Here is a 72,089-nt window from a genome sequence, read left to right as displayed (position 1 = left end):
AATATTTAACTTTTATAACTTTTGAATAGACACTATTTTTGAGAATTCTATTCACTGGATAAAAGTAATAGGTGAATGACTAGAGTGTTTGAAAATATTTATATTTCACTGTGAAAATGGTATAAACTTTATTGCACAATTTACATTTACTAAATGTTCAACTGAACAAAAGATTATGTACATAATTGATATATTAGAAATGTATTCACAAATGTATTTCCTAGAGTTAGGTTGTCATTTTATTTCATGGTATGCATTGGCAAGCGCCGTGGCTCACTTGGCTAATCCTCCTCCTACAGCGCTGGCACCCCGGGTTCTAATCCCGATTGGAGTGCCAGATTCTGTCCTGGTTGCTCCTCTTCCAGTCCAGCTCTCTGCTGTGGCCTGGGAAGGCAGTGGAGGATGGCCCAAGTGCTTGGGCCCTGCACCCGCATGCGAGACCAGGAGGAAGCACCTGGCTCCTGGCTTCAGATTGGCACAGCATGCAGCCATAGTGGCCATTTGGGGGGTGAACCAATGGTAAAGGAAGACCTTTCTCTCTGTCTCTCTCTCTCTCACTGTCTAACTCTGCCTGTCAAAAAAGGAAGGCATTGTATTTTAAATTATGAAGTGTTGGAAAGTAGCTGTCCAGACACTAGAATATGTATACTACAGAGTAATGTGTAGTGTAGTACACTACACCCTGACAAACTCTAATATGTTCCTTTATGAGGCTACTTACTGACAAGCTGTGACCTGTAGTTTTTTACTTCCTAAACACTTCTTGCAGTCATTATTGTGACACTTGTACTCATCAAGAGCAGATGTGCATTTGGATCAGATATATTGAAGCTAATAATAAAGTGTCATATATGCATAGTTATTATCTGTAACAATTACAGTGATGGTTTACAAATATTTCACTTCCATTGCAGATTTAAGAAGGGGCCATCAAAGAAGGAGGTAACTTTCTCTAAAGGGAGAAGAGAACTTCCACTTTGACTATGGCCTTGTCTAAATAATGTCAGAGTTTGTTGACTCGGGAGGCTTCCATAGCCTTGGCAGCTCATGACAGGAGCCTTGGGTGATCACTTATGTCATAAATAAGAGTGTCAATAGTTAAATCAACAATAGGAGTCACTGTGAACTTGCTCCCCATGTAGGGCCTCTGTCTTCAATGTGTTGTACTATGAGAATTAACGGTAAAACTAGTCTTCAAACAGTGCTTCATACTTTGTGTGTCTATGTGGGTGTAGACTGTTAAAATCTTTCCTTAGAGTAAGTAGGAGATGGGATGGTTTGGGGGTGGGAGGGCGTGAATGGGTGGAAGAATCACTATAATCCAAAAGTTGTACTTATGAAATTTATATTTATTAAATAAAGCTTTCTATAAAAAATAAAAGATGAATAAATAAATAAAACATGGTATTGACCTTGTTAACTTGGCTAAATGACATATGTATTGTAAATGCATGGATTATTCACAAAGTTGTGAACAGAGACAAGAAAGACTTCATAAATATGTGTATATTAAAGACACATTCTGAGCTTATTTAAAATGATGTCATGAGGGGCCTGTGCTGTGGCATAGCAGGTAAATCCGCCTGCAGCCCTGGCATCTCATATTGGTGCTGATTCAAGTCCTGGCAGCTTCACTTCTAATCCAGCTCTCTGCTTTGGCTTAGGAAAGCAGTGGGAAATGGCCCAAGGCCTTGGGCCCTGCACCCATGTTGGAGACCCAGAAGAAGCTCCTGACTCCTGGCTGTTGCGACCATCTGGGGAGTGAACCAGTGGACTGAAGACCTCTCTCTCTCTCCCTTTTCTTTCTCTCTCTTCTTTTTTCTCTCTCTCTCTCTCTCCCTTTGCCTCTCTGTAACTCTGCCTTACAAAAAAATAAATAAATCTCTTAAAAAAATAAAATGATGTTGGGCCAGCCCCGTGGCTCACTCGGTTAATCCTCCACCTGTGGCATTGGCATCCCATATGGCACCGGGTTCTAGTCCTGGTTGCTCCTCTTCTGGTCCAGCTCTCTGCTGTGGCCCAGGAGGGCAGTGGAGGATGGCCCAGGTGCTTGGTCCCCTGCACCCGCATGGGAGACCAGGAGGAAGCACCTGGCTACTGGCTTTGGATCGGCGCAGTGAGCCGGTCATAGCAGCCATTTTGGGGGTGAACCAACGGAGGGACAACCTTTCTCTCTGTATCTCACTCACTGTCTTACTCTATCTGTCAAATAAATAAATAAAAAATAAAATAAAATGATGTCATGAGAAATCATCAGGTGCAAGAGAATGTAATACTTCTGGATTCTCTAATGTCAAATATGAAATCAGTAAGTAAACTGAAGGTAGATTTTTTTTTGTAAAAATTAAGAGTGGGAATGTGAGAGGGAGGTGGAAGAAGGTTTGGAGCATGGGCAGGAGGTGAATGGGGGCAGGAGTACCACTATTTTCCTTAATTTGTATATCTGAAATTTATGAAACATTTATAAATTAAATATTTTTTTAAAATACATGATATCAAATTTGACATGAGAAGCCATGTTTTTAAATGGAAAGAACAACAGGATGACAAAACAAGCCACATTATGAGACGCTATCAAGATGTTATCAGAAAGAAATGTAACCATTTGTTCGATGTGTTTTTCTCCTTTCTGTCAATAATAATCATTGCGCAATTCATGAAAGTCACTCCTCTGTATATTGTGTAATGTAAGAAAGGGTATCATATTTGTCTAACATCCTATTTACAGGATGGCATATATATGTAAAAGATGCTATATTGTTCCATGTGCTATTCTAGGACAATACAAATTTAATGACAATATGTGGGGAATCCCACAGGAGTCCCAAAGATGAGTCACAGATCACTGCTTACCCAACAACTAATAGGAGGTGGACCATGGAGAAATTTTTGGTAGTCCCAAATGAGTTACACAGCACTGCTAACCACGAAAAATCTAAAATAAGAATGGAGTTACTTATGCTAAGCTAGGAGCTGATGACATCACTTATGCTAAGTTTAGTGACTGCCAAGAATCAGACTGAACAGACGCCTCTGACAGCCTCTGATAACATGTGTGCTAATGACGATAACCTCAAGTCCTCTCAATAATAGCACTGTGACTGGCAGCACTGAACACAGCTGATACACCCTGTCCTAGACAGCAAATTGGTGGTGCCCCAAGAAATTCCAGAATGTGACTGATTGACACCCAGACCCCAACAGGGGCCTTTTCCCCTGGAGTGGCAAGGATAAAGAAAAGCTCTTTTCACCACTCTCCATCCCCTCGGGGATCATAGCCCAGTAAATGTGAACCTCTAAAACTCCACGTATCTGTAGCTGAAAAGCCATCCTGTTGTCTGTAGCAGCACAAGGCGACTACGGAACAAAACTCCATCAGAGCCCATGCTTCAACACCTGTCATCAGCCTGCTGCCAGACCCAACAACAGAGCTGGACCAGACCTCCTTGCCATACACCTGGGAACTCCAAGCCTACTGCCCAGTAGGCAGTCATCCCATGACTTCCTGCCTGTAAATGACTGTTCTGAGATCCATTTCTCCAAGTGATAACCAAAACTTCAGACTCTGGACTTTGGATTTTGACTGTTCGTGACTGTGATACAAACCTTGAGAACACAGCATTTATAATTATATCAGCCATATATAAAATAAAAGAATGAGGGCTGGCTCCGCGGCTAAATAAGATAATCCTCCACGTTGTGGCACCGGCACACAGGGTTCTAGTCCCGGTTGGGGCGCCGGATTCTGTCCCTGTTCTCCCTCTTCCAGGCCAGCTCTCTGCTGTGGCCAGGGAGTGCAGTGTAGGATGGCCCAAGTGCTTGGGCCCTGCACCTCATGGGAGATCAGGAGAAGCACCTGGCTCCTGCCATCGGATCAGCGCAGTGCGCTGGCCCAAGCGCGCTGGCCGCGGCGGTCATTGGAGGGTGAACCAATGGCAAAAGGAAGACCTTTCTCTCTGCCTCTATCTCACTGTCCTCTGCCTGTCAAAAAATAAAATAAAATAAAATAAAATAACTGTGTATTAATTACAGAATTAAACCAGTCATATTAAGTAGAACAGACAAAAAAACTACTAAGAGGGATAATGTATTAAGTGTTCATTAACAGTCAGGGCTATGCTGATCAAGTCACCGTTTCCCATAGTGTCCATTTCACTTCAACAGGTTTCCATTTTGGTGTTCAGTCAGTTGTCACCGATCAGGGAGAACATATGGTATTTGTCCCTTTGGGACTGGCTTATTTCACTCAGCATGATGTGTTCCAGATTCCTCCATTTTGTTGCAAATGACTGGATTTCGTTGTTTCTTACTGCGGTATAGTATTCTAAAGAGTACATATCCCATAATTTCTTTATCCAGTCTACCGTTGATGGGCATTTAGGTTGGTTCCAGGTCTTGGCTATTGTGAATTGAGCTGCAATAAACATTAGGGTGCAGACCGCTTTTTTGTTTGCCAATTTCAATTCCTTTGGGTAAATTCCAAGGAGTGGGATGGCTGGGTCGAACGGTAGGGTTATCTTCAGGTTTCTGAGGAATCTCCAGACTGACTTCCATAGTGGCTTGACCAGTTTGCATTCCCACCAACAGTGGGTTAGTGTCCCTTTTTCCCCACATCCTCGCCAGCATCTGTTGTTGGTAGATTTCTGCATGTGAGCCATTCTAACCGGGGTCAGGTGAAACCTCATTGTGCTTTTGATTTGCATTTCCCTGATTGCTAGTGACCTTGAACATTTTTTCATGTGCCTGTTGGCCATTTGGATTTCCTCTTTTGAAAAATGTCTATTGAAGTCCTTGGCCCATCTCTTAAGTGGGTTGTTGGTTTTGTTTTTGTGGAGTTTCTTGATCTCATTGTAGATTCTGGTTATTAACCCTTTATCTGTTGCATAGTTTGCAAATATGACTGGTTTAATTCTGTAATTAATACACAGTTATTCTTAAGTGTTGAAATGTAACTGAAATGTGATCCCTGTTAAACATAAGAGTGGGAATAAGAGAGGGAAGAGATGTATAATTTGGGACATGCTCAAGCTGACTTGCCCCAAATGGTAGAGTTAGAAACATACCAGGGGATTCCAATTCAATCCCATCAAGGTGGCATGTACCAATGCCATCTCACTATTCCAAGTGATCAATTTCAGTTCACAAGTGATCATAATGAAAGGACTAAGAGTCAAAGGGAGCACATAAATAAGTCTAGTACCTGCTAACACTGACCGATGGAATAAATAAAGGGGAGAGTGATCCAACATGGGAAGCGAGATACTCAGCAGACTCATAGAATGGCAGATGTCCTAAATAGCACTCTGGCCTCAGAATCAGCCCTAAAGGCATTCGGATCTGGCTGAATAGCCCATGAGAGTATTTTAGGCATGGAACGCCAAGACACTCTGGCAAAAAAAAAAAAAAAAAAAAAGAGAGAGAGAGAGCCTAAATGAAAGATCTCTGTGAGTGAGATCCCAGTAGAAAGAACAGGCCATCAAAAAAGGGGGTACCTTTTTCTGAAGGGAGGAGAGAACTTCCACTTTTACTATGACCTTGTCTAAATAAGATAGAAGTCAGCGAACTAAAGATGCTTCCATAGCCTTGGCAACTCATGACAAGAGCATAGGGAGATTACTGATGCCATAAAGAAGAGTGTCAATTTGTTAAGTCAACATCAGGTGTCACTGTGTACTTACTCCTCATGTAGGATCTCTGTCCTTAATGTGCTGTGCATTGTGATTTAATGCTATAACTAGTACTGAAACAGTATTTTATACTTTATGTTCTGTGTGGGTGCAAACTGTTGAAATCTTTACTTAATATATAATAAGTCGATCTTCTGTATATAAAGAGAATTGAAAATGAATCTTGATGTGAATGGAAGGGGGGAGGGAGAGGGAAATGGGAGGGTTGCGGTTGGCAGGGAAGTTATAGGGGGGGAAGCCATTGTAATCCATAAGCTGTACTTTGGAAATTTATATTCATTAAATAAAAGTTAAAAAAAGTTCTTTTTCAGCCGTGGCATTGTCTGTGCATACAAAGGCTATTGACTTTTCTGTGTCCATTTTATGTCTTGTTCCTATAGTCTCTTGGTGGAGTCTTTTTAATCCTTTATACATAGAATCCTGTCATATGCAAATATAAGTATTTCAACTTCCTCTTTCCCCATATGTATCTCTTGATTTCTTTTTCTGGCTTCTTGGCTCTAACTAAAACTTCTAAGACTATCTTGAATAGCAAAGATGAGAGTGGGTATCCTTGTCTGGTTTTCGATCCCAATGGGAATTCCTCCAATCTTTCCACATTCAATATGATGCTGGCTGTGAGTTTGTCATAAATTCCCTTGATTGTATCGAGGAATATTCCTTCTATAGCAAATTTGCTCAGAGTTTTCATCATGAAAAGGTATTGTGGGGGCGGAGCCAGGATGGCGGAATAGTGAGGGTGCACACCGATAGTCCAGGAAAATTTAGTTTAATAAAAGGGGAGTTATGGTAGCCACAGAAAAAAGAACCAGGAAAAAATTGCAGGGGAAACCCTTCTGGATGGAGCAGCCGTGAATCGGAGGACCTACTGGGAGAACAAGGTCACCCACCACGTGGAAGCCAAGTCGCGGGACCGAGCCGCAGAAGCCCCAGGGTCTGCGCGCCAGTGCTCCAAGGGGAGTGCATGCCACACAGACAACAGCGGGGAGACTTGGGACGCTCAGGGCTCCGAGTCCACACATCGGCGCTGGAAGGGGAGGTGAGCTCAATAACCCGAGACATTGGTGGGGAAACGGGGGTCAGAATCTAGAGGGGGGCCGGAAAGTGCAGCAAACTCACTACCGGAAAGAAGGAAAAAAAAAAAGCTTCGGGGTTTCTCTTCCCCCTAACCTTGCAAAGGTTACAAGGCTGCAAGGCTTGAAGAATTCCCAAGAGACAAAGAGCAGGCCTCCTCTCTGGATTTACATATCAATGGGGGAGAGCTAAGGAACTGAGTCACTACAATTCAGTAGCCTAGGCAACCCAGTGGGAGTCCAGAGGAGCCAAAGACTGGAAGCTAAATACCATCAATTCTGCACAGCCGTGCCCTGTGGTGTTACTTACCCCCTGAATAAATAAAATAAATAAATAAATAAAAAGAGAGAGATTTACCACGCATAACCTGAGGGTGTCACCTTTGCACACCCTTAACCAGGAAGAACCAGGCAGAGCTCTCAGGCCGCACCCATCTCAAGCCTCCAAGGCTCCTCCAACAGCAGGCAGTCCACTTAACACGGACACAGAAAAAAAAAAAAAAAAAAAAAAAAAAAAAAAAAAAAACCACGCACAGTGACGCAAGAAGAATTAACTATGTCGAGTAACAAACACAGAAATAGAGGGAGCAAGATCAACGATGACACTATGATGCCTCCAAATAAACAAAACACCCCAAGCCAAGAGTATGAAGATGATGAGATAGAAGAAATGCAAGATACGGATTTCAAAAAATTTATGATAAGAACATTTAGAAGTTTTCAAAAGCAAATCCTTGAACTACAGAAATCCTTAATGGACAAGATTGAAAATCTCTCTCGTGAAAATGAAATTTTAAGGAAGAGTCAAAATGAAACTCAGAAACTAGTAGTACAGGAAACTGTTATAGTGAAGAGAAATCAAAATGAAATGAAGAGCTCAATAGATCAAATGACAAACACATTAGAAAGCCTTAAAAGCAGAATGGGTGAAGCAGAAGAGAGAATATCGGACTTAGAAGATAGAGCACAGGAAAACATACAGTCAAACAAAAAAAAAAGAGGAGGAAATTAGAAACCTAAAAAATATTGTTGGGAATCTACAGGATACTATTAAAAAACCCAACATTCGAGTTCTAGGAGTTCCTGAAGGCATGGAGAGAGAGAAAGGATTGGAAGGCCTTTTTAGTGAGATACTAGCAGAGAACTTTCCAGGTTTGGAGAAGGACAGAGACATGCTAGTACAGGAAGCTCATAGAACCCCCAATAAACACGACCAAAAGAGATCCTCACCACGACACGTGGTAATTAAACTTACCACAGTGAAACATAAAGAAAAGATCCTAAAATGTGCAAGAGAGAAACGTCAGATTACTCTCAGAGGATCTCCAATCAGACTCACAGCTGACTTCTCATCAGAAACCCTACAAGCTAGGAGGGAATGGCGAGACATAGCACAAGTGCTAAGAGAGAAAAATTGCCAGCCCAGAATATTATATCCTGCCAAGCTCTCATTTGTGAATGAAGGTGAAATAAAGACCTTTCATAGCAAACAGAAATTGAAAGACTTTGTGGCCACTCATCCGGCCCTGCAAAAGTTACTTAAAGATGTGCTACACTCAGAAACACAGAAACACGGCCATCAATATGAAAGAAGGGAAAGGAAGAACACCTACCAGTAAAAGAGCATGGGAAGCTCAAAGCATATACTAGAAAATATTTCCGGGAAAATGGCAGGGCAAAGTCACTATGTATCAATAGTCACATTGAACATTAATGGTCTGAATTCTTCAGTTAAAAGACACCGTTTGGCTGACTGGCTCACAGAACACAGCCCAACTATTTGTTGCCTACAAGAAACACAACTCTCTAACAAAGAGGCATGCAGACTGAAAGTGAAAGGTTGGAAAAAGATATTCCATGCCAACAGAAACCAAAAAAAAGCAGGTGTAGCAATATTAATATCAGACAAAATTAACTTTAATACAAAAACTGTTAAGAGAGACAAAGAGGGACACTATATAATGATTAAGGGTTCAATTCAACAGGAAGATGTAACTATTATAAATGTATATGCACCTAATTACAGGGCACCGGTCTATTTAAAAGATATGTTAAGGGACTTAAAGGGAGATTTAGATTCCAATACAATAGTACTGGGGGACTTCAATACTCCACTCTCAGAAATAGACAGATCATCCGGACAGAAGATCAACAAGGAAACAACAGATTTAATTGACACTATTGCCCAAATGGATCTAACAGATATCTACGGAACTTTCAGCCCTACATCTACAGACTTCACATTCTTCTCAGCAGCGCATGGAACCTTCTCTAGGATTGATCACATACTAGGCCATAAAGCAAGTCTAAGCAAATTTAAAAGAATTAGAATCATACCATGCAGCTTCTCAGACCACAGCGGGATGAAGCTGGAAATTAGCAACTCAGGAAACCCCAGAAAGTATGCAAACACATGGAGACTGAACAACATGCTCCTGAATGAACACTGGGTCATTCAAGAAATCAAAAGAGAAATCAAAAACTTTCTGGAAGTAAATGAAGACAACAACACAACATATCAAAACTTATGGGATACAGCAAAAGCAGTATTGAGAGGCAAATTTATAGCAATAGGTGCCTATATCAAGAAATTGGAAAGGTACCAAATAAATGAGCTTACAGCGCACCTCAAGGACCTAGAAAAACTGCAGCAAACCAAACCCAAATCTAGTAGGAGAAGAGAAATAATTAAAACCAGAGAAGAAATTAACAGGATTGAATCCAAAAAAAACATTACAAAAAATCAGCCAAGCGAGAAGCTGGGTTTTTGACAAAATAAACAAAATTGACACCCCATTGGCCCAACTAACTAAAAAAAGAAGAGAAAAGACCCAAATCAATAAAATCAGAGATGAAAAAGGAAACGTAACAACAGACACCACAGAAATAAAAAGAATCATCAGAAATTACTACAAGGACCTGTATGCCAGCAAACAGGAAAACCTATCAGAAATGGATAGATTCCTTGACACATGCAACCTACTACCTAAATTGAACCAGGAAGACATCAAAAACCTCAACAGACCCATAACTGAGACAGAAATTAAAACAGTAATAAAGGCCCTCCCAACAAAGAAAAGCCCAGGACCAGATGGATTCACTGCTGAATTCTACCAGACATTTAAAGAAGAACTAATCCCATTTCTTCTCAAACTATTCAGAACAATCAAAAAAGAGGGAATCCTCCCATATTCTTTCTATGAAGCCAGCATCACCTTAATCCCTAAGCCAGAGAAAGATGCAGACCAACATCCCTGATGAACATAGACGCAAAAATCCTCAATAAAATTCTGGCCAATAGAATACAACAACACATCAGGAAAATCATCCACCCAGACCAAGTGGGATTCATCCCTGGTATGCAGGGATGGTTCAACATTCGCAAATCAATCAATGTGATTCACCACATTAACAGACTGCAGAAGAAAAACCATATGGTTATCTCAATTGATGCAGAGAAAGCATTTGATAAAATTCCACACCCTTTCATGATGAAAACTCTAAGCAAATGGGGTATAGAAGGAACATTCCTCAATATAATCAAAGCAATTTATAAAAAACCCACAGCCAGCATCCTATTGAATGGGGAAAAGTTGGAAGCATTTCCACTGAGATCTGGCACCAGGCAGGGATGCCCACTCTCACCACTGCTATTTAACATAGTTCTGGAAGTTTTAGCCAGAGCCATCAGACAAGAAAAAGAAATCAAAGGAATACAAATCAAGAAGGAAGAAGTCAAACTATCCCTCTTTGCAGACGATATGATTCTGTACTTAGAGGATCCAAAGAACTCTACTAAGAGACTATTGGAACTCATAGAGGAGTTTGGCAAAGTAGCAGGATATAAAATCAATGCACAAAAATCAACAGCCTTTGTATACACAAGCAATGCCATGACTGAGAAAGAACTGCTAAGATCAATCCCATTCACAATAGCTACAAAAACAATCAAATACCTTGGAATAAACTTAACCAAGGACGTTAAAGATCTCTACGATGAAAATTACAAAACCTTAAAGAAAGAAATAGAAGAGGATACCAAGAAATGGAAAAATCTTCCATGCTCATGGATTGGAAGAATCAACATCATCAAAATGTCCATTCTCCCAAAAGCAATTTATAGATTCAATGCAATACCAATCAAGATACCAAAGACATTCTTCGCAGATCTAGAAAAAATGATGCTGAAATTCATATGGAGGCACAAGAGACCTCAAATAGCTAAAGCAATCTTGTACAACAAAAACAAAGCCGGAGGCACACAAAACCAGACTTCAGGACATACTACAGGGCAGTTGTAATCAAAACAGCATGGTACTGGTACAGAAACAGATGGATAGACCAATGGAACAGAATTGAAACACCAGAAATCACCCCAAACATCTACAGCCAACTTATATTTGATCAAGGATCTAAAACTAATTCCTGGAGCAAAGACAGTCTATTCAATAAATGGTGCTGGGAAAATTGGATTTCCACGTGCAGAAGCATGAAGCAAGACCCCTACCTTACGCCTTACACAGAAATCCACTCAACATGGATTAAAGACCTAAATCTACGTCCTGACACCATTAAGTTATTAGAGAACATTGGAGAAACCCTTCAAGATATTGGCACAGGCAAAGAATTTCTGGAAAAGACCCGGGAGGCACAGACAGTCAAAGCCAAAATCAACTATTGGGATTGCATCAAATTGAGAAGTTTCTGTACTGCAAAAGAAACAGTCAGGAGAGTGAAGAGACAACCGACAGAATGGGAAACAATATTTGCAAACTATGCAACAGATAAAGGGTTAATAACCAGAATCTACAAAGAGATCAAGAAACTCCACAAAAACAAAACCAACAACCCACTTAAGAGATGGGCCAAGGACTTCAATAGACATTTTTCAAAAGAGGAAATCCAAATGGCCAACAGGCACATGAAAAAATGTTCAAGGTCACTAGCAATCAGGGAAATGCAAATCAAAAGCACAATGAGGTTTCACCTGACCCCGGTTAGAATGGCTCACATGCAGAAATCTACCAACAACAGATGCTGGCGAGGATGTGGGGAAAAAGGGACACTAACCCACTGTTGGTGGGAATGCAAACTGGTCAAGCCACTATGGAAGTCAGTCTGGAGATTCCTCAGAAACCTGAAGATAACCCTACCGTTCGACCCAGCCATCCCACTCCTTGGAATTTACCCAAAGGAGTTTAAATTGATACACAAAAAAGCGGTCTGCACCCTAATGTTTATTGCAGCACAATTCACAATAGCCAAGACCTGGAACCAACCTAAATGCCCATCAACAGTAGACTGGATAAAGAAATTATGGGATATGTATTCTTTAGAATACTATACCGCAGTAAGAAACAACGAAATCCAGTCATTTGCAACAAAATGGAGGAATCTGGAACACATCATGCTGAGTGAAGTAAGCCAGTCCCAAAGGGACAAATACCATATGTTCTCCCTGATCGGTGACAACTGACTGAACACCAAAAAGGAAACCTCCTGAAGTGAAATGGACACTATGAGAAATGGTGACTTGATCAGCATAGCCCTGACTGCTAATGGACAACTTAATACATTATCCCTCTTAGTAGTTTTTTTTGTCTGTTCTACTTAATATGACTGGTTTAATTCTGTAATTAATACACAGTTATTCTTAAGTGTTGAAAATTAACTGAAATGTGATCCCTGTTAAACATAAGAGTGGGAATAAGAGAGGGAAGAGATGTATAATTTGGGGCATGCTCGGGCTGACTTGCCCCAATTGGTAGAGTTGGAAACATACCAGGGGATTCCAATTCAATCCCATCAAGGTGGCATGTGCCAATGCCATCTCACTATTCCAAGTGATCAATTTCAGTTCACAATTGATCATAATGAAAGGACTAAGAGTCAAAGGGAGCACATAAACAAGTCTAGTACCTGCTAACACTAACCGATAGAATAAATAAAGGGGAGAGTGATCCAACATGGGAAGTGAGATACTCAGCAGACTCATAGAATGGCAGATGTCCTAAATAGCACTCTGGCCTCAGAATCAGCCCTAAAGGCACTCGGATCTGGCTGAAAAGCCCATGAGAGTATTTCAGGCATGGAAAGCCAAGACACTCTGGCAAAAAGATCTCTGTGAGTGAGATCCCAGTGGAAAGAACAGGTCTTCAAAGAGGGAGGTACCTTTCTCTGAAGGGAGGAGAGAACCTCCACTTTGACTATGACCTTGTCTAAACAAGATAGGAGTCGGAGAACTCAAGGGGCTTCCATAGCCTTGGAAACTCATGTCTGGTGCATAGGGAGATTACTGATGCCATAAACAGGAGTGTCAATTTGTAAAGTCAACAACAGGAGTCACTGTGCACTTACTCCTCATGTAGGATCTCTGTCCTTAATGTGCTGTACACTGAGGCTTAATGCTATAACGAGTACTCAAACAGTATATTTCACTTTGTGTTTCTATGGGGGTGCAAACGATTGAAATCTTTACTTAATGTACACTAAACTGATCTTCTGTAAAAAAAAAAAAAAAAAAAAAAGAAATGATCAATTCCCAACTTGACTCTCACTGGGATTAAACATGACAATAGGTCTGATCTGATTTCATCATCATTTAAAAAAATCATCTATTATTTTTCACTTTATGTTTCTGTGTGGGAGCAAACTGTTGAAATCCTTACTTAAGGTATACTAAGCTGATCTTCTGTATATTAAGATAATTGAAAATGAATCTTGATGTGAATGGAAGGGGAGAGGGAGTGGGAAAGGGGAGGGTTGTGGGTGGGAGGGACGGTATGGGGGGGGAAGCCATTGTAACCCATGAGTCGTACTTTGGAAATTTATATTCATTAAATAAAAGATAAAAAAAAGAAAAGGTATTGTATTTTATCAAATGCTTTCTTTGTATCTATTGTGATAATCATATGTTTTTTGTTCTCTAATTTGTTAATGTGATATATCACATTGATTTGCAAATGTTGACCCACCCTTCATACCAAGGATAATTCCCACTTGGTCTTGGTGAGTGACCTTTCTGATGTGTTCTTGGATTTCACTGGCTAGAATTTTGTTGCAGATTTTTGTGTCTATATTCATTAGGGAAATGAAATTGGTCTTTCTGTGTTGTGTCTTTTTCAGGCTTAGGAATCAAGGTCTTGCTGGCTTCATAGAAAGAATTTGGTGGGATTCTCTCCCTTTCAATTTTTTTGAATAGCTTGAGAGTAATAGGAGTTAGTTATTTAAATGCCTGGTAGAATTTGGGAGTTAAGTCATCCTGGTAGTTTCTTTGTTGGGAGGTCTTTATTACTGATCCAATTTCCATCTTCTTTGTGGGTCTGTTTAGGTTTTCTATGTTTTCATGTCTCAATTTAAGTAAGTTTTATATGTCCAAGAATCTATCCATTTCTTCTAGGTTTCCAAGTTTATTAGCATACAGCTCTTTGTAGTAGTATCTGATGCATTTTCTTGTTTCTGTAGTGTAGTGTTTGTTGTTACATTTTTGTTTCCACCTCTAATTGAATTAATTTGGGTCTTTTTCATATTGTTTGGATACTTGGGCCAATGGTATTTCTATTTTGTTTATTTTTTCAAAGAACCTGCTGTTTGCTTTGCTGATCTATTGTATTGCTTCTTTTTGTTTCAATTTTGTTTGTTTATTCTCTAATTTCAATTATTTCTTTTCTGTTACTAGTTTTGAGTTTGGTTTTGTGTTGTTTTTCTAGGTACAACTTATGCATTGATAGCTCATTTATTTGATGGATTTCTAAATTTTTGACATAAGCAACAATTGCTTTAATCTTTCCTCTTAACACAGTTTTTAGTGTATCCTATATTTTTTATGTGATGTGTTTCATCTTCATTTGTTTCCAAAAACTTTTTGATTTCTCTTCAGATATTTTTATGACCCACTGTTTACTCAGGAACAATCTTATGTGTTTGTATACATTGTTGATATTCCTCAGTTTTTCATTTCCAATTGCATTCCATTGCTGCTTATAAGAAACACATCTTTCCAACCAAGATGCACGCAGGCTGAAATTGAAAGGTACTCCAATTCCTGGAGTAAGGACAGTCTATTCAACAAATGGTGCTCGAAAAACTGGATTTCCACATGCAGAAACATGAAGCAAGACCCCTACCTTACACAAAAATCTACTTAACATGGATTAAAGATCTAAATCTATGACCTGACACCATCTAATTATTAGAGAACATTGGAGAAACCCTGCAAGATATTGGCACAGGCAAAGACTTCTTGGAAAAGACCCTGAAGGCACAGGCAGTCAAAGCCAAAATTAACAATTAATTACATTAAATTTAAAAGTTTCTCTACGGCAAAAGTAACAGTCAGGAAAGTGAAGAGGCAACCAATAGAATAGGAAAAAATATTTGCAAACTATGCAACAGATAAAGGGTTAATAACCAGAATCTACAAAGAGATCAAGAACTCCACAACATCAAAACAAACAACCCACTTAAGAGATGGACCAAGGACCTCAATAGACATTTTTCAAAAGAGGAAATCCAAATGGCCAACAGGCACATGAAAAAATGTTCAAGGTCATTAGCAATCAGGGAAATGCAAATCAAAACCACAATGAGGTTTCACCTCACCCCGGTCAGAATGGCTCACAAACAGAAGTCTACCAACAACAAATGCTGGCGAGGATGTGGGTGAAAAGGGACACTAACCCACTGTTGGTGGGAATGCAAACTGGTTAAGCCACTATGGAAGTCAGTCTGGAGATTCCTCAGAAAGGTGAATATAACCCTACCATACAACACAGCCATTCCACTCCTCGGAATTTACCCAAAGGAAATTAAATTGGCAAATAAAAGAGCTGTCTGCACCTCAATGTTTATTGCACTCAATTCACAATAGCTAAGACCTGGAACCAACCCAAATTGCCAAAAACAGTAGACTGGATAAAGAAATTATGGGACATGTACTCTATAGAATACTATACAGCAGTCAAAACCAACGAAACCCGGTCATTTGCAACAAGATGGAGGAATTTGGAAAACATCATGCTGATTGAATTAAGCCAGTCCCAAAGGGACAAATATCATATGTTCTCCTCGCTCGGTGACAACTAACCGAGCACCAAAAAGGAAACCTGTTGAAGTAAAATGGACACTATGAGAAATGGTGACTTGCTCAGCCCTTCTAGTGACTGTTGAGGAACAACTTAATACTTTATCCCTTTTAGTATTTTTTTGACCTGCTTAATACTATTGGTTAAACTCTGTAATTAACACACAATTATTCTTAGGTGTTTAAATTTAACTGAAAAGTGATCCCTGTTAAATATAAAAGTGGGAATAAGAGATGGATGAGATGTACAGTTTGGCACATGCTGAATCGGACTTACCCCAAATGGTAGAGTTAGAAATGTGCCAGGGGATTCCAATTCAATCCCATCAAGGTGGCATGTACCAATGCCATCTCACTAGTTCAAGCGATCAGTTTCACTTCATAATTGATCATAATGATAGGGTTAAGAGTCAAAGGATTCACATAAACAAGACTAGTGTCTGCTAATACTAACTGATAGAATTAAAAAGGAAAGAACAATCCAAGTTGGGGTTTATGTCACTCTGGATTCATTAACGTTTTTATGTATCTAGGTTCCCTGTAGTTAGGTGCATCTATATTCATAGTAGTCCTTTCTTCCTTTGAATTGATCCCTTGATCAGTACTTAGGGTCTTTCTTTGTCTCTGTATCTTTTAACAGTTTTTGTGTTAAATTCTGATTTTTCTAATAGTAGGATGATTATTCAGGCTCTTTTTTGGTTTCTGTTAGCATGGAATATCTTTTTGCATCCTTTCACTTTTAGTCTGCATGCATTGTTGTTAGTGAGAGGTGTTTCTTTTAGGTAGCAAATAGATGGATTTTGTTTCTGAATCCATTCAGCTAGTCTGTGTCTTTTTACTGGAGCATTGAGGCCATTTGTATTCAAGGTGATTATTCATAAGTAACAACTTTGCGCTGCCATTCTTCTGCAAATTATCCTATTTTTTACTTTGGACTTCCTTTGTACTTTTACTGAGGAATTTTCTGCCTTCACATTGTTCATAGTGATGACCATGTTTCTGTGTGTAGCACATTCTTAAGCATCTTTTGCAAGGCTGGATGGGTGGTGACAAATTCAATTTCTTCTTGTTACGGAAGGTCCTTATTTCACCTCCATTCATAAATGAGAGCTTTTGAGGGTACAGTAATCTGGATTGCAAAGTTTTTTCTCTTAAAACTTGGAATATATCTATATTCTCCCCTAGCCATAGGGTTACCAATGAGAGGTCCACTGTACATTTAATTGGAGATCCTCTGAGGTTAATCTGAAGTTTCTGTCTTGGACATTTTAGAATCTTTTCTTTGTGTTTTATTGTGAAGAGTTTGACTACAAAGTTTTGTGACAAATATCTTTTCTGGTCATATATTCTGGTTCTATATGCTCTCTATATTTTGATGTCCCATTTTTGCTCCAAATTAGGGACATTTTCTCTTATTAGTTCGATAAAAATGCCTTTTTATCCATTCTCTTTCCACACCTTCAGGAACTCCTAAGATGCATATGTTGGGTCATTTGATGATATCCTGTAGACCTCCAACAATGCTTTTTAGTTTTCTGATTTTTTCTCGTGTTTACTCTGACTATAAAATTTCCAGGGATTTGTCTTCCAGCTTGGATATTCTTCCTTCTGCCTTGCCTACTCTGTCGTTAAGACTTTCCACTGCATTTTGATTTAATCTATTGAATTATTCATTTCTAATATTTCAATTTGATTTCTATTTAAAGTCTCAATTTCATGTGAAAATTTTTCATTCATGTCATGCATAGTTTTCTTTACTTCCTGACTTCCCTTCTTATTGCTTCTTAGTAATCCAATGGTTTTTTTTTTTTTTTTTGAATTCCACTTCTGGCATTTCCTCTATTTCTTCATCTTCATATTCTAATGTTGAAATGTTGTAATGTTCCTTTAGGGGACTCAAAGTGTCTTCCTTATTTTGGATTTTTGGATTTTTGCCTTTGTTTCTTGGCATGGTGGTTTTCTTTTCTCCTTGGTTATATCTGGTTGCAGGGTGAATACCAGTATCCTTTATGGGCCTTTTTCTCTCCCCTCCCATTGCCAGGCAATCAGTTAGGTGCAACTGACCCCAAAGCTAGGCTGGCTTCTCCCTGCCTTTATGCAAAAATGATATAGGCTCTCCTGCTTCTGGCCACAGGTCTCCACACCAGCAGTGGTGGAGGAAGGGGATACATGCACAGCATTTGTAGTTTTTTTTTCCCTCTGCTTTTTTCCCCTCCCATGGAGATCCACATAGAACTCCAGAAGCAATTCACTAAGCTTTGCCTCCTGATGTTTAGGCAGCACTGTGGGGCCATGGAGTCCCCTCTTGCCTGGCTTCTCGGGTTAGACGTCCTCTTACCAGGATACAAATGGGCCAATCTTCTCTTTTTTTTTTTTTCTCTCAGCAGGGATCTGGGCTACCTCCAATAGTCTGGGGGTGTTTTCCACACAGCTGTTTTGCAGTTTTATCCTGAGAATATACTTTCCTTCCTTTTTTTACTTTTATTTAATGAATATAAATTTCTAAAGTACGGCTTATGGATTACAATGGCTTCCCCCCATACCGTCCATCCCAACCGCATCCCTCCCCTTTCCCACTCCCTCTCCCCTTCCATTCACATCAAGATTCATTTTCAATTCTCTTTATATACAGAAGATCAGTTTAGCATACATTAAGTAAAGATTTCAACAGTTTACTCCCACACAGAAACATAAAGTGAAAAATAATAGATGATTTTTAACTGATGATGAAATCAGATCAGACCTATTGTCATGTTTAATCCCAGTGAGAGTCAAGTTGGGAATTGATAATTTCTTCTTTTTTTTTTACAGAGTATCAGTTTAGTATACATTAAGTAAAGATTTCAACAGTTTGCACCCCCATAGAAACACAAAGTGAAATATATTGTTTGAGTACTCGTTATAGCATTAAATCTCAATGCACAGCACATTAAGGACAGAGATCCTACATGAGGAGTAAGTGCACAGTGACTCCTGTTGTTGACTTTACAAATTGACACTCCTGTCTATGGCATCAGTAATCTCCCTATGCTCCAGTCATGAGTTTCCAAGGCTATGGAAGCCCCTTGAGTTCTCCGACTCTTATCTTGTTTAGACAAGGTCATAGTCAAAGTGGAGGTTCTCTCCTCCCTTCAGAGAAAGGTACCTCCTTCTTTGAAGACCTGTTCTTTCCACTGGGATCTCACTCACAGAGATCTTTCATATCTTTCATTTAGGTGTTTGTTTTGTTGTTGTTGTTGTTGTTGTTGTTTTTGCCAGAATGTTTTGGCTTTCCATGCCTGAAATACTCTCATGGGCTTTTCAGCCAGATCCGATTGCCTTTAGGGCTGATTCTGAGGCCAGAGTGCTGTTTAGGACATCCGCCATTCCATGAGTCTGCTGAGTATCTCGCTTCCCATGTTGGATCACTCTCCCCTTTGTTTATTCTATCGGTTAGTATTAGCAGGTACTAGACTTGTTTATGTGCTCCCTTTGACTCTTAGTCCTTTCATTATGATCACTTGTGAACTGAAATTGATCACTTGGACTAATGAGATGGCATTGGTACATGCCACCTTGATGGGATTGAATTAGAGTCCCCTGGTATGTTTCTTTTTTTTTAACTTTTATTTAATGAATATAAATTTCCAAAGTACGATTTATGGATTACAATGGCTTCCCCCACATACCGTCCATCCCACAAACTACCCTCCCCTTTCCCACTCCCTCTCCGCTCCATTCACATCAAGATTCATTTTCAATTATCTTAATATACAGAAGATCAGCTTAGTATACATTAAGTAAGGATTTCAACAGTTTGCTCCCACACAGAAGCATAAAGTGAAAAATAATAGATGTTTTTTTTTAAATGATGATGAAATCAGATCAGACCTATTGTCATGTTTAATCCCAGTGAGAGTCAAGTTGGGAGTTGATAATTTCTTTTTTTTTTTTACAGAGTATCAGTTTAGTATACATTAAGTAAAGATTTCAACAGTTTGCACCCCCATCGAAACACAAAGTGAAATATATTGTTTGAGTACTCATTATAGCATTAAATCTCAATGCACAGCACATTAAGGACAGAGATCCTACATGAGGAGTAAGTGCACAGTGACTCCTGTTGTTGACTTTACCAATTGACACTCCTGTCTATGGCATCAGTAATCTCCCTATGCTCCAGTCATGAGTTTCCAAGGCTATGGAAGCCCTCTGAGTTCTCCGACTCTTATCTTGTTTAGACAAGGTCATAGTCAAAGTGGAGGTTCTCTCCTCCCTTCAGAGAAAGGTACCTCCTTCTTTGATGACCTGTTCTTTCCACTGGGATCTCACTCGCAGAGATCTTTTGCCAGAGTGTCTTGGCTTTCCATGCCTGAAATACTCTCATGGGCTTGTCAGCCAGATCCGAATGCCTTTAGGGCTGATTCTGAGGCCAGAGTGCTATTTAGGACATCTGCCATTCTATGAGTCTGCTGAGTATCTCACTTCCCATGTTGGATCACTCTCCCCTTTATTTATTCCATCGGTTAGTGTTAGCAGGTACTAGACTTGTTTATGTGCTCCCTTTGACTCTTAGTCCTTTCATTATGATCAATTGTGAACTGAAATTGATCACTTGGACTAGTGAGATGGCATTGGTACATGCCACCTTGATGGGATTGAATTGGAATCCCCTGGTATGTTTCTAACTCTACCATTTGGGGCAAGTAGCTTGAGCATGTCCCAAATTATACATCTCTTCCCTCTCTTATTCCCACTCTTATGTTTAACAGGGATCACATTTCAGTTAATTTTTAACACTTAAGAATAACTGTGTATTAATTACAGAATTAAACCAGTCATATTAAGTAGAACAGACAAAAAAACTACTAAGAGGGATAATGTATTCAGTTGTTCATTAACAGTCAGGGCTATGCTGATCAAGTCAGCATTTCCCATAGTGTCCACTTCACTTCAGGAGGTTTCCTTCTTGGTGTTCAGTCAGTTGTCACCGATCAGGGAGAACATATGGTATTTGTCCCTTTGGGACTGGCTTATTTCACTCAGCATGTTGTGTTCCAGATTTCAAAATTTTGTTGCAAATGACTGGATTTCGTTGTTTCTTACTGCGGTATAGTATTCTAAAGAGTACATATCCCATAATTTCTTTATCCAGTCTACCGTTGATGGGCATTTAGGTCGGTTCCAGGTCTTAGCTATTGTGAATTGAGCTGCAATAAACATTAGGGTGCAGACCGCTTTTTTGTTTGCCAATTTCAATTCCTTTGGGTAAATTCTGAGGAGTGGGATGGCTGGGTCGAACGGTAGGGTTATCTTCAGGTTTATGAGGAATCTCCAGACTGACTTCCATAGTGGCTTGACCAGTTTGCATTCCCACCAACAGTGGGTTAGTGTCCCTTTTTCCCCATATCCTCACCAGCATCTGTTGTTGGTAGATTTCTGCATGTGAGCCATTCTAACCCGGGTCAGGTGAAACCTCATTGTGCTTTTGATTTGCATTTCCCTGATTGCTAATGACCTTGAACATTTTTTCATGTGCCTGTTGGCCATTTGGATTTCCTCTTTTGAAAAATGTCTATTGAGGTCCTTGGCCCATCTCTTAAGTGGGTTGCTGGTTTTGTTTTTGTGGAGTTTCTTGATCTCTTTGTAGATTCTGGTTATTAACCCTTTATCTGTTGCATAGTTTGCAAATATTGTTTCCCATTCTGTCGGTTGTCTCTTCACTCTCCTGACTGTTTCTTTTGCAGTACAGAAACTTCTCAATTTGATGCAATCCCAATAGTTGATTTTGGCTTTGACTGCCTGTGCCTCCCGGGTCTTTTCCAGAAATTCTTTGCCTGTTCCAATATCTTGAAGGGTTTCTCCAATGTTCTCCAGTAACTTGATGGTGTCAGGTCATAGATTTAGGTCTTTAATCCATGTTGAGTGGATTTTTGTGTAAGGCGTAAGGTAGGGGTCTTGCTTCATGCTTCTGCACGTGGAAATCCAGTTTTCCCAGCACCATTTATTGAATAGACTGTCCTTGCTCCAGGAATTGGTTTTAGATCCTTGATCAAATATAAGTTGGCTGTAGATGTTTGGGGTGATTTCTGGTGTTTCAATTCTGTTCCATTGGTCTATCCATCTGTTTCTGTACCAGTACCATGCTGTTTTGATTACAACTGCCCTGTAGTATGTCCCGAAATCTGGTATTGTGATGCCTCCGGCTTTGTTTTTGTTGTACAAGATTGCTTTAGCTATTCGAGGTCTCTTGTGTCTCCATATGAATTTCAGCATCATTTTTTCCAGATCTGAGAAGAAGGTCTTCGGTATCTTGATTGGTATTGCATTGAATCTATAAATTGCTTTTGGGAGAATGGACATTTTGATGATATTGATTCTTCCAATCCATAAGCATGGAAGATTTTTCCATTTCTTGGTATCCTCTTCTATTTCTTTCTTTAAGGTTTTGTAATTTTCATCATAGAGATCCTAACGTCCTTGGTTAAGTTTACTCCAAGGTATTTGATTGTTTTTGTAGCTATTGTGAATGGGATTGATCTTAGAAGTTCTTCCTCAGCCATGGTATTGTCTGTGTATACAAAGGCTGTTGATTTTTGTGCATTGATTTTATACCCTGCTACTTTGCCAAAATCTTCTATGAGTTCCAATAGTCTCTTAGTAGAGTTCTTTGGGTCCCCTAAATAAAGAATCATGTCATCTGCAAAGAGGGATAGTTTGAGTTCTTCCTTCCCAATTTGTATCCCTTTAATTTCTTTGTCTTGCCTAATAGCTCTGGCTAGAACCTCCAGAACTATATTGAATAGCAGTGGTGAGAGTGGACATCCCTGTCTGGTACCAGATCTCAGTGGAAATGCTTCCAACTTTTCCCCATTCAATAGGATGCTGGCCATGGATTTTTCATAAATTGCTTTATTATATTGAGGAATGTTCCTTCTATACCCAATTTGCTTAGAGTTTTCATCATGAAAGGGTGTTGAATTTTGTCGAATGCTTTCTCTGTATCTATTGAGATAATCATATGGTTTTTCTTCTGCAGTCTGTTAATGTGGTGAATCACATTGATTGATTTGTGAATGTTGAACCCTCCCTGCATACCAGGGATAAATCCCACTTGGTCTGGGTGTATGATATTCCTGATGTGTTGTTGTATTCTATTGGCCAGAATTTTATTGAGGATTTTTGCTTCTATGTTCATCAGGGATATTGGTCTATAATTTTCTTTCAGTGCTGCATCTTTCTCTGGCTTAGGGATTAAGGTAAGAATTCGGGAGGATTCCATCTTTTTCGATTGTTCTGAATAGTTTGAGAAGAAATGGAATTAGTTCTTTTTTAAATGTCTGGTAGAATTCAGCAGTGAATCCATCTGGTCCTGGGCTTTTCTTTGTTGGGAGGACCTTTATTACGGTTTCAATTTCTGTTTCAGTTATGGGTCTATTTAGGTTTTCTATGTCTTCATGGTTCAATTTAGGTAGATTGCATGTGTCCAGGAATCTATCCATTTCTGATAGGTTTTCCTGTTTGCTGGCATACAAGTCCTTGTAGTAATTTCTGATGATTCTTTTTATTTCTGTGGTGTCTGTTGTTACATTTCCTTTTTCATCTCTGATTGTATTGATTTGGGTCTTTTCTCTTCTTTTTTTAGTTAGTTGGGCCAATGGGGTGTCAATTTTGTTTATTTTTTCAAAAAACCAGCTCCTCGTTTGGCTGATTTTTTGTAATTTTTTTTTGATTCAATCCTGTTAATTTCTTCTCTGGTTTTAATTATTTCTCTTCTCCTACTAGATTTGTGTCTGGTTTGCAGCAGTTTTTCTAGGTTCTTCAGATGCGCTGAAAGCTCATATATTTGGTGCCTTTCCAATTTCTTGATATAGGCCCGTATTGCTATAAACTTGCCTCTCAGTACTGCTTTTGCTGTATCCCATATGCTTTGATATGTTGTGTTGTTATCCTCAGTTAGTTCCAGAAAGTTTCTGATTTCTCTTTTGATTTCTTGAATGACCCAGTGTTCATTCAGGAGCATGTTGTTCAGTCTCCATGTGTTTGCATACTTTCTGGGGTTTCCTGAGTTGCTAATTTCCAGCTTCATTCCGCTGTGGTCTGAGAAGCTGCATGGTATGATTCTAATTCTTTTAAATTTGCTTAGACTTGCTTTATGGCCTAGTATGTGATCAATCCTAAAGTAGGTTCCATGCACTGCTGAGAAGAATGTAAAGTCTGTAGATGTAGGGCTGAAAGTTCTCTAGATATCTGTTAGATCCATTTGGGCAATAGTGTCGATTAAATCTGCTGTTTCCTTGTTGATCTTCTGTCCGGATGATCTATCTATTTCTGAGAGTGGAGTATTGAAGTCCCCCAGTACTATTGTATTGGAATCTAAGTCTCCCTTTAAGTCCCTTAACAAATCTTTTAGACAGACCGGTGCCCTGTAATTAGGCGCATATACATTTATAATAGTTACATCTTCCTGTTGAATTGAACCCTTAATCATTATATAGTGCCCCTCTTTGTCTCTCTTAACAGTTTTTGTATTAAAGTTAATTTTGTCTGATATTAATATGGTTACACCTGCTTTTTTTTTGTTTCTGTTGGCATGGAATATCTTTTTCCAACCTTTCACTTTCAGTCTGCATGCATCTTTGTTAGAGAGATGTGTTTCTTGTAGGCAACAAATAGTTGGGTGTTGTTCCTTAAGCCAGTCAGCCAATAGGTGTCTTTTAACTGAAGAGTTAAGTCCATTCACGTTTAATGTGACTATTGATACATAGTGACTTTGCCCTGCCATTTTCCCGGAAATATTTTCTAGTATATGCTTTGAGCTTCCCATGCTCTTTTACTGGTAGGTTTTCTTCCTTTTCCTTCTTTCATATTGACGGCGTGTTTCTGTGTTTCTGAGTGTAGCACATCTTTAAGTATCTTTTGCAGGGCCGGACGAGTGGCCACAAGATCTTTCAATTTCTCTTTGCTATGAAAGGTCTTTATTTCACCTTCATTCACAAATGATAGCTTAGCAGGATATAATATTCTGGGCTGGCAATTTTTCTCTCTTAGCACCTGTGCTATGTCTCGCCATTCCCTCCTAGCTTGTAGGGTTTCTGATGAGAAGTCAGCTGTGAGTCTGATTGGAGATCCTCTGAGAGTAATCTGACGTTTCTCTCTTGCACATTTTAGGATCTTTTCTTTATGTTTCACTGTGGAGAGTTTAATTGCAACGTGTCGTGTTGAGGATCTCTTTTGGTCATGTTTACTGGGGGTTCTATGAGCTTCCTGTACTAGGATGTCTCTGTCCTTCTCCAAACCTGGGAAATTTTCTGCTAGAATCTCACTAAAAAGGCATTCTAATCCTTTCTCTCTCCATGCCTTCAGGAACTCCTAGAACCCGAATGTTGTTTTTTTAAATAGTATCCTGTAGATTCCCAACAATATTTTTTAGATTTCTAATTTCCTCTTCTTTTCTTTGGTCTGACTGTATCCTTTCCTGTTCTCTGTCTTCTAAGTCTGATATTCTCTCTTCTGCTTCACCCATTCTGCTTTTAAGGCTTTCTAATGTGTTTGTCATTTGATCTATTGAGCTCTTCATTTCATTTTGATTTCTCTTCACTATCACAATTTCCTGTTCTACTAGTTTCTGTGTTTCATTTTGATTCTTCCTTAAAATTCATGTTCATGAGAGAGATTTTCAATCCTGTCAAATAAGGATTTCTGTAGTTCAAGGATTTGCTTTTGAAAACTTCTAAATGTTCTTATCATAAATTTTTTGAAATCCGTATCTTGCATTTCTTCTATCTCATCATCTTCATAATCTTGGCTTGGGGTGTTTTGTTTATTTGGAGGCGTCATAGTGTCATCATTGATCTTGTTCCCTCGATTTCTCTGTTTATTGCTTGGCATGGTTAATTCTTTTTCCCTCACTGTGAGTTTTTTTTTTATACTATGTCCATGTTAACTGTACTGCCTGCTGTTGGAGGAGCCTTTGAGGCTTGAGATGGTTGTGGCCTGAGAGCTCTGCTTGGTTCTTCAGGGTTACAGGTGTGCAAATGTGACACCCTCAGGTTATGCATGGTAAATCTCTATTTATTTATTTATTCATTTATTTATTTTATTTTTTATTCAGGAGGTAAGTAATACTGCAAGGCTGAGTAGAATGGATGGTATTTAGCTTCTGATCTCTGGCTTCTGCCCAAAGAGTCTGTGCAGGCTCCCTTTCTCCTGTGGACTCCCACTGGGTTGCCTAGGCTACTGAATTGTAGCCTTAACTCTCCCCTTTTATTATGTATATCCCAGCTCTTTGTATCTTGCTTGCCTTTACAAGGTTGGCAGAGAGAGGAACTTGTCTGTACCAGTACGCCACTACCTTTTTTTTTTTTTTCCTTCTCTCCTGTAGTCAGTCTGTTGAACTTTCCTGCTTCAAAGCCCGCGTCCCTCTAAAATTCTGTCCGCCATTTCCCCGCCAATGTCTCCGGTTACTGAGCTCACCTCCACTTCCAGCGCCGATGTGTGGACTCGGAGCCCTGGGTGTCCCTCCTCTCCCCGCTGGTGTCTGTGTCACATCGACTCTCCTTCCCGCACTGGCGCTCAGACTCTGCGGCTCCCGTGGTTCAGCTTCCGCGCGTTGGGCGACCCTGCTCTCCCAGTAGGTCCTCTGAGTCACAGCCACTAGTTCTGGAAGAGTTTCCTCTGCAATTTTTCCCTGATCCTTTTTCTGAGGCTACCATAACTCCGCTTTTATTAAACCAAATTTTCCTGGACTATCAGTGCGCGCCCTCACTATTCTGCCATCTTCTTTCTTTCCTTTTTATATTAATTTTGCCCCACATAAGACAGAATGTCCTGTCACTATTCCACCACTTTGGAACTCTCAGGATAATTATTTTGAATTCTTTTTCCCAGTGTTTCCTAGATATCTTTCAAATCAGCATTTTTTTTCTGTAGAATTGTATTCCTTTGGAAGTGTCATGCTTCCTTAATTCTTTCTTCCTGTGTCCCTACAATGATATCTTACAATGTGGTGTAATAGTTCCTTTGTGGAGTGGCTTCCACTGGAAAATAATTTTTTAACTTTAAATGAAATGTCAGGTACTTACTTTGACTTCAGGTTTACTGATCTCAGAAGCGTATTCTGAGAGATTTCTTCTGCTGTGATCCATGTCAGCAGTGTCTATTTGTGACACATTTTCTAGTCTGCAGCAGTTTTTGGAGATAGTAGTATGACTTTGAAGTGAATGTGCATTTACAAAGCTGTGTGTCATCAGGCCCCAGAGAGTTGGCTGTGAATCTTACTAGGGTTTGTGATAGCAATAGGCTTGTTCCTGATGCTGTGTAACATAGAATGATCTACCCACTCATCTCACCAGGGCAACTGAGTGATACTGGTCCTGGTAGTAATGATATTCTTACCTTGAATTTGTCTGATGTTGATGGAATCTTCCTCAGGTCCTGCTCATTGAATGTGAGTGATGCTGGGGCTTATATCACCAAATTTCCTATTTCAGGAACTGTGGAATGTGAAACAGATCTTAGTTAAGTCCTGAGAATAATTTATCCCAGTGTAAATGCAAGTTATGCTAGAGAATGTGTACTGGTGTGTGATTGTAGTGGGGAATGAACATAGGATCTTCCTCAGGCTTCACAGGGTGAGTTCCAGTGATTCTTGGTAATAAGGTATTAAAAGTCTCTGTCTCAGAGTTTTAGAACAAAAATGGTACATTGCCCAGGTACCACAGGATAAATGTAGGCTGTTCTGGTGATTGTAGACTGACAGCCATAGGCCTACAGCAATAAAATGGAGATAGGACCTTCCTCAAGTCCCACAGAGCATTCACAGGGATTTCCAGGAGTAAAAAAGCAATAGTTCTCAAGTTCCACATGGTGACTACGAGTTGTACTGGAGATTGTGCACTATCAGATAAGGGCTTGGAGACTATGAATGCAGACAGGACTTGTCCTGGGTTACAGTATGCAATGCAGGAGTCCCTGGGACTTAGAGAATCAGTGGCCACAATCACAAACTGCAGGATCCAGTAGGATCTGTACTTGGGTCTAATAGGAGGGGTGCAGGTTATACTAAAGACTGTAGTTGTCAGCCTTTAGCCTGAAGCAGATGAATGCAGATACTGTCTTCCAGGTCACACTGCTGAGTGGAAATTACTCCAGGATTATAACAGGTTCACAGTTCCAGAGCTTCAGGACACAGAGAGGATAGTGTCAAATTCCTATACAGCATGCAGATACAGGCTTGTCTCCTGGCTATCTGTGGGGAGCAACCGGACTAGACTGAGTTACTGGAATTAAGACTTATTCTATGCATCTGCTCTCCCACAATATGGCGCTGGGAGAGAAGTAAACAGCTTCCGCACAGCTGCCTCCAGTTCAACTAATAAACTGTAGGACTTGCTATTGATTGGAGGAGAGCAGCGTACTCGGCGTGTGGGCAGCCGAGTTAGGATTGGCGGAGAAGGACTATAAAGGAGGAGAGAGACGGCATGCACCGGGAACATCTATGGGGAACATCTAAGGGGAACATCTATCTGAGGGAACACCTGTGCAGCCCCCGAGAAAGCCGGCCGGCGGTGTGCTGCTCCCCTGCGGAAGTGGGGAATGTGGCCAGGGGGAACTGCCCTTCCACAGAGGTGGAAGGGATAGTAGCCAACCCGGGAAGAACCAGCAGCAAACCCGGGGAGGGCCGAGCAGACGAAAGAACAGCGCAGGGTCCTGTGTCGTTCCTCCACGAAGAGGGGGAGCGACAGCTATCCAGCACTCTGTACTCAGACACAGAAGGGGATTTCCCCTTGTATGGTCCTCTTGCCTTGTGTATCAGCTGTTGCCCCTGCCAAGTCCCAGTAAAAGCAGAACTTCCCCAGATCATACCAAGTGAATAAGCACGGCTCTGTAACTTGGCCCAGAAATTCCTCAGTAGCAGACTTCAGAGGGTCTCTGCCATGTAAAGTTACTTGGCTCCAGGAGATGGGGGATACTTCTGGTGATCATAGTTATGCCTGCCATCCTCTAATACAAAATAGAGGTTAGTAGTGTTATTCTATAACAGCTTATTTCTGGGACTTAGGTGGTTGGGGTAAAAGACTTCGTGGCTTTCTTTTCTAGAACAAGGCATTTGCTCAGACTCCAATCAGCTCTGTAAAATGAATTTAATGTCAGTGAAGACTGTAGAATTCTGTAGTTAGAGCTGCCAGTCTGTTATAGAGCTTTCTGCTTACCTTTTCTAACAAGATAGAGTTCTCTGGATGGAGAGTTGGTGTAGAATTTGTGTTGTGGTTTGTTACTCTCTAAATTCTGGCTTTCCAAGGCTCTGTGCTACTTAATGGTCCCATTAGTTCTTACTGATGCTTCTCCCCAATCTATCTTTGGAAACATGGTCCTGCCTCTGTTGTTCCAGTTCTTCCTTGTGGCAAAGGTGAATGCAGGTCTTTTTATTCAACCATCTTGGATCCTCTTCCACTGTATTTAGAATTATTGAGCTTTGTATTTCAAAGATATCTATTTTGCTCTTTTTTCTAGATCTCTGCTGAATTTTTCATACATATCATACATTGTTTTCCTGATTTTCTTCAACTGTCTCTCTTTATTCTCTTTGAGCATCCTAATGTTCATTTATTGAATTATTTATCAGGCATTTAATAAACTTCCTTTTCTTCAGTCTGTTATGAAAGTGTTAATTTTTTTCATTTGAAGGGGCCATATCACCTTGATTTTTAATACTTCCTGCGTCCCTATGTTGATATGTGTACATCTGGTAAACTAGTTAGTTCCATTACTTTTAATGGACATATCATGGCAAAAGTCTTTTTCCTGAATATAAATCTTCAGAGTGGTGTAATGTAATATTTTTACTTTATTTCTGGTTGGGTGCTGTAGCATAGACTCCCTATGTCTTCTGACATAACAGCTGATGGTAGAGGCAGAAGGGGCCCCACCAGGATTACACAGGTCTCGATAACAGCCCATGGGGCAAGGTAGACTGTCACAAGGGTGCCAGCCTTCAGTCCACTGTAACAGTGGTTTTGGAAATGCTTGCTGGGAATTATAGGTGTTTTGTGTAAGTACTTGCATTTCTAGGGACATAGAGTCATGGTTGCATTGGGTCAAAGTCCAGCAGGGCTGTGTGGGTCCCTGAGGAACCATCCAAAGTTTCTGTGCTATGCCTTGGCACCCACCATCTTTTATTCACCCAGAAGGTATTTTTTCTCTCTGTGTTTTGCTTCCCATGGCCTCTGAAGAAATGGAGTGAGTAACATGCAACCATGCTGCAAAGCTGAATCTCATTTTTTTTTTTTGACAGGCAGAGTGGACAGTGAGAGAGACAGACAGAGAGAAAGGTCTTCCTTTTGCCGTTGGTTCACCCTCCAATGGCCACCATGGCCGGCACGCTGCGGCCAGCATGCTGCGGCCGTCATGCTGCAGCCAACGCACCAGGCTGATCCACAGGCAGGAGCCAGGTTCTTCTCCTGGTCTCCCATGCGGGTGCAGGGCCCAAGCACTTGGGCCATCCTCCACTGAACTCTCAGGCCATAGCAGAGAGCTGGCCTGGAAAAGGAGCTACCGGGACAGAATCGGGTACCCTGACCAGGACTAGAACCCTGTGTGCCGGCGCCGCTAGGCGGAGGATTAGCCTGTTGAGCCACGGCGCCAGCGCAAAGCTGAATCTCATCCAGATTACACACTCTTCCAAGACAAGCACAGTAAAATATACGTCCAAGGCCCACTTTGCTATGGTAAGCCTGCTGAGGTGGGCTTATAGACCAAGACTGGTGTCACTAACTATAGTTTATGCTGCCCAAGATATAAGTACAATTGAATGTGCTATTGGTCTCCACTTAGACTGTGTCACCTTCAAGGATTCTGTCCCCAAGCACTGATACAGGGACAGTGCCCATTAGCATCTACCCAGTGGTTTTTTTTTCTAGTTTTAAGATGTAGTCATGGGGCCAGCACTGTAGTGCAGCAGGTTAAAGTCCCAGCCTGCAGCACTAGCACCCCATATGGGTGCTGGTACAAGTCCCAGCTGCTCCATTTCCAATCCAGCTCTCTGCTATGGCCTGGGGAAGCAGAAAATGGCCCAACTCCTTGGGCCCCTGCACCCACATGGTAGACCTAGAAGAAGCCCCTGGCTTCTGGCTCCTGACTTTGGATCAGCTCAGCTCTGGCCATTGTGGCCATTTGTGGAGTGAACCAGCAGAATAGAAGACTTCTCTCTATCTCTCTCCCTCTGGGACTTCCCCTCTCTATAACTCTGTCCAAATAAATAAAGTCAATCTTTTTAAAAAAGACATAGTCCTGTGCTTACTGTGACTCAAGTGACTGGATACTTACTCCATGGTTCAGATAGGGGTGGTTAGAGCAATCACTTAGATGCTCAGGCTAGAATTCATGGGTCCAGTAACTAAACTCTTTCAGTAACAATCTACTCAAGTTTTTCTTCTCATCCATATAGCCTTGGTCTCTCATGCTCTTGAGGTCCTAGTTCCTAAAGGAGAAATATCAATCAGAGGATATGATAATGTGGTTATAATCACCTACTGGGTTCCTCATGTCATGACATTACTGAACTGAAAATTAGTTGAGTACTAATTTCTTTTCTGAGGTGAGTAATTGTAATTATCAAGGGAAATAGGCCTGTTGTCACACAAAGCCAATAAGAAAGAGTTATGTTGGAAAGCAACCAAATTATCTGGAGGTAGTCATGGTACTGCCATGTTTGATATTGAATGTTTTGGGGAGATTATACCATTCCAACAAAGACATAATCACTAAGACCTCATGATTTCTAGAAATTAAAGTTTGGTTCTATTCACACAGTAGTGATTGAAAGCAAAGGAAACATAAACAGAATTGTAGAAGAATGATGTGACCGAAATCAATACAGTGGCCTTATGACCCATTTTGGAAATAAAGACCCTGGCTATTACATATAATATATATGCATGTATATAATATGCATAATACATATGCGCACATCCACTATAAATTGATAATATATAACATTATTTATAACATTTCATGTTATTTATAATTGTTATATGTAATATATAACTTATTGTATTCAAGAGATATAGTCACACAGATTTATAAACCAATTACTTTTTTTTTCTTTTTTTTTTAACTTTTATTTAATGAATATAAATTTCCAAAGTACAGCTTATGGATTACAATGGCTTCCCCCCATAACGTCCCTCCCACCCGCAACCCTCCCCTTTCCCACTCCCTCTCCCCTTCCATTCACATCAACATTCATTTTCGATTCTCTTTATATACAGAAGATCAGTTTAGTATACATTAAGTAAAGATTTCAACAGTATAAACCAATTACTTTTAATTTTGTTCATAAGCCATCAGATCTTGAGAAATTACTCTTAGAAAATATGAAAAGGATGATGTATTATCTGGATTTTATGGACTTGAGATGGACACAGTGAATGGCAAAACCTGTACCCCTCCTGCTGGAGAGAGGCAAAGTGTTGCCTTTTTATAAGGTGACATTGCAGGAGAGGTAAATATTTATACTGAATGGATGCTGGGTGAAATGAAAATGTTTCAGTTCTACATGACCTTATTTGTCTTCAGATACATATTCTGCTCTTCTTATAATCTACTTAGTTTTATGGCAGGATGGAATATGGAATGGGGAGAAGCATTAATGATCTTTAAGACTACATTTCTTTGTCTCTCAAAGAAGTCAGAGGGCAGAACAAAAGGATAAAGTAGACTATCATTTACACTCACCTTCTGTGGCACCTCAGGCAGTAGGCAGTACCATTTCTGCAGCTGCGGCTGCAGCAGAGCTGAGCTGACATGCTTGTTGTTGTTCTTTCCAATGATTCTATCCCTTAATTTCTAGTAGTACCACTTCCTCCTCTAATCTTTCAAGTATACAGCGGTTGACGGCTTCATGCTTTTGCTAGAGCACGGAGTTTCCTTAACAAACCTCGTTTTCATGCAATCCTTTATGTATGGTGCCATCTTGTGGATAAAACAATATTTAGCAGCATCCTTGGTCCTTGGTCTTCACCTACTAGATGCCACTAACACGTCCTTCCCAGCTTGAGAAAACTCAAAATATCCACAGACATAGCCAAATGTAGGGGAAGAACTGTGGGACAAATTTTTACCTTTGTTGAGAATTATTTCTTTAATTGGAAAGCTGATTTAAAAAAAGGTTACGTCTTTTTCTCCCTTTAAGCCAATATTTGTATTTGAAGTAATCCTAGATTGCTGTGCTTCAGTATGGTTATTTAAATCTTGTTGAATAGAGATAGCTGCGGTAAATTATATATAAGGCTATTTATTCAATCTATGCCTTCAATCACTTACGATACAAAATGTCCATCCTATATTAATAAAATGATACATATAACACCACAAAGCTGTTTCAGAGGCAGTCCAACCCATGTACTGGCTCTTACATGGACATTTTGTCAAAACAACTCATTCATTTGACCCACATTTTTTGGTATTTATAGAATGTTAAACTCATTTTTAAACAAATGAGTGATTATTTAAAAAGGACAAAATAGTGCTTCCTGTAAATCATAACTGTATGTAGTAGCATGATATGCAACCACTTCCACTTTGAAAGGATATGTTCTCAAAGGCTCTGAGCTATGTCTCAGGCAATTAGGGTGAACTTGCATCCTATATTGGGCCATAAAGTAATAGCACATCCTGGAAATGCCTATGTGAATTTGAAACTATGTGATCAGTTATCATTTTCATGACCACAACATTTATAAACCTTGTTACATCCCCCACAAATATATCCATTGTTAAAATATCTCTTCTGGAGCTAAGTTCAATACTATAAAACATTTGACAAATTCTATAGCTTTGAACTGAATGGTCATGGTCATGTGATTCTTTTCATTTCTAATCGTAATTACTGGTAGGGTATATAGTCCTTGTTTATTCATTATTCTCTATTCTTTGCTTTTGTTTTACATGTGTTTCTCAATGATATATGAGCATTCTATTGTATGTTATGGACTAAATCCTCTAAATTCAAAAGACCTTATCATTTTAATTGTGGTGATGTGAAGATACGGAGATGATATAGAATCTGCTATGGCCATAAAGCTACTTAATAAATACAGCAAAATATTATCAGCATTATTATAACAACTTTATATATTGTTGATGGCATTTGAATAAATTATTGTTCATTGAGACTAAAATCCATTAATAGTTGGATGCAGATTTGCTTGCTGGTGAGAAATTCCCTGGCCACAAGTTTCTTTCAGAAAAGGTTAAATGTTCTTCTGATAAATTCCCTTCTTGAAGGAGTCTTGGGAATAGTCAGGGAACATAGTGGATATTCTAATCCACCTAGAAGAAAAGTGAAACAAGTGCAGTTAAAGGAAGCAGAGACTGTTGTGTCTCCTGTGATTGCCTCACTTGTCCTCCCTAAACCTGCTCCTTCCCTACCACCTTCCTGATTGCTTTCTTCACATCTTTGTTTCTCAGTGTGTAGATCAGGGGGTTGAGAGTGGGTGCCAAGATCATGTAGAGTACTGCCAGTGCCTTGCTCTGGTCCTGTGAATAGTTGTCCTTTGGTTGCAGATACAAAAACATAATGGTTCCATAAAAAAGTGAGACCACAATCAGGTGGGAAGCACAGGTCCCAAATGCCTTTTTCCTGCCCTCTGCAGAACGCATTTTCAGCACTGCTTTGGCAATGCACACATAAGAAGTCAGGATGATGGAAACAGGCATGCCCAGGATGATTAGCCTAGCAATAAACATTTTGGACTCCGTTGGGCCAGTATCCACACAGGACAGCTTCACAATAATCAGCAGCTCACAAAAGAAATGATCCACACGCCGATTTCCACATCGAGGCAGTACCATGGCCATCGAGGACTGCAGAAACGAGTTGGCAAAGCCAGAGGACCAAGAAGCTGCTGCCAGGAAGTAACATAGTGTAGGGTGCATGATGGAGGCATAGCGCAGAGGCCAGCAGACTGCAACATAACGGTCAACTGCCATCACTGCAAGGAGGACACACTCAGTGGAGCCAAGTGCCAATGCCACCCAGTACTGGACCATGCAACCAGCATAGCTAATCTTCTTGCTGCCTCCCCACATGTTCACCAGCATCTGGGGCACAATGCTGGTGGTGAAGCAGAGGTCGAGCACAGAGAGGTTTCTGAGGAAGAAGTACATGGGTGTGTGGAATCTAACATCCAGGATTGACAGTAAGATGATGGCAATGTTACCCACAAGGGTTACACTGTAGAATGTCAAAACAAAGAGGGAGAGGATCACCTCCAACTTGGGTCGTTCAGAGAAGCCCACTAAGATGAAATATCCACCTGCACTATCATTGGTTGTTTCCATCTCCTCTTCAGCACCTATCATTGAGGAAGATCCCATGTCATCTGTAACAAGATATAAGGATGATATGTGAAAAATGAATGCATTTAATGGATTTATTGGACAAGCATGGGCCCTGGATATGATCTTTATTATAATTTGTTTTTGTAACATTTTTCCATTGTACTTCCTCTTGCCATTTTATGAAAATACTAGTAGATGCACTGCCTTTATGGTAACAAAGTATTACAATTATTTTAATTATAAAATAATTACATTTACTAATGTGAATTCTGATATCATGAGTATTAAAAACTTAGAACAGGAGTCAGCATTGTGGCACAATGGATTAAAGCCCCAGCCTGCAGCACTGGTTTGAGGTCTGGCTGCTCCACTTCTGATCCAGCTCCCTGCCAACGGCCTTGGAAAGCCTTAGAAGATAGCCCAAGTGTTTGGGCCCTTGGATGCACATGGAAGACCCAGAAGAACTCCTGGCTTCGGTTCAGCTCTGCTCTGAGTGTTGCGGCCATTTGGGGAGTGGACCAGTGGATGGAAGACCTTTCATCTTTTGCCTAAAAATAATTGCAGCAGCCCAGGCTTAGCTAGCTCCCCAGTGTAGCAGATGCTGGCATTTCCCCTTGGACTTTGCGCAAGATGAGGGCCTGGCCTACCTTGCCTCTAAGAACTATAAAATTCTGAAGTCTCCAAGTTGCTCTTTTGAACCCTTTTACCTGGAGGCCTCTTGAAGTGAGGGAGCAGGAATTCTCAAAGCACCCTTTCCTGTTTATAGGGATGGTTTTCTAAACACATTACTACTGTTTCCCAAATGAGTCATCATAATTCTGTCTTCTTTTTCTTATGCCTGTTTCATTTTTTCCAGTGGAGGAAGTTACTCTGAGTGAATTATCTAGGCATTAAGAAACTATTTTAAATTTTTCTTAAAAGCTCAACAGGATGTCTCTTTAATGGTTTAATGGTTGTGTCAACTATAAGACAGAGAGTGACACATTTTAAGATACTGGTTATTATGCACAAATCATTGTGATCCCTCAGAAAGAATCTTTTTGGAGGTAGCAACTGTGCATGGCTCTGAGTAAAATAAAAACATAAGGTGACAGATCTCAAATAAGCATGTAAGAGAATAAAGGAATTTAGATATTTATTTTCAATTTAAATTGCACATAAAAGTATCAAGAATAAAATCAAAAGGTTGATATAAGTTGATGGCAAATCTGTCAGTAAGGCAAAAGGTTATGTCTGCACCTGTGATTAAAAATTTCCCTTTGATTCCTCTGTGACTTCTGCAGTTGTTTCTCCATTATTAAACAGCAATTCTACATACTATTGACTTCAAAACAGGCATACATGACTTTTAAATAGCTTTGAAATATCCAGTTCTTTCCAAATTTTATTTTCCCCTCCATGAATCATGCTGAGTTGAAAAAGAACTTCTTAGTAAATCCCAGGTTTCCTGCCTGCAATAGCATCTTCTCTATCCTGGTGTGTAGGTCCTCAACTTACAATCTTTCTCAGGCTCACGATTGCTCAGACACAACAGCATTATGAGATAGTAAAAACTGGGTGCTGGTGTGCATTCAATGTATTTCAATGTTCTGTACAGTCTGCTGGCTTCTTTAGGGAAAATAGCTGAGTAAATTTGGAAGGGAATTTTACTTAGTATAAAGTTGAATAATTTTGAATAATCTATACCTAAATTGAAAATCAAAAATGAAAAGTAGAGGATGAGAAAAGACAGAGGAGGAGGTAATGACTGAGGTAATTTGAGGTTCAAAAGAGGCAAGAAGGTTGCAGAAAGGATGTTGCACAAAAGCCAATTTATAAGTGAAAGATTGAGTTCCTAGTTGCTCAAAGATTGGAGTCCGGAGATGAAATGTATATTAGTCAGAAAATGTTATTTTTTTCAGTATTAATTTTCTAGCAACTGCCAAATATCTGGCAAGTTTCAAGTGTATATTCAGATAAAAATATATCTAAATATCCCATTACATTGTCTTCTAATGAAATCTGGACCCCTCCTATGTTTTAATCTACATAAAATATTTTTTATTTGGATTTATGAAAAAGCAACTGGTATCTCAAAGCTGGTGTTCAACCAAGAAACTAATGAACTGGAGATGAATATTAAACTTTTCTCTCCAGTTTCTACTCCTCGCACTTCTTATCCTCCTTCATCTCTGCCTACTTCACATGTCCACCTTACCGTTCTAATGTCTGTAAGCATTTGAGATTGAATCCCAGACATCTGCCTGAACTTAGGTCTTGCCATCATGTGACTCAACACTCAAGGACTGTAGGTTTCTATGTTCTTTGTTGCAAAGTAGTTCATATTTTTGCTGAAAGGAAGCTTAACATATATGTTGAGGAAGTCTTGTTACTATGTCTTTAAATACAAGACCCAATTATAGTAAAAGCTTTAGAAATCTACTTTTAATTCCTTAAAGTCATGACCACTGAACTTCATAATGAAACAAGAACACAGAGAAGATACTAACATATTCATCTATAACAGACTAATTTTCCTATACTATGTCAAGTATGACATAGAAGTAGAGAACCCAGGGCTACTACTTACACCCCCTTTCATTTTCTACTGGGCAATGTCGTCTTTACAGAATCTCTATCTATTCTACGCTGGGAGATTGAGATGAGAAGAAAGATTCAATTGCAAAAATAAGAGGATTAATAAAAACAAAATGAGTTAAGTACTCAATGATTTCAGAAAGGTTGCTAAAAAGGAGTTAACTGATATGTGATTTCATAAAGGTAAAAAAAAGAATGAATGAAGATGATACTTGTCATAATCAAATATGAATTAGGGACCAGTGCTGTGGGGCAGCGGGTTAACGCCCTGGCCTTAAGTGTCGGCATCCCATATGGCCGCTGGTTTGGGACCTGGCTGCTCTACATATGATCCAGCTCTCTGTTATGGCCTGGGAAAGCCGTAGAACATGCCCCAAGTCCTTGGGCCCCTGCACTCACGTGGGGGACTCAGAAGAAGTTTCTGGCTCCTGGCTTCGGATTGGCACAGCTCTGGCCATTGTGGCCAATTGGAGAATGAACCATCCGATAGAAGACCTCTCTCTTCTCTCTGCCTCTCCTCTCTCTGTGTAACTCTGACTTTCAAATAAATAAACAAATCTTTAAAAAAATAAATTAATCTATTAAAAGAATCTTATTTGTATTAACTAATTTAGAATACCTTAATAATGCTGTGATGGAGAGTTTAGAATATTTAATATGAGTGGTCAGTGCTGTGGCGTAGCAGGTAAAGCTGCCGCCTGAAGTGCAGGCATCCCATGTGGGCGCTGTTTGAGACCCAGCTCTTCTACTTCCTACCCAGCTCTCTGTTATGACCTGGGAAAGCAGTAGAAGATGGCTCAGGTCCTTGGGCCCCTGCACCTGCATACAAGACCCAGAAGAAGCTCATGGCTCCCGGTTTCAGATTGGCACAGCTCCAAGTGTCATGGTCATTTGGGGAGTGAACCAAAGGATGGACGATCTTCCCCCCGCCTCGCTGTCTCTCTCACTGTCTCTGTCTCTCTCTGCCTCTGCCTCTCCATAACTCTTCCTTTCCAATAAAGAAATGAATCTTTTTTTAAAAGGAATATTTAACATGAGATCTAGGGATTTCTCTTTAAATACTGACTCAACAATCAATTACTTGTGGAAACCTGCCATGGTCTTTAATCCTATGGGTATTCATTTACTCATCTATAGTGTTATAGATGAGTTATCTTTTTTAAAAGATTTTTTTATTTATTTATTGATTTGACAGACAGTGTGTGAGAGAGAGACAGAGAGAAAGGTCATCCTCCCGCTGCTTCACTCCCCATGAGGCCACAATGGCCGGAGCTGCTCCGATCTGAAGCCAGGACCCAGGTGCCTCCTCCCAGTCTCCTATGCGGGTGCAGAGGCTGAAAGACTTGGGCCATCCTCCACTGCTTTCCCAGGCCACAGCAGAGAACTGCACTAGAAGAGGAGCAACTGGGACTAGAACCGGCGCCCATATGGGATGCCAAGGCCGCAGGCAGAGGATTAACCTAGTGAACCATGGGGCCAGCCCATAAAGTTATCTTAAAAAATGCAAAATATCATATATGTAAAAGTTAAAATGAAATGTTATTCTTTAACTACTTACAATTATCTAATACTTAAATACTACTCTAAATGAATAGTAATAATAGTAATTACATTTCTGAAGTGCACACTACAGGCTTAGAAATGTATAGAGTGCTTTGAGTACATTTACATAATTTGATATTCCTATGTAGCACTGTTCATATAAAAGTTTCATTTTATTGAGCATGGAAATAAAACTTACAGTGACACAGTCCTAAAACCAAGGTCATGTCTTCAGTATTATGCTAGAACTAAGACTCAGAATCAAAACTCACTGGTTTGAAAGCTCATGATCACTAAATTATCACACACCAGTGCCTGCACTATTTTAGGTAGATGTGCATATAATCCCTTTGTATTCATGTCTCCCTGTGCCTCACACATAAAAGGAAGACACTTAGTGAAATTTCACTGAGTGGAAGGTAGAAATAGAGCTACCAGAGTGTAAGGCATTCAATAAAACATCTGCCTATACTCATTGTTCAGAATTGTAGAAAACGGGGATCATGTGTGAATATGTGTGAGTACACACACCCGCACACACACATACTATACACACACTGAAGTGCCTTCTACCAAAAAAAAGTATAGCTTCCTAAAGCCTTGAAAGTACTCACGATCCAGTTTTATGCTGACATACGGTCTAAACTTGGCACCATAAACAGAATCATATTTTGACTTTTCAGACCCTCTCAGCATCCAGAAAAGATTGAAAACAAAGGAAGACACTTACCTTTATAGGGACTTGTTAATATAACATGTTGAAAGTCACATTCTTGTCATGGTCCCCTTACTTGTGGAGAAAGGAGAGAGGAGATTATGTTAGGGCTCTGCAAGACACATGGGTCTTGCCATCAAAGGAGTCAACAAGCAGAGCTCTTATTCTAGACAGTTTATCAAACCTCACATTGTGCAAAACCAATATGCCACAACAGCAAAATAGGACCAGGGAAACAAACTGAGACTTAGCAAAGCAACTGGGGCTTTTCTTTGCTTCTTCTTCATGTTAATTTTCCTGCTTCAGGCCACAAACCATTTTAATTTGTCTCATTTTCAAAAACGTTGTTTGCACTCAGACCATATCCTCATTACCTCACGCATGCACACACACTCTCTCTCTCTCTCTCTCTCTCTCTCTCTCTCACACACACACACACACACACAAAACCCTTGGTGTGGGGACCAGGTGATATACTGGTATCTTTTTTTAAAACAATCTGTGATGGATTGTAGGGTGATGTTTAGGATTTCTATTGGCTAAGGTAATAGTTGGCACCTCTTAACTGAGTCTGTCTACTGTGTCCAAAGACTGAAAAGACATTGATCTAACTGAGGGGCTGGGAGTTTTTTCAGTCTGTCCCAAAGACTTGCTTTATCATTGTTGAGAGTTTTTATACTAAAGTGTCCAGGGAACTGTGAGAAGGAAAATGATCTCACCTATCAGATACACAAGCAACCTACTTGTTTACTCTGGAGTAACAAGTAGTTTTTTGTTACTAGGAAGTTTGCTCTAAATGAAGCACCCCAAAGTGATCAATTAGTGAAGAACAGGGAAGGACCCTGGAGAAAAGTAGGTAGCAAGGAAGATGAAGTGGCGGGGGAATTAAAGCTTGTTTGTACATACACTTAAATTTTAAAATGTCTAGCTGAATCAATGTTTTATTAAATTCTTAGTAGTATTTATATGATCATTAGCATCTGATTAATTCAAGCATAAGGAATACTAATATATCAAAGGCTTTTGGTGGACAGTGGAAAAGTAGAGGCAAAAAAAAAAAAAAAAAAAAAAAAAAAAAACAGGGGCCAGCGCTGTGGCATAGTGGTTAAAGCTACCGCCTGCAGTGCTGGCATCCCAAATCGGCGCTGATTTGACTCCTGTACGCTCTACTTCCAATCCAGCTCTCTGCTGTGGCCTGGAAAGCAGTGGAAGATGGCTCAAGTCCTTGGGCCCCTGCACCCATGTGGAAAACCCGGAAGAAGCTCCTGGCTCTTGGCTTCAGATACGCACAGCTCTGGCCGGCCTTTGTGGCCATCTGGAGAGTGAACCAGTGAATGGAAGACTTTCTCTCTCTCTCTCTCTCTCTTTCTCTCTTTCTCTCTTTCTCTCTTTCTCTCTCTCGTTGCATCTGCCTTTATAACTGCCTTTCAAACAAATACATAAAATTTTAAATAAAATAAATAAAAAGTAAAAACAAAAACAAAAGGAGAGAAGACACCCTAGTTTTAATAATGTGCACATTAGTCCAGCACCGCGGCTCACTAGGCTAATCCTCCGCCTGCAGCACCAGTACTCTGGGTTCTAGTCCCGGTTGGGGCAAAGGTTCTATCCCGGTTGCTCCTCTTTCAGTGCAGCTCTCTGCTGTGGGCCTGGAAGACAGTGGAGGATGGCCCAAGTGCTTGGGCCCTGCACCTGCATGGGAGACCAGGAGGAAGCACCTGGCTCCTGGCTTCAGATCAGTGCAGCACGCCGGCTGTAGAGGCCATCTCGGGGGTGAATCAATGGAAGAAAGACCTTTCTCTCTGTCTCTCTCTCACTGCCTATAACTCTACCTGTCAAAAAAATAATATAAAAAAATCTCACTAACTCTGCCTGTCAAAAAAAAAATGTACATTTTAAAAAATTGTTAATATAATAATAATTATAAATACATAATATATATAGTAATGATTCTTGGTTAAATTTACACAGCTAATACAGTTTGGCAAAAAACAAAACCAAAATAAGGTTGCAAAAGTATATTCATTTTTTCATACATTTAATTTATTAAAATTAACTCATTAATTAATTAATTAAATTATATTATTTTATAATTAAATAAGTAATATATAATTAAATTAAGTGATAAATTGATTTGATGGGATTAACATACTTTTCATTCTCATATAAACAATTCTTCTGTATGAAGGTTAGGGAGATAATATTCAGTAATCATGTAGACACCTAATGTTTTAAAAATCATTTGAATTCAATAAGTATTTTTATTTATTTTTCAAAAAAATTTAAAGATTCATTTATTTTACTTGAAAACAGAGTTACAGAGAGAAAGAGAGAAGAGACAGAGAGTTAGAGATCTTCCAACCACTGGTTCACTCCGCAATTGGACACAATGCCTAAGGCTGAGTGAGTCCGAAGCCAAGATCCAGGAGATTCCTCTGGGTCTCCCCTGCCAGTGCTGGAGCCCAAGCACTTGGGCCATCCTCTGTTAATGATCCAGGCAATTAGCAGGGAGCTAAATTGGAAGTGGAGCAGCTGAGACTCAAACCAGTGCCCATATGGGATGTTGGCATGGCAGCCAACAATTTAACCCACTATAACACAGGACAGGCCCCAATATTTTTATTTTAAAAAATTTAAAAATCAAACTAAATATAGTCACAATATTAGGTATTTACTCAACTGATGGAAAAATTTATATCCATACAAAAACCTACATAAGAATGCTTTTTTTTTTTTTCTGACAGGCCGAGTGGACAGTGAGAAAGAGAGACAGAAAGAAAGGTCTTCCTTTTACCGTTGGTTCACCCTCCAATGGCTGCCGCGGCCGGTGTGCTGCGGCAGGTTCACCACGCTGATCCGATGGCAGGAGCCAGGTACTTATCCTGGTCTCCCATGGGGTGCAGGGCCAAAGGACTTGGGCCATACTCCAATGCACTCCCTGGCCACAGCAGAGAGCTGGCCTGGAAGAGGGGCAACCGGGACAGAATCCGGCGCCCCGACCAGGACTAGAACCCGGTGTGCCAGCGCCACAAGGCAGAGAATTAGCCTAGTGAGCTGCGGCGCTGGCCAAGAATGCTTCTAGCAGCTTTATTAATAAATGCCCCTAAATGTGATGGAGAGAAGAATGAAAGATTTTAGTATGAGAGGGGAGGTTGGGGGAAAGTGTTACTATGTTCCTAAATCTGGATACATGAAATACATGAAAGTTGTATAACTTAAATAAAATTTTAAAAAGAAAATAAATTTAAAAGAAAATTAAATAAATGCCCCAAATGTAAACAATAAAGATTATTCTCCAATAAACTGATGAATAAGAAAACTGGAGGGTTTATCAAGCCATGGAAAGACATGAAAGAATTGCTGCAAATGACCAATAGAGACATAAAAAAATGCTCAAGACCACTAGCAGTCAGGGAAATACAAATAAAAACCAGAAAGAGCTTTCACCTCTCTCCATTCCGTCTGACTATCATACAAAAATCAAAACACGGAGGAGGCAAGATGGCGGAATAGGAAGGGAGCACACTGATAGTCCGGGGAGAGACAGTTTAATAAAAGTGGAGATACTGCAGGTTCAAGGAAGAGTAGGGGAAGAAACAGCAGAAGAAACTCTTCCGGAATGCGTGATTCACAGTGGACCTGCGTGGAGAGCGTGGGAGCCCAGAGTTCAGGAAACCAGCAACAGACTCAACACACCAGCGCCAGAACACGAGGTGAGCCGAACCTCAATAGCCCGAGACACCGGCAGGCAAGCGGAAAGAGGAGACTAGAGGGAATGACCCGAGGGGGAAAAGTTCACCAGGCTAACTAGAAGAAAGAGAGAGAGAGAAAAAAAAAAGTGACTGATACAGACACCGGTTTCTCTCTCTCCACTCACCTCTCAAAGGCGAGCAAGACAAAGAGCAGGCGCCATCTTGGACATACGTCATAAGCAGAGTGACCCCAGGTCTGCACCGGCCCTGAGCCTAGCAGAAAAACCGGACTCTGGGTGGGGTGAATAAACAGGAAATTAGGATCCAGTAAATTTGTGGTGCTACTGAACTGAGACTGTGAAAAAAGAGACAGTGGGGGAGAGAACTCACAGAATTCACATGAGTACTCTCCAGAGACGCTACAATTCCATAACTTTGGCAACCCAGTGGGAGACTGAAGGAGAATTAGAGCCCACTCTGAGGGAAGAACAGATTCTTTGTGTGGTCTTTGGGAAAGAGCTTCTGATCTCTGGCTCCTATGGGTATATCATTTGCCTGCTAACTACCTCCAACTTCGTTCAGCTGTGTGGAATTACTTCCCTTTTGAATAAAAAAAGAGAGAGAGAGAGAGAGAGAGAGAGAGAGAGAGGTCTACCATGCCTAACCTGGGAGTGTCACCTTTGGAACACCAAACAGAGCTCTCAGGCCACACCCATCTCAAGCCCTAAGGCTCCATCAAAAACAGTCCACTTAATCTAGAGTCATAGTATAACAAGAAAAAGCACCACAGTGAAGAAACAAAATATCTCCAATATGCCAAATAACAAACGCAAAAACCGAGGTAATAAAAACAAGGAAGTCACCATGACGCCCCCAAATGAAAAAGACACCCCAATTCAACATTATGAAGATGATGAGATAGAAGAAATGCAAGAAGCAGATCTCAAAAAATTGATGAGAACATTAAGAAGTTCTCAAAAACAAATTGTTGAACTACAGAAATCCTTAATGGACAAGATAGAAAATCTCTCTCATGAAAATGAAATACTAAGGAGGAATCAAAATGAAATGAAACAACTAGTACAACAGGAAACTGTGATAGTGACGAGAAATCATAATGAAGTGAAGAACTCAATAGATCAAATGACAAACACAATAGAGAGCCTTACAAACAGAATGGGTGAAGCAGAAGAGAGAATATCAGACTTAGAAGACAGAGAACAGGAAAGGATACATTCAGACCAAAGAAAAGACGAGGAAATTAGAAATCTAAAACATATTGTCAGGAATCTTCAGGATACTATTAAAAAAACAAACATTCAGGTTCTAGGTGTTCCTGAAGACATGGAGAGGGAGAAAGGATTAGAAGGCCTTTTTAGTGAGATATTAGCAGAAAATTTCCCAGGTTTGGAGAAGGACAGAGACATCCTAGTACAGGAAGCTCATAGAACCCCTAATAAACACGACCAAAAGAGATCCTCACCACGACACGTTGTAATTAAACTCACTACAGTGAAACATAAAGAAAAGATCCTAAAATGTGCAAGAGAGAAACGTCAGATTACTCTCAGAGGATCTGCAATTAGACTCACAGCAGACTCATCATCAGAAACCCTACAAGCTAGGAGGGAATGGCGAGATATAGCCGAGGTACTAAGAGAGAAAAACTGCCAGCCCAGAATATTATATCCTGCAAAGCCCTCATTTGTGAATGAAGGTGAAATAAAGACTTTTCATAACAAACAGAGATTGAAAGACTTTCTGGCACTCATCCAGCCCTGCAAAAGATGCTTAAAGAGGTGTTGCACACAGAAACACAGAAACACGGTCATCAATATGAAAGAAGGTAAAGGAAGGAAATCTCACAGCAAAAGATCACAGGGATCACATTTCAGTTAAATTTCAACACTTAAGAAAAACTGTGTATTAATTACAGAATTAAACCAGTCATATTAAGTAGAACAGACAAAAAAAACTACTAAGAGGGATAATGTATTAAGTTGTTCATTAACAGTCAGGGCTATGCTGATCAAGTCACCATTTCCCATAGTGTCCATTTCACTTCAACAGGTTTCCTTTTTGGTGTTCAGTCAGTTGTCACCAATCAGGGAGAACATATGGTATTTGTCCCTTTGGGACTGGCTTCTTTCACTCAGTTATTAAGTGTTAAAAATTAACTGAAATGTGATCCCTGTTAAACATAAGAGTGGGAATAAGAGAGGGAAGAGATGTATAATTTGGGACATGCTCAAGCTGACTTGCCCCAAATGGTAGAGTTAGAAACATACCAGGGGATACCAATTCAATCCCATCGAGGTGGCATGTACCAATGCCATCTCACTAGTCCAAGTGATCAATTTCAGTTCACAATTGATCATAATGAAAGGACTAAGAGTCAAAGGGAGCACATAAACAAGTCTAGTACCTGCTAACACTAACCGATGGAATAAATAAAGGGGAGAGTGATCCAACATGGGAAGCGAGATACTCAGCAGACTCATAGAATGGCAGATGTCCTAAATAGCACTCTGGCCTCAGAATCAGCCCTAAAGGCTTTTGGATCTGGCTGAAAAGCCCATGAGAGTATTTCAGGCATGGAAAGCCAAGACACTCTGGCAAAAGATCTCTGCGAGTGAGATCCCAGTGGAAAGAACAGGTCTTCAAAGAAGGAGGTACCTTTCTCTTAAGGGAGGAGAGAACCTCCACTTTGACTATGACCTTGTCTAAACAAGATAAGAATTGGAGAACTCAGAGGGCTTCCATAGCCTTGGAAACTCATGACTGGAGCATAAGGAGACTACTGATGCCATAGACAGGAGTGTCAATTGGTAAAGTCAACAACAGGAGTCACTGTGCACTTAATCCTCATGTAGGATCTCTGCCCTTAATGTGCTGTGTATTGAGATTTAATGCTATAACGAGTACTCAAACAATATACTTCACTTTGTGTTTCTATGGGGGTGCAAACGGTTGAAATCTTTACTTAATGTATACTAAACTGATACTCTGTAAAAAAAAAAAAAAAGAAATTATCAATTCCCAACTTGACTCTCACTGGGATTAAACATGACAATAGGTCTGATCTGATTTCATCATCATTTAAAAAAATCATCTATTATTTTTCACTTTATGTTTCTGTGTGGGAGCAAACTGTTGAAATCCTTACTTAATGTATACTAAGCTGATCTTCTGTATATTAAGATAATCGAAAATGAATCTTGATGTGAATGGAAAGGGAGAGGGAGTGGGGAAGGGGAGGGTAGTGGGTGGGAGGGACGTTATGTGGGGGAAGCCATTGTAATCCATAAATCGTACTTTGGAAATTTATATTCATTAAATAAAAGTTAAAAAAATGAAAAAAAAAAGATCACAGGGAATTCAAAGCATATATTAGAACTTACCTAAGGCAAATGGCAGGGCAAAGTTACCACTTATCATTAGTCAAATTGAACGCCAATGGCCTGAACTGTCCAGTTAAAAGACACTGATTGGCTGGTTGGCTTAAGGAAAACAACCCATCTATTTGCTGCTTACAAGAAACACACCTTTCCAACAAAGATCCATACAGACTGAAAGTGAAAGGCTGGAAAAAGATATACCATGCCAACAGAAATGAAAAAAGAGCGGGCGAAGACATCTTAATATCTGACAACATAAACTTTACCACAAAAACTGTTAAGAGAGACATGAGGGACGCTATATAATGATTAAGGGATCAATTCAACAGGAAGATATAACAATTATCAATGTATATGCACCTAATTACAGGGCACCGGTTTATCTAAAAGATTTGTTAAGGGACTTAGAGGGAGACTTAGACCCCAATACAATAGTACTGGGGGACTTTAATACTCCACTCTCAGAAATAGACAGATCAACAGGACAGAAGATCAACAAGGAGACAGTAGATTTAAACGACACTATAGCCCAAATGGATCTAACAGATATATACAGAACTTTCAATCCTACAGCTAAAGATTTTACATTCTTCTCAGCAGTACATGGAACCTTCTCTAGGATTGACCACATACTAGGACATAAAGCAAGTCTCAGCAAATTCAAAAGAATTAGAATCATACCATGCAGCTTCTCAGACCATAAAGGAATGAAGTTGGAAATTAGCAACTCAGGAATCCCTAGAGCATACGCAACACATGGAGATTGAACAACGTGCTCCTGAATGAACAATGGGTCATAGAAGAAATCAAAAGAGAAATCAAAAATTTTCGGGAAGTAAATGAGGATAACAGCACAACATACCAAAACTTATGGGACGCAGCAAAAGCAGTGTTAGGAGGAAAGTTGATATCAATAGGTGCCTACATCAAGAAATTGGAAAGGTACCAAATAGATGAGCTTTCAATTCACCTCAAGGATTTAGAAAACCTACAGCAAACCAGACCCAAATCTAGTAGGAGAAGAGAAATAATTAAAATCAGAGAAGAAATCAACAGGATTGAATCAAAAAAAATTACAAAACATAACCCGGGCCGGCGCTCGGCTCACTAGGCTAATCCTCCGCCTAGCGGCGCCGGCACACGGGGTTCTAGTCCCGATTAGGGTGCCGCATTCTGTCCCGGTTGCCCCTTTTCCAGGCCAGCTCTCTGCTGTGGCCAGGGAGTGCAGTGGAGGATGGCCCAGGTGCTTGGGCCCTGCACCCCATGGGAGACCAGGAAAAGCACCTGGCTCCTGGCTCCTGGCTCCTGCCATCGGATCAGCGCGGTGCACCGGCCGCAGCGCGCCGGCCGCGGCGGCCATTGGAGGGTGAACCAACGGCAAAGGAAGACCTTTCTCTCTGTCTCTCTCTCTCACTGTCCACTCTGCCTGTCAAAAAATAAAAAATAAATAAAAAAATAAAATAAGCCAAACGAGGAGCTGGTTTTTTGAAAAAACAAACAAAATTGACACCCCATTGGCCCAACTAACTAAAAAGAGAAAAGACCCAAATCAATACAATCAGAGATGAAAAAGGAAACGTAACAACAGACACCACAGAAATAAAAAGAAACATCAGAAATTACTACAAGGACTTGTATGCCAGCAAACAGGGAAACCTATCAGAAATGGATAGATTCCTGGACACATGCAACCTATGTAAATTGAAGCAGGAAGACATCGAAAACCTAAACAGACACATAACTGAGACAGAAATTGAAACAGTAATAAAGGCCCTCCCAACAAAGAAAAGCCCAGGACCAGATGGATTCACTGCTGAATTCTACCAGACATTTAAAGAAGAACTGACTCCAATTCTTCTCAAACTATTCAGAACAATCGAAAAAGAGGGAATCCTCCCAAATTCTTCCTATGAAGCCAGCATCACCTTAATTTTCTAAGCCAGAAAAAGATGCAGCATAGAAAGAGAATTGCAGACCAATATCCCTGAAGAACATAGATGCAAAAATCCTCAGTAAAATTCTGGCCAATAGAATGCAACAACACATCAGAAAGATCATCCACCCAGAAAAGGGGGATTTATCCCTGGTATGCAGGGATGGTTTAATGTGCGCAAAACAATCAACGTGATATACCACATTAACAAACTTCAGAAGAAAAAACATATGATTATCTCAATAGACGCCGAGAAAGCATTTGATAAAATTCAACACCCTTAAATGATGAAAACTCTAAGCAAACTGGGTTTGGAAGGAACATTCCTCAATACAATCAAAGCAATCTATGAAAAACCCACAGCCAACATCCTATTGAATGGGGAAAAGCTGGAAGCATTTCCACTGAGATCCGGTACCAGACAGGGATGCCCACTCTCACCACTGCTATTCAATATAGTTCTAGAAGTTTTAGCCAGAGCTATTAGGCAAGACAAAGAAATTAAAGGGATACAAATTGGGAAGGAAGATTTCAATCTATCCCTCTTTGCAGATGATATGATTCTTTATTTAGGGGATCCAAAGAACTTTACTAAGAGACTATTGGAACTCATAGAAGAGTTTGGCAAAGTAGCAGGGTATAAAATCAATGCACAAAAATCAACAGCCTTTGTATACACAGGCAATACCATGGCTGAGGAAGAACTTCTAAGAGCAATCCCCTTCACAATAGCTACAAAAACAATCAAATACCTTGGAATAAACTTAACCAAGGACGTTAAAGATCTCTACGATGAAAATTACAAAACCTTAAAGAAAGAAATAGAAGAGGATACCAAGAAATGGAAGAATCTTCCATGCTCATGGGTTGGAAGAATCAATATCATCAAAATGTCCATTCTCCCAAAAGCAATTTATACATTCAATGCAATACCAATCAAGATACTGAAGACCTTCTTCTCAGATCTGGAAAAAATGATGCTGAAATTTATATGGAGACAAAGGAGACCTCGAATAGCTAAAGCAATCTTGTACAACAAAAACAAAGCCGGAGGCATCACAATACCAGATTTCAGGACATACTACAGGGCAGTTGTAATCAAAACAGCATGGTACTGGTACAGAAACAGATGGATAGACCAATGGAACAGAATAGAAACACCAGAAATCAACCCAAACATCTACAGCCAACTCATATTTGATCAAGGATCCAAAACCAATCCCTGGAGTAAGGACAGTCTATTCAATAAATGGTTTTGGGAAAATTGGATTTTCACGTGCAGAACTGTGAAGCAAGACCCCTACCTTTCACCTTACACAAAAATCCACTCAACATGGATTAAAGACTTAAATCTAAGACCTGACACCACCAAATTATTAGAAAACTTTGGAAAAACCCTGCAAGATATAGGAACTGGCAATGACTTTTTGGAAAAGACCCCAGAAGCACAGGCATTCAAAGCCAAAATTAACATTTGGGATTGTATCAAATTGAGAAGTTTCTGTACTGCAAAAGAAACAGTCAGAAAAGTGAAGAGACAACCGACAGAATGGGAAACAATATTTGCAAACTATGCAACAGATAAAGGGTTGATAACCAGAATCCATAAGAAATCAAGAAACTCCACAACATCAAAACCAACAACCCACTTAAGAGATGGGCCAAGGACCTCAATAGACATTTTTCAAAAGAGGAAATCCAAATGGCCAACAGACACATGAGAAAATGTTCAAGATCACTAGCAATCAGGGAAATGCAAATCAAAACCACAATGAGGTTTCACCTCACCCCAGTTAGAATGGCTCACATACACAAATCTACCAACAATAGATGCTGGAGAGGATGTGGGGAAAAAGGTACACTAACCCACTGTTGGTGGGAATGCAAACTGGTGAAGCCACTATGGAAGTCAGTTTGGAGATTCCTCAGAAACCTGAATATAACCCTACCATACAACACAGCCATCCCACTCCTCGGAACTTACACAAAAGAAATTAAATTGGCAAATAAAAGAGCTGTCTGTACCTCAATGTTTATTGCAGCTCAATTCACAACAGCTAAGACCTGGAACCAACCTAAATGCCCATCAACAGTAGACTGGATAAAGAAATTATGGGACATGTACTCTATAGAATACTATACAGCAGTCAAAAACAACGAAACCCGGTCATTTGCAACAAGATGGAGGAAATTTAAAACATTATGCTGAGTGAATTAAGCCAGTACCAAACGGACAGATATGATATGTTCTCCCTGATCGGTGACAACTAACTGAGCACCAAAGGGGAAACTTGTTGAAATGAAATGGACACTATGAGAAACAGCGACTTGATCACTCTTGTCCTGACGGTTGATGTACAATGTAATACTTTTTCCATTTTAGATTTTTTGTTCTAGTACTATCGGTTGAACTCTGTATTTAACACACAATTATTCTTAGGTGTTTAAATTTTCACTGAAAAGTGATCCCTGTCAGGAATTTGGAAAACATTATGCTGAGTGAAATAAGCCAATCCCAAAGGGACAAATACCATATGTTCTCCTTGATAGGTGACCACTAACTGAGCACCAAAAAGGAAACCTGTTAAAGTGAAATGAACACTATGAGAAACGGTGACTTGATCAGCCCTCACCCTGACTGTTGATGAGCAACTTGATATGTTATCCCTCTTAGTATTTTTTTTTGTTTGTTCTACTTAATACTACTGGTTTAATTCTGTAATCAATACACAATTATCCTTAAGTGCTGAAACTTAACTGAAAAGTGATCACTGTTAAATATAAGAGTGGGAATAAGAGAGGGAAGAGATGTGCAATTCGGGACATGCTCAAGCTGATTTATCTCAAACGGTAGAGTTAGAAACATACCAGGGGATTCCAATTCAATCCCATCAAGGTGGCATGTACCAATGCCATCTCACTAGTCCAAGTGATCAATTTCAGTTCACAATTGATCATAATGAAAGGACCAAGAGTCAAAGGGAGCACATAAACAAGTCTAGTACCTGCTAGCACTAACCGATGGAATAAATAAAGGGGAGAGTGATCCAACATGGGAAGTGAGATACACAGCAGACCCATAGAATGGCAGATGTCCTAAACAGCACTCTTGCCTCAGAATCAGCCCTAAAGGCGTTCTGATCTGGCTGAAAAGCCCATGAGACTATTTCAGGCATGGAAAACCAAGACACTCTGGAAAAAAAAACTAAATGAAAGATCTCCGTGAGTGAGATCCCAGTGGAAAGAACGGGTCATCAAAGAAGGAGATACCTTTCTCTGAAGGGAGGAGAGAACTTCCACTTTGACCATGGCCTTGTCTAAAAATTATCAGAGTCAGTGAACTCAGGGGGCTTCCATGGCCTTGGCAGCTCATGACAAGAGCCTAGTGATTACTGATGCCATAAACAAGAGTGTCAATTGGTAAAGTCAACAACAGGAGTCACTGTGCACTTACTCTTCATGTAGGATCTCTGTCCTTAGTGTGCTGTACATTGAGATTTAATGCTATAACTAGTACTCAAACAGTATTTTTCATTTTATGTTTCTGTGTGGGAGCAAACTGTTGAAATCTTTACTTAATGTATGCTAAACCGATCTTCTGTATATAAAGTGAAACGAAAATGAATCTTGATGTGAATGGAAGGGGAGAGGGAGTGGGAAAGGGGAGGGTTGCGGGTGGGAGGGACGTTATGGGAGGGAAGCCATTGTAATCCATAAGCTGTACTTTGGAAATTTATATTCATTAAATAAAAGTTTTAAAAAAATAAATAAAAAAAGAAAAAAATCAAAACACATCGAATGCTGGGGAGGATGTTGTTGGGAATGTAAACTTGTACAACCATTATGGAGGACAATGTGGAGATTCCACAGAAATCTGAAAATAGAGCTACCATATGACTCAGACATTCCACTCCTGGGAATTTACCCAAAGAAACTGAAACCAACATATGAAAGAATTATCTGTGCCTCCACATTTATAACAGCTCAAGTACAATAGCTAAGATATGGAATCAAACTGGGTAAAGAAATTATGGTACAGTTTTGCAGGCAATTGAAGAGTGAACCAGTGAGTTAGAGATTTTTTTTCTCTCAATTTCTTTTCTCTCTCACTCCTTCCCTCCCTTTCTTCACATAAATTTTAAAAATAAAAAATATATTGATGGATATGGAGTGTAGGGTGTCTGATGTGTAAACTTCTTGAAGTGGCAAAGGGACTTTCTTCCTGCACAATATGTTTTCTGAATATATTCCAGACCATTGCTATCAGTCTCTGATACCACCATTGGGCATGAATTAAACCAAAGATTCAACGTCCGTTTTTTCTCTTCTTTCTCCTTTTGGGGCACTAATGTACTGATTAACACCCCAGTAATGTGATAGTCAGAATTTTATTTTCAATCTAGTTTTGATTTTGAAGAATTATTTTTCTATATTATTTGTACAAGCATCTTATTCGTTCAAAATTAACAAAACAGCTGCACATTTGGGTTTATCACTCACTTAACACTGGCTGATTTAGTAATTCTAATGTGAAGACTTCAAGATATGATGTATTTTTGGACTTTACAATATTCTGGTGAGCAGTTGAGATGCCACCTGGAACAACTTCTTCTCATATTTAAGTGCCTGGCTTAGAATCCTGGCTCCAGCTTCCTGCTTACATGTACTCTGAGAGGCAATGACAATGACTCATTTGAGAGAACCTGATTGATTTGCCCTGGCAAATCAACAAAAGGTGCTGGGAAGATGGGATATCTGTGTCCAGAAGTATGAAATCAGATCCTTAAATTACTACAGGAGAACACTGAAGAAACTCAGAAAGACATTAGCATAGGCAAAGAATTCTTTGAAAAGATCACAGAAGCACAGGTAATCAAGGCAAAAAATCGTAAGTGGGATTGCACCAAGCTAAGAAACCTCTGTATGGCAAAGAAAACACTCAAAGGTAAATATTAATATCCAAAATCTATAAAGAGCTCAAGAAATTCAACAACAAAACAAACAATCCAGTTAAGAAATGGGCAAAGGATTGATCAGGCATTTTTCAAAAGGAGCCATTCAAATGGCAAACAGATACACGATAAAAATGCTCAGCATCACTAGCCATCAGGGAAATGCAAGTCAAAACCACTATGAGGTTTAACCTCACCTCAATTAGAATGACTCTCGTGCAGAAATCAACAATCATTAAATGCTGATGAGGATGTGGGGGGAAAGGTACCTTAATCCACTGCCGGTGGGAATGTAAACTAGCAAAGACCGTATGGAGATCCTCAAAAATCTGAAAATAGATCTACTCTATGATCCAGCCATCCCACTCCTGGGAATTTATTAAAAGGAAATCAGCATTTGAAAAAGTTATCTGTACCCTCATGGTTATTGCAGCTCAGTTCACACTAGCTAATATATGGAATCAACTCAATTGCCCATCAACCAATGACTGGATAAAGAAAATATGACATATATGTTTTCTATGGAATATTACTCAACTGTAAAAAAGAACGAAATTCTGTCTTCCTGTCTTTTGCAACAAAATGGACACAACTGGAAACCATCATACTTCGTGAAATAAACCAATCACAAAAGATAAATACCATATGATTTCCCTTATCTGTGGTAACTAATAGAGTACAAAAAGTATAAAGTACATGAGCAGAATTGACATTGTGAGAATTTTTATTGTTTAGAGCCCTTGTCTCTACTGTTGAAGAATTGTGGTTTTCTTCCTTACATTTTGTTGAATTATTTACTTTGTGGAAGGTTAATTTTATGATTATAAAATAAACTGAAAGTATGTCATTGTAAAAATTAAAATAATATTAAAGGAAGGAGGGGGAAAGATTGGAGCATTAGTGGAAAGGAGATGAGGGTGGGAAGTATCACTATGCTACTAAATCTATATATTTGAAATACATGAAATTTGCTCACGTCCTATAAATTTTAAAAGTAAAAATTGTATAATTTGTGGGTTTTTATATGTGTGATGTTGGTGAGGGATAAGCAGGGAATAAATCAGAGAATAAATAAGCTGAGAATTTCCCACAGTTTTTGTCTATAGTCCTGTACCCCTAACTCCGTAAACTTTCATGTCAGTTAAGCACACGTACCTTCCCATGGTGCACCTAAATCTCTTCTATGATGAAGATGCCATGATGAGCATGTGTACACCAACCTTTATGTGGAGACACTGTGAAAATCTTCTTAGAGGATATTACATGCACAAAATCCACCTAAACTCCACCCCTTTTATATATTCAATTAAAGAATTACCCTCTATGCAATAAGTAGGAAAATTAAACTGGAGAAGGCTCTCTTTCTTATTCTTTTCTCACAGATGGATTATCCTCTTGAAATGTGTCACTCTTTGTGAAATTGTAAGAATTTAATACCCAAGTGCCTACATAAAAAATGAAAATGTATCAAATAAATAATCTAATGATACATCTAAAAGACCTTGAAACATAAGGACAAAGCAAACCCAAAATTAGTTAGAAGGAAAGAAATAATAAAAATTAGAGAAATGCAAACAAAATAGAAATTAAAAACAATACAAAAGATTAATGAAATGAATAATTGGTTTTTAGATAAGATAAACAAAGGTGATGAGCCATTAGCCTGCCTAACAAAAAATAGAGAACACTCATAGCAATAAAATAAGAATTGAAAAAGGAGACATTGCAACTGATACCGAGAAATACAAATAATCAGTAGAAACTGTTATGAACTACTTAATGCAAACAAATTGGAAAATCTAGCAGAAATGAGTAAATTTTGACACATATATAATCTACCAAAATTTAGTCAAGGGACAAAAATGTGAACAGGCCAACAATCAAAATTAAGATTGAATCAGGTGGCTGGTGCTGTGGCGTAATGGGTAAAGCCACTGCCTACAGTGCCGGCATCACATTTGGGCGCCTGTTTGAGTCCCAGCTGCACCACTTCCACTCCAGCTCTGTACTATGGCCCGGAAAAGCAGTGGAAGATGGTCCAAGTACTTGGGGCCCTGCACCCTCAAGGAGACCTGGAAGAATCTCCTGTCTCCTGGCTTCGGATCAGCACACCTCCCACTGTTGTGGCCAACTGGGGAGTGAACCAGCTGATGGAAGACCTCTCTCTTTCTGCCTCTCCTCTCTCTGTGTAACTGACTTTCAAAGAAAAAAAGTGGGATTTACCAGTGGATGCAGATGGTCCACATGTGCAAGTCAATAAATATGATTCATTAGGTCAGCAGAATAAAGTGAAAAAATTATATTATTATATCAATAGAGAGTTAATAAAACAGCCAATAAAATACAACATCATTTCATGACCAAAGACAACTTTAAAAATTAGTTATAGAAGGAATATACTCAACACAATAAAGGCAAAATATGAAAATCAGAGTCAACATCATTTTGAAAAGGGAAAAGCTGGAATCACTTCCACTAGGATATAGAAAGAGAAAAGTATGTCCACTCTTACCATTTATTCAACATAGTTCCAGATGTTTTAGTCAGAGTCATTAGGTAAGAAAAAGAAATAAGAGGTATTTGGTTTGGATAAGAGGAAGTCAAGTTTTCTCTGCTTACAGATTACATAATAACTTCATATTCAGGGAAGCAAAAGAATCTACCAAGAGGCCATTATTACTCTTAGGAGAATTCAGCATAGTTGCAAAAAACAAGATCAATGTAAAGGATACTGCCTATATGTTCTCAGGGGAGCACACTCCCCAGTAATAGAACATAGCTGCAGTTCGGTCTCTGCCTATGCAGGTTGGGTGAGGGCACACCGCCCCAACAGAATACAGCAGCAGAAGGCAGCAGGGTGGGGAATCTGTAACCAATGGTGAATACTGGTTTGGGGAGCTCAAGAATCAAATAAAATTCCAGATCCTTGTATTGCATGATAGAGATCAGCTTGCTGTCTCTTGTCCCAGAACGTAGGGTTTAATTTTTCCTGTTCATGGTAGGCTTTGGATAATGTATGGCTCTGCCTGTGTGCTTGCAGGCTTGTATAATTGCTTTTACCCTCTAATAAAAAATGCTGACTAAGAGCTATCTGTCAGAATGCTCTTCTGATGGGAGCTCCCACACTTCATCTCTTCATTTGAAAAAACATGTATTAAAGACCTAAATCTATGACCTGACACCATCAAGTTACTGGAGAACATTGGAGAAACCCTTCAAGATATTGGCACAGGCAAAGAATTTCTGGAAAAGACCCGGGAGGCACAGGCAGTCAAAGCCAACATCAACTATTGGGATTGCATCAAATTGAGAAGTTTCTGTACTGCAAAAGAAACAGTCAGGAGAGTGAAGAGACAACCGACAGAATGGGAAACAATATTTGCAAACTATGCAACAGATAAAGGGTTAATAACCAGAATCTACAAAGAGATCAAGAAACTCCACAAAAACAAAACCAACAACCCAATTAAGAGATGGGCCAAGGACCTCAATAGACATTTTTCAAAAGAGGAAATCCAAATGGCCAACAGGCACATGAAAAAATGTTCAAGGTCATTAGCAATCAGGGAAATGCAAATCAAAAGCACAATGAGGTTACACCTCACTCTGGTTAGAATGGCTCACATGCAGAAATCTACCAACAACAGATGCTGGCGAGGATGTGGGGAAAAAGGGAAACTAACCCACTGTTGGTGGGAATGCAAACTGGTCAGCCACTATGGAAGTCAGTCTGGAGATTCCTCAGAAACCTGAAGATAACCCTACCGTTCGACCCAGCCATCCCACTCCTTGGAATTTACCCAAAGGAAATGAAATTGGCAAACAAAAAAGCGGTCTGCACCCTAATGTTTATTGCAGCTCAATTCACAATAGCTAAGACCTGGAACCAACCTAAATGCCCATCAACGGTAGACTGGATAAAGAAATTATGGGACATGTTCTCTATAGAATACTATACTGCAGCCAAAAACTATCAAATCCGTCCATTTGCAACAAAATTTTGGAATCTGGAACACATCATGCTGAGTGAAATAAGCCAGTCCCAAAGGGACAAATACCATATGTTCTCCCTGATCGGTGACAACTGACTGAACACCAAAAAGGAAACCTGTTGAAGTGAAATGGACACTATGGGAAACGGTGACTTGATCAGCATAGCCCTGACTGTTAATGAACAACTTAACATCATCCCTCTTAGTAGTTTTTTTGTCTGTTCTACTTAATATGACTGGTTTAATTCTGTAATTAATACACAGTTATTCTTAAGTGTTGAAATTTAACTGAAATATGATCCCTGTTAAACATAAGAGTGGGAATAAGAGAGGGAAGAGATGTATAATTTGGGACATGCTCAAGCTGACTTGCCCCAAATGGTAGTTAGAAACATACCAGGGGATTCCAATTCAATCCCATCAAGGTGGCATGTACCAATGCCATCTCACTAGTCCAAGTGATCAATTTCAGTTCACAATTGATCATAATGAAAGGACCAAGAGTCAAAGGGAGCACATAAACAAGTCTAGTACCTGCTAGCACTAACCGATGGAATAAATAAAGGGGAGAGTGATCCAACATGGGAAGTGAGATACTCAGCAGACTCATATAATGGCAGATGTCCTAAATAGCACTCTGGCCTCAGAATCAGCCCTAAAGGCATTCGGATCTGGCTGAAAAGCCCATGAGAATATTTCAGGCATGGAAAGCCAAGACACTATGGCAAAAGATCTCTGTGAGTGAGATCCCAGTGGAAAGAACAGGTCATCAAAGAAGGAGGTACCTTTCTCTGAAGGGAGGAGAGAACCTCCACTTTGACTATGACCTTGTCTAAACAAGATAAGAGTCGGAGAACTCAGAGGGCTTCCATAGCCTTAGAAACTCATGACTGGAGCATAGGGAGATTACTGATGCCATACACAGGAGTGTCAATTGGTAAAGTCAACAACAGGAGTCACTGTGCACTTACTCCTCATGTAGGATCTCTGTCCTTAATGTGCTGTGCATTGAGATTTAATGCTATAACGAGTACTCAAACAATATATTTCACTTTGTGTTTCTATGGGGGTGCAAACTGTTGAAATCTTTACTTAATGCATACTAAACTGATCTTCTGTAAAAAAAAAAAAAAGAAGAAATTATCAATTCCCAACTTGACTCTCACTGGGATTAAACATGCCAATAGGTCTGATCTGATTTCATCATCATTTAAAAAAATCATCTATTATTTTTCACTTTATGTTTCTGTGTGGGAGCAAACTGTTGAAATCCTTACTTAATGTATACTAAGCTGATCTTCTGTATATTAAGATAATTGAAAATGTATCTTGATGTGAATGGAAGGGGAGAGGGAGTGGGAAAGGGGAGGGTTGTGGGTGGGAGGGATGGTATGGGGGGGAAGCCATTGTAATCCATAAGTCGTACTTTGGAAATTTATATTCATTAAATAAAAGTTAAAAAAAAACACAGATCAACACAAAAATTAATATCATTATTATATCTTAACAATAATATGACTACAAAAGGAGTCACTGTGCACTTACTCCTCATGTAGGGTCTCTGTCCTTAATGTGCTGTAAATTGTGATTTAATGCTATAAATAGTACTCAAACAGTATTTTACACTTTGTGTTTCTCTGTGGGTGCAAACTGTTGAAAGCTTTACTTAATATATGCTAAATTGATCAACAATTATAAAGATAATTGAAAATGAGTCTTGATGTGAATGGAAGGGCAGAGGGAGCGGGAGAGTGGAGGGTTGTGGGTGAAATGGAAGTCATATGGGGGAAAAAGACATTGTAATTCATAAGCTGTACTTTGGAAATTTATATTCATTAAATAAAAGTTAAAAAAGAAAAAAAAACAATAATATGACTAAGAAAGAACTTCAAGGAAGAATCCTATCACAATAGCTACAAAATATTAAATACCTTTCAATACATCTAAACAAAATGTAAAATAACTCTAAGTGGAAAATATAAAATACTAACAAAAGCAACAAAATGCAACATGGTTGAGAACATTCCTTATTCATAAATTGAAAAAAATATTATTCAAATATCCATAATACCAAAATTAATTTACAAATTCAATACCATCCCCATTAAAATTACAATGATATTCCTTAAGATTCATATGTAAATACAGAAAATCCTGAGTAGCCAAAGCGATCTAAAACAGCAAAAACAAAACCAAACACCACAATGCCAGATTTCAAGATGGATTGCATGACTATAATATCAAAACAATAAAGTTCTGGCAAAAAAGCAGATGTGTAAACCAATGGAAAAGAATCAAAATCTCATAAATAAATCCATACATTTATAGTTAGCTAATTTTTGCCAAATGTACTAAAAATATGGCCCAGAGAAAGGACAGTGTCCTCAATAGATGCTAAGGGAAAAATTGGATATCCACTAGGAGACATTTGAAACAAGTCTGCTACCTGAAACATTCTACAAAAAAGGATCAATAATCATTAATCAATAGGAACTAGATCGATTTAGTATATATTAAGTAAAGATTTCATCAGTTTACATCCACACAGAACATAAAGTGTAAAATACTGTTTGAGTACTAGTTATAGCATTAATTCACATTGGACAACACATTAAGGACAGAGATCCCACATGAGAAATAAGTGCACAGTGACTTCTATTGTTGACTTAACAATTTGACACTCTCCTTTATGGCGTCAGTAATCACCCTAAGCTCTAGTCATTAGTTTCCAAGGCTATGGAAGCCTCTTGAGTTTGCTAACTTCGATCTTATTTAGACAAGGTCATAGCCAAAGTGGAAGTTGTCTCCTCCCTTCAGAGAAAGGTACCTCCTTCTTTGATGGCCCATTCTTTCCACTGGGATCTCACTCGCAGAGATCTTTCATTTAGGTCCTCTTTTTTTGACAGAGTGTCTTGGCTTTCCATGCCTAAAATACTCTCATGGGCTCTTCAGCCAGATCTGAATGCCTTAAGGGCTGATTCTGAGGCCAGAGTGTTGTTTAGCACATCTGCCATTCTATGAGTCTGCTGTTTATCCCGCTTCCCATGTTGGATCGTTCTCTCCCTTTTTGATATTCTCAGTTGGTATTCGCAGACACTAGTCTTGTTTGTGTAATCTCTTTGACTCTTAGACCTATGAGTGTGATCAATTGTGAACTGAAATTGATCACTTGGACTAGTGATATGGAATTGATACATGCAATCTTGATGGGATTGAATTGGAATCCCCTGGCACATTTCTAACTCCACCATTTGGGGCAATTCTGATTGAGCATGTCCCAGATTGTACATCTCCTCCCTCTCTTATTCCCACTCTTATATTTAACAGGGATTACTTTTCAGTTAAATTTCAACACTTAAGAATAATTGTGTGTTAATTACAGAGTTCAAACAATAGTATTAACTAGAACAAAAAAATAGTGAAAGGGATAAAGTATTAAATTGTACATCAACAATCAGAACAAGGGCTAATCAAGTCACTATTTCTAATAGTGTCCCTTTCACTTCAACAGGTTTCCATTTTGGTGCTCAGTCAGTTGTCACCGATCAGGGAGAACATATGCCATTTGTCCCTTTGGGACTAGCTTAATTCAATCAGCGTGATGTATTCCAGATTCCAACATTTTGTTGCAAATGGACGGATTTGATAGTTTTTGACTGCAGTATAGCATTCTATAGAGAACATGTCCCATAATTTCTTTATCCAGTCTACCGTTGATGGGCATTTAGGTTGGTTCCAGGTCTTAGCTATTGTGAATTGAGCTGCAATAAACATTAAGGTGCACACAGCTTTTGTGTTTGCCAATTTCATTTCCTTTGGGTAAATTCCAATGAGTGGGATGGCTGGGTTGAATGGTAGGGTTATATTCAGGTTTCTGTGGTATCTCCACACTGACTACCAACAGTGGGTTAGTGTTCCCTTTTCCCCACATCCTCTCCAGCATCTATTGTTGGTAGACTTCTGTTTGTGAGCCATTCTCACCAGGGTGAGGTGAAACCTCCTTGTGGTTTTGATTTGCATTTCCCTGATTGCTAGTGATCTTGAACATTTTTTCATGTGTCTGTTGGCCATTTGGATTTCCTCTTTTGAAAAACGTTTATTGAGGTCCTTGGCCCATCTCTTAAGTGGGTTATTTGTTTTGTTGTTGCAGAGTTTCTTGATCTCCTTGTAGATTCTTGTTAAACATGAGAGTGGGAATAAGAGAGGGAAGAGATGTACAATTTGGGACATGCTCAAGCTGACTTGCCCCAAACGGTAGAGTTAGAAACATACCAGGGGACCCCAATTCAATCCCATCAAGGTGGCATGTACCAATGCCATCTCACTAGTCCAAGTGATCAATTTCAGTTCACAATTGATCATAATGAAAGGACCAAGAGTCAAAGGGAGCACATAAGCAAGTCTAGTAACTTCTAATACCAACCGATAGAATAAATAAAGGGGAGAGTGATCCAACATGGGAAGCGAGATACTCAGCAGACTCATGGAATGGCGGATGTCCTAAACAGCACTCTGGCCTCAGAATCAGCCCTAAAGGCATTCGGATCTGGCTGAAAAGCCCATGAGAGTATTTCAGGCATGGAAAGCCAAGACACTCTGGCAAAAAAAAAACACCTAAATGAAAGATCTCTGTGAGTGAGATCCCAGTGGAAAGAACAGGTCTTCAGAGGAGGAGGTACCTTTCTCTTAAGGGAGGAGAGAACCTCCACTTTGACTATGAACGTGTCTAAACAAGATAAGAGTCGGAGAACTCAAGGGGCTTCCATAGCCTTGGAAACTCATGACTGGTGCATAGGGAGATTACTGATGCCATAAACAGGAGTGTCAATTTGTAAAGTCAACAACAGGGGTCATTGTGCACTTACTCCTCATGTAGGATCTCTGTCCTTAATGTGCTGTACATTGAGACTTAATGCTATAACGAGTACTCAAACAGTATATTTCACTTTGTGTTTCTATGGGGGTGCAAACTGTTGAAAACTTTACTTAATGTATACTAAACTGATCTTCTGTAAAAAAAAAAAAAAAGAAGAAATGATCAATTCCCAACTTGACTCTCACTGGGATTAAACATGACAATAGGTCTGATCTGATTTCATCATCATTTAAAAATTCATCTATTATTTTTCACTTTATGTTTCTGTGTGGGAGCAAACTGTTGAAATCTTTAGTTAATGTATGCTAAACTGATCTTCTGCATATAAAGTGAATCGAAAATGAATCCTCATGTGAATGGAAGGGGAGAGGGAATGGGAAAGGGGAGGGATGCGGGTGGGAGGACGTTATGGCTGGGAAGCCATTGTAATCCATAAGTCGTACTTTGGAAATTTATATTCATTAAATAAAAGTTAAAAAAAAAGCATATCTGTTGCATAGTTTGCAAATATTTTTTCCCATTCTGTTGGTTTCCTCTTCACTTTCCTGACCATTTCTTTTGCAGCACAGAAACTTCTCAATTTGATGCAATCCCAAAAAATTTTGGCTCTGACTGCCTGTGCTTCTGGGGTCTTTTCCAAAAAGTCTTTGCCGGTACCTATATCTTGCAGGGTTTCTCCAATGTTCTCTAATAAGTTGATGGTGTTGGGTGGTAGATTTAGATCATTAATCCGTGTTGAGTGGATTTTTGTGTAAGGTGAAAGGTAGGGGTCTTGCTTCATGATTCTGCACTTGGAAATCCAATTTTGCAGCACCATTTATTGAATAGACTGTCCTTACTCCAGGGATTGGTTTTGGATCCTTGATCAAATAGAAGTTGGCTGTAGATGTTTGGATTCATTTCTGGTATTTCTATTCTGTCCCATTGGTCTATCCATCTGTTTCTGTACCAGTACCATGCTGTTTTGATTACAACTGCCCTGTAGAATGTCTTCAGATCTGGTATTGTGATGCCTCTGGCTTTGTTTTTGTTGTACAGGATTGCTTTAGCTATTCGAGGTCTCCTGTGCCTCCATAGGAATTTCGGCATCATTTTTTCCAGATCTGAGAAGAATGTCTTTGGTATTTTGATTGGTATCACATTGAGTCTATAAATTGCTTTTGGACAATGGACATTTTGATGATGTTGATTCATCCAACCCATGAGCATGGAAGATTCTTCCATTTTTTTGGTATCATCTTCTATTTCTTTCTTTAAGATTTTGTAATTCTCATCGTAGAGATCTTTAACATCCTTGGTTAAGTTTATTCCAAGGTATTTGATTGTTTTTGTAGCTATTGTGAATGGGATTGATCTTAGAAGTTCTTCCTCAGCCATGGTATTGCCTGTGTATACAAAGGCTGTTGATTTTTGTGCATTGATTTTATACCCTGCTACGTTGCCAAACTCTTCTATGAGTTCCAATAGTCTCTTAGTAGAGTTCTTTGGATCCTCTAAGTACAGAATCATATCATCTGCAAAGAGGGATAGATTGAAATCTTCCTTCCCTATTTGTATCCCTTTAATTTCTTTGTCTTGCCTAATAGCTCTGGCTAAAACTTCTAGAACTATATTAAATAGCAGTGGTGAGAGTGGGCATCCCTGTCTGGTACCAGATCTCAGTGGAAATGCTTCCAACTTTTCCCCATTGAATAAGATGCTGGCCATGGATTTTTCATAAATTGCTTTGATTGTATTGAGGAATGTTCCTTCCATACCCAGTTTGCATAGAATTTTCATCATGAAAGTGTGTTGTATTATATCAAACACTTTCTCTGCATCTACTGAAATAATCATATAGTTTTTCTTTTGCAGTTTGTTAATGAGGTGTTTTACATTTATTGAATTGTGAACACTGAACCATCCCTGCATACCAGGAATAAATCCCACTTGGTCTGGGTGGATGATCTTTCTGATGTGTTGTTGCATTCTATTGGCGAGAATTTTATCTTTGATTTTTGCATCTATGTTCACCAGGGATATTGGTCTGTAATGTTCTTTCAATGCTGCATCGTTTCAGGCTTAGGGATTAAGCTGATGCTGGCTTCATAGAAAGAATTTGGGAGGATTCCCTCTTCTTCGATTGTTCGGAATAGTTTGAGAAGAAATGGGATTAGTTCTTCTTTAAATGTCTGGTAGAATTCAGCAGTGAATCCATCCGGTCCTGGGCTTTTCTTTGTTGGGAGGGCCTTTATTACTGTTTCAATTTCTGACTCGGTTATGGGTCTGATTAGGTTTTCTATGTCTTCCTAGTTCAATTTAGGTAGGTTGCATGTGTCCAGGAATCTATCCATTTCTGATAGGTTTCCCTGTTTGCTGGCATACAGGTCCTTGTAGTAATTTCTGATGATTCTTTTTATTTCTATGGTGTCTGTTGTTACATTTCCTTTTTCATCTCTGATGTTATTGATTTGGGTCTTTTCTCTTCTCTTTTTAGTTAGTTGGGCCAATGGGGTGTCAATTTTGTTTATTTTGTCAAAAAACCAGCTTCTCGCTTGGCTGATTTTTTGCAATGTTCTTTTGGATTCAATCCTGTTAATTTCTTCTCTGATTTTAATTATTTCTTTTCTCCTACTAGATTTGTGTCTGGTTTGCTGAAGGTTTTCTAGATCCTTGAGATGCATTGAAAGCTCATTTATTTGGTGCCTTTCCAATTTCTTGATGTAGGCACCTATTGATATAAACTTTCCTCTTAACACTGCTTTTGCTGTATCCCATAAGTTTTGGTATGTTGTGCTGTTATCCTCATTTACTTCCAAAAATGTTTTGATTTCTCTTTTTTTTATCTTTTATTTAATGAATCTAGATTTCCAAAGTACGACTCATGGGTTACAATGGCTTTCCCCCCCATACCGTCCCTCCCACCTACAACCCTCCCCTTTCCCACTCCCTCTCCCCTTCCATTCACATCAAGATTCATTTTCGATTATCTTAATATACAGAAGATCAGCTTAGTATACCTTAAGTAAGGATTTCAACAGTTTGCTCCCACACAGAAACATAAAGTGAAAAATAATAGATGATTTTTTTTTAAATGATGATGCAATCAGATCAGACCTATTGTCATGTTTAATCCCAGTGAGAGTCAAGTTGGGAATTGATCATTTCTTTTTTTTTTTTTTTTTTTTTACAGAAGATGAGTTTAGTGTACGTTAAGTAAAGATTTCAATCGTTTGCACCCCCATAGAAACACAAAGTGAAATATACTGTTTGAGTACTCGTTATAGCATTAAGCCTCAGTGTACAGCACATTAAGGACAGAGATCCCACATGAGGAGTAAGTGCACAGTGACTCCTGTTGTTGACTTTACAAATTGACACTCCTGTTTATGGCATCAGTAATCTCCCTATGCACCAGTCATGAGTTTCCAAGGCTATGGAAGCCCCTTGAGTTCTCCGACTCTTATCTTGTTTAGACACGTTCATAGTCAAAGTGGAGGTTCTCTCCTCCCTTAAGAGAAAGGTACCTCCTCCTCTGAAGACCTGTTCTTTCCACTGGGATCTGACTCACAGAGATCTTTTTGCCAGAGTGTCTTGGCTTTCCATGCCTGAAATACTCTCATGGGCTTTTCAGCCAGATCCGAAAGCCTTTAGGGCTGATTCTGAGGCCAGAGTGCTATTTAGGACATCTGCCATTCTATGAGTCTGCTGAGTATCTCACTTCCCATGTTGGATCACTCTCCCCTTTATTTATTCTATCGGTCAGTGTTAGCAGATACTAGACTTGTTTATGTGCTTCCTTTGACTCTTAGTCCTTTCATTATGATCAATTGTGAACTGAAATTGATCACTTGGAATAGTGAGATGGCATTGGTACATGCCACCTTGATGGGATTGAATTGGAATCCCCTGGTATGTTTCCAACTCTACCATTTGGGGCAAGTCAGCCCGATCATGCCCCAAATTATACATCTCTTCCCTCTCTTATTCCCACTTTTATGTTTAACAGGGATCACATTTCAGTTAGTTTTCAACACTTAAGAATAACTGTGTGATAATTACAGAATTAAACCAGTCATATTAAGTAGAACAGACAAAAAAAAATACTATGAGGGATAATGTATTAAGTTGTCCATTAGCAGTCAGGGCTATGCTGATCAAGTCACCGTTTCTCATAGTGTCCATTTCACTTCAGGAGGTTTCCTTTTTGGTGTTCAGTCAGTTGTCACCGATCAGGGAGAACATATGGTATTTGTCCCTTTGGGACTGGCTTACTTCACTCAGCATGATGTGTTCCAGATTCCTCCATTTTGTTGCAAATGACTGGATTTCGTTGTTTCTTACTGCGGTATAGTATTCTAAAGAATACATATCACATAATTTCTTTATCCAGTCTACTGTTGATGGGCATTTAGGTTAGTTCCAGGTCTTGGCTATTGTGAATTGTGCTGCAATAAACATTAGGGTGCAGACCGCATTTTTGTGTATCAATTTAAACTCCTTTGGGTAAATTCCAAGGAGTGGGATGGCTGGGTTGAACGGTAGCGTTATATTCAGGTTTCTGAGGAATCTCCAGACTGACTTCCATAGTGGCTTGACCAGTTTGCATTCCCACCAACAGTGGGTTAGTGTCCCTTTTTCCCCACATCCTCGCCAGCATCTGTTGTTGGTAGATTTCTGCATGTGAGCCATTCTAACCGGGGTCAGGTGAAACCTCATTGTGCTTTTGATTTGCATTTCCCTGATTGCTAGTGATCTTGAACATTTTTTCATGTGCCTGTTGGCCATTTGGATTTCCTCTTTTGAAAAATGTCTATTGAGGTCCTTGGCCCATCTCTTAAGTGGGTTGTTGGTTTTGTTTTTGTGGAGTTTCTTGATCTCTTTGTAGATTCTGGTTATTAACCCTTTATCTGTTGCATAGTTTGCAAATATTGTTTCCCATTCTGTCGGTTGTCTCTTCACTCTCCTGACTGTTTCTTTTGCAGTACAGAAACTTCTCAATTTGATGCAATCCCAATAGTTGATTTTGGCTTTGACTGTCTGTGCCTCCTGGGTCTTTTCCAGAAATTCTTTGCCTGTGCCAATATCTTGAAGGGTTTCTCCAATGTTCTCTAATAACTTAATGGTGTCAGGACGTAGATTTAGGTCTTTAATCCATGTTGAGTGGATTTTTGTGTAAGGTGTAAGGTAGGGGTCTTGCTTCATGCTTCTGCACTTGGAAATCCAGTTTTCCCAGCACCATTTATTGAATAGACTGTCCTTGCTCCAGGAATTAGTTTTAGATCCTTGATCAAATATAAGTTGGCTGTAGATGTTTGGATTGATTTCTGGTGTTTCAATTCTGTTCCATTGGTCTATCCATCTGTTTCTGTACCAGTACCATGCTGTTTTGATTACAACTGCCCTGTAGTATGTCCTGAAGTCTGGTTTTGTGTGCCTCCGGCTTTGTTTTTGTTGTACAAGATTGCTTTAGCTATTCGAGGTCTCTTGTGCCTCCATATGAATTTCAGCATCATTTTTTCTAGATCTGCGAAGAATGTCTTTGGTATCTTGATTGGTATTGCATTGAATCTATAAATTGCTTTTGGGAGAATGGACATTTTGATGATGTTGATTCTTCCAATCCATGAGCATGGAAGATTTTTCCATTTTTTGGTATCCTCTTCTATTTCTTTCTTTAAGGTTTTGTAATTTTCATCGTAGAGATCTTTAACGTCCTTGGTTAAGTTTATTCCAAGGTATTTGATTGTTTTTGTAGCTATTGTGAATGGGATTGATCTTAGCAGTTCTTTCTCAGTCATGGCATTGCTTGTGTATACAAAGGCTGTTGATTTTTGTGCATTGATTTTTTTTTTTTGACAGGCAGAGTGGACAGTGAGAGAGAGAGACAGAGAGAGAAAGGTCTTCCTTTGCCGCTGGTTCACCCTCCAATGGCCGCCGCTGCAGCCGGCGCACCGCGCTGATCCTGGCAGGAGCCAGGAGCCAGGTGCTTTTCCTGGTCTCCCATGGGGTGCAGGGCCCAAGCACCTGGGCCATCCTCCACTGCACTCCCTGGCCATAGCAGAGAGCTGGCCTGGAAGAGGGGCAACCGGGACAGAATCCGGCGCCCCAACCGGGACTAGAACCCGGTGTGCCGGCGCCGACATTGATTTTATATCCTGCCACTTTGCCAAACTCCTCTATGAGTTCCAATAGTCTCTTAGTAGAGTTCTTTGGATCCTCTAAGTACAGAATCATATCGTCTGCAAAGAGGGATAGTTTGACTTCTTCCTTCTTGATTTGTATTCCTTTGATTTCTTTTTCTTGTCTGATGGCTCTGGCTAAAACTTCCAGAACTATGTTAAATAGCAGTGGTGAGAGTGGGCATCCCTGCCTGGTGCCAGATTTCAGTGGAAATGCTTCCAACTTTTCCCCATTCAATAGGATGCTGGCTGTGGGTTTTTTATAAATTGCTTTGATTATATTGAGGAATGTTCCTTCTATACCCCATTTGCTTAGAGTTTTCATCATGAAAGGGTGTTGAATTTTATCAAATGCTTTCTCTGCATCAATTGAGATAACCATATGGTTTTTCTTCTGCAGTCTGTTAATGTGGTGAATCACATTGATTGATTTGCGAATGTTGAACCATCCCTGCATACCAGGGATGAATCCCACTTGGTCTGGGTGGATGATTTTCCTGATGTGTTGTTGTATTCTATTGGCCAGAATTTTATTGAGGATTTTTGCGTCTATGTTCATCAGGGATATTGGTCTATAATTTTCTTTGAGTGCTGCATCTTTCTCTGGCTTAGGGATTAAGGTGATGCTGGCTTCATAGAAAGAATTTGGGAGGATTCCCTCTTCTTCGATTGTTCGGAATAGTTTGAGAAGAAATGGGATTAGTTCTTCTTTAAATGTCTGGTAGAATTCAGCAGTGAATCCATCTGGTCCTGGGCTTTTCTTTGTTGGGAGGGCCTTTATTACTGTTTCAATTTATGTTTCAGTTATGGGTCTATTTAGGTTTTCGATGTCTTCATGGTTCAATTTTGGTAGATTGCATGTGTCCAGGAATCTATCCATTTCTGATAGGTTTTCCTGTTTGCTGGCATACAGGTCCTTGTAGTAATTTCTGATGATTCTTTTTATTTCTGTGGTGTCTGTTGTTACGTTTCCTTTTTCATCTCTGATTTTATTGATTTGGGTCTTTTCTCTTCTTTTTTTTGTTAGTTGGGCCAATGGGGTGTCAATTTTGTTTATTTTGTCAAAAAACCAGCTTCTCGCTTGGCTGATTTTTTGCAATGTTCTTTTGGATTCAATCCTGTTAATTTCTTCTCTGGTTTTAATTATTTCTCTTCTCCTACTAGATTTGGGTTTGGTTTGCTGCAGTTTTTCTAGGTCCTTGAGGTGCGCTGAAAGCTCATTTATTTGGTACCTTTCCAATTTCTTGATATAGGCACCTATTGCTATAAATTTGCCTCTCAATACTGCTTTTGCTGTATCCCATAAGTTTTGATATGTTGTGTTGTTGTCTTCATTTACTTCCAGAAAGTTTTTGATTTCTCTTTTGATTTCTTGAATGACCCAGTGTTCATTCAGGAGCCTGTTGTTCAATCTCCATGTGTTTGCGTATGCTCTAGGGATTCCTGAATTGCTGATTTCCAACTTCATTCCCCTATGGTCTGAGAAGTTACATCATATGATTCTAATTCTTCTGAATTTGCTGAGACTTGCTTTATGGCCTAGTATGTGGTCAATCCTAGAGGAGGTTCCATGTACTTCTGAGAAGAATGTAAATTATTTATGGGTAGGATGAAAAGTTCTGTAGATATGTGTTAGATCCATTTGGGCTATAGTATCAATTAAATCTGCTGTCTCCTTGTTGATCTTCTGTCCGGATGATCTGTCTATTTCTGAGAGTCGAGTATTGAAGTCCCCCAGTACTATTGTATTGGAGTCTAAGTCTCCCTTTAAGTCCCTTAACAAATCCTGTAAATAAACTGGTGGCTTTTAATTAGGTGCACATACATTTATAATAGTTACATCTTCCTCTTGTATTGATCCCTTAATCATTATATAGTGCCCCTCCTTGTCTCTCTTAACAGTTTTGTGTTAAAGTTTATTTTATCTGATATTAAGATTGCTATGGTAGGATCTCTGTCCTTAATGTGCTGTACATTGAGACTTAATGCTATAACGAGTACTCAAACAGTATATTTCACTTTGTGTTTCTATGGGGGTGCAAACTGTTGAAAGCTTTACTTAATGTATACTAAACCGATCTTCTGTAAAAAAAAAAAGAAGAAATTATCAATTCCCAACTTGACTCTCACTGGGATTAAACATGACAATAGGTCTGATCTGATTTCATCATCATTTAAAAAATCATCTATTATTTTTCACTTTATGTTTCTGTGTGGGAGTAAACTGTTGAAATCTTTACTTAATGTATGCTAAACTGATCTTCTGTATATAAAGAGAATCGAAAGTGAATCTTGATGTGAATGGAAGGGGAGAGGGAGTGGGAAAGGGGAGGGATGCGGGTGGGAGGGACGGTATGGGGGGGAAGCCATTGTAATCCATAAGCAGTACTTTGGAAATTTATATTCATTAAATAAAAGTTAAAAAAGAAGATTGCTATGCCCGCTCTTTTTTCATTTCTGTTGGCATGGAATATATTTTTCCAATGTTTCATTTCAGTCTGCATGCATCTTTGTTGTAAAGATGTGTTTCTTGTAGGCTGCAAATCGATGGGTTTTGTTCCTTAACCCAATCAGCCAATCTGTGTCTTTTAACTGGACAGTTGAGGCCATTAACGTTCAATGTGACTATTGATAAGTAGTAACTGCCCTGCCATTTGCAAAGCTATTTTCTAATATATGCTTTGAACTTCCTGTGATCTTTTGCTGTGAGGTTTCCTTCCTTTCCCTTCTTTCATATTGATGACCGTGTTTCTGTGTTTCTATGTGTAACACATCTTTCAGCATCTTTTGCAGGGCTGGATGAGTGGTGAAACATTCTTTCAAATTCTGTTTGCTATGAGAGGCCTTTATTTCACCTTCATTCACAAATGAGAGCTTTGCAGGATATAATATTCTGGGCTGGCAGTTTTTCTCTCTTAGTACCTGGGCTATATCTCGCCATTCCCTCCTAGCTTGTAGGGTTTCTGATGATGAGTCTGCTGTGAGTCTAATTGGAGATCCTCTGAGAGTAATCTGACGTTTCTCTCTTGCACATTTTAGGATCTTTTCTTTGTGTTTCACTGTAGTGAGTTTAATTACAACGTGTC

The 72,089-nt window shown here is 39.5% G+C and overlaps 1 protein-coding gene across 1 annotated transcript; it reads right to left on the bottom strand.

The window, feature by feature from the left end:
* Window positions 1-34,232: 34,232 nt before the first annotated feature.
* On the bottom strand, window positions 34,233-35,165 carry LOC100352335 (olfactory receptor 2Y1B-like). Its single transcript, XM_051853901.3, has one exon. The coding sequence runs from the start codon at window positions 35,163-35,165 to the stop codon at window positions 34,233-34,235; it is 933 nt and encodes a 310-aa protein (XP_051709861.3).
* Window positions 35,166-72,089: the final 36,924 nt, after the last annotated feature.

The sequence above is a fragment of the Oryctolagus cuniculus genome, chromosome 14, assembly GCF_051225735.1.
Source record: "Oryctolagus cuniculus isolate XC-2025 breed Fujian yellow rabbit chromosome 14, ASM5122573v1, whole genome shotgun sequence".
Classification (NCBI taxonomy): domain Eukaryota; kingdom Metazoa; phylum Chordata; class Mammalia; order Lagomorpha; family Leporidae; genus Oryctolagus; species Oryctolagus cuniculus.
This window is presented reverse-complemented; position numbering and strand designations above follow the sequence as displayed.

Coding starts and splice junctions, on each gene's coding strand:
- LOC100352335 (XM_051853901.3), bottom strand. CDS start 35,165: ATGGAAACAACCAATGATAGTGCAGGTGGATATTTCATCTTAGTGGGC.